Source organism: Nicotiana tabacum, chromosome 5 (genome assembly GCF_000715075.1).
Source record: "Nicotiana tabacum cultivar K326 chromosome 5, ASM71507v2, whole genome shotgun sequence".
Lineage (NCBI taxonomy): Eukaryota > Viridiplantae > Streptophyta > Magnoliopsida > Solanales > Solanaceae > Nicotiana > Nicotiana tabacum.
The window spans coordinates 157,202,548-157,274,636 of record NC_134084.1 but is presented as its reverse complement, the minus strand read 5'-3'; the positions used below and the strand labels follow the sequence as shown (position 1 = coordinate 157,274,636).

Sequence of the window (72,089 nt, the reverse complement as noted above, 5' to 3'; positions counted from 1 at the left end):
ATGGTGGAAAATCCGGGTCGTAACATGTATAAACAGTGGTGTTATATTTAAATAATAATATGTTCAAGTTACGTTTTTTGTTGCTGAATAGCAAATTTTTTTGTTGATAAAAACGTGACTGAGTGTTATATTAATAAAAACTTGACTGTTTTGTATGGTATTAGTTTTGTAATTTTGGATAAATATACAGAATTATGAACAGTACCATTTTTTGACTAGTGAAAACATATTGTTTTTTACTATTCTGTCTAAACACGTTTTTATTAAATAAAAAAAAATTATTTTGAGTTCTGAAATCATGTGTTAACAAAACATCAGTGTTTTATGTGATTTGAACAAGTCAAAATAATTAAAAACCCTTAAAACGCCAAAAACAGAATTCTAGTCACGCGTAGAATTCTGAAATTCTGTCGAACTCCGATTGACCTCAAATTTGGTAGGTTCATCGGAAATGGCCCAACTTAAAGAACACATCAGCTTAGCTGATGATGTACGTTGTTTTTTGGGCATTCAGGGTCATTTAGATGGCGTTTTGGCCTTTTTTCTATTTTCTGGATTTTTTTAAATAAAAATAAAATTATTAATAGAAATCTGTGATGGTAAGGTTCAATTCCCATTGTTTCCAATCATATTTTACACTAATATAATGAATTTATATGTTGACATAGGTCTTCTTCCACATCGGATAAATGCATTATAGATAATTACTGTAGTTTTGTCTCTAGTTATTTCATTACTTGTATTAACTCTCCAACTGAGTTACATATTGATTGAATGAAACCAGAGTTTATAAAAGTGATATTTACCTATCTTAAATTAACAGTTTACTCTCCATCTGAGTTGGTCCTGTTTAAATTTATGGGGTTAATACCTTACATCACTCATATATTTTGCATGAATAGTTAAGTTTCCCTAACGAATCTAACTGTTCAATGAGCATGGTTGTATGTGTAATGTGTTGTTTTTTGAATTTCATCATTCTAAATACATAACTAATGATCTATTTAATGTGAATATATCTCAGATTAACCATGTCTTCATTCAACCCGCTTACCTCAATATTGAACCAAAGCAAGTTAGAAGGACCGAATTATGTTGACTGGAAAAGGAACCTTGATATTGTCCTAACTGCTGAAGGTTACAAATTTGTAATCACTGAGGAGTACCCAGAAAAACTTGAAAATGCTACTGATGATTAGGTTAAGGCCTATGACAAATGGGTTAAGGCTGATGAGATGACGCGATGTTACATTCTTGCCTCTATGGCGAATGTTTTGCAACATCAACATCAGTCTATGGGGTCTGCTTATGATATGCTCGAAAGTCTCAAAGAGATGTTCGGTGAGCAAAATCGTGCAGCTAAGCAGACAGTCATAAAAGCCCTTTTGAACACCAAGATGGCTGAAGGATCATCGGTCAAGGACCATGTTCTGAAGATGATGAGTCTTTTGAATGAACTGGAGGTCCTTGGAGCTGTGATTGATAAGGAGTCTCAAGTTGAGATGGTCCTCCAGACTCTGCCTGGCAATTTTCAACAATTTTGCTTGAACTATAATATGAACAAAATGGATTTGTCACTAGCGAAATTGTTGAATGAGCTGCAAGCGGCAGAATCTATTATCAAACAACAAGCTCCAGTTGTGGCACTCAATGTTGACAAAGCTTCAGTTTCTAAGTCGAAAGGGAATAAGAAAAAGAAGAATGCTCAAAAGGTTCTGGCACTTGGTGGTGCGGCTGGTGTGAAAAAGCCCAAAGGCAAGTGTTATCAATGCAAGCAACCTGGGCATCACAAGAAGCAATGCCCTGCCTATCTGGCAAAGTTGAATAAGCAAGGTAATTCAAATTTAAATGTCGTTGAAACTTTTTTAGCGGCTGTTTCTACCATGTTTTGGTGTGTAGATTCGGGAGCCACTAATCATATCTGCACTACTTTGTAGGGGTTTCAGGAAATGCGACGGCTAAGTGAGAATGAAGTTTGCGTTTTTCAAGCCAATGGAGAGCCAGCACCAGCTTTAGCTTTAGGAAATATTAGAGTTTCGTTTAGTAGTGATAGAGTTTTAGTTTTAAAATATGTTCTCTATGTATCTTCTATTAGAAGGAATTTGATTTCGGTTTCGAAAATAATGGATGCTGGTTATAATGTTTATTTTGCTAATAACTCTGTTGTTATTAAGTTTAATAAACGTTTTATCTACACTGCTGTTAGAGTACATGACCTTTTTATTCTTGATATATCTCCTCATGTGCTACAACAACCAAAAGAATTAAATAACATTAATCTACCACATAAAAGAAAACGTATTTCTGAATTGAGTCAAACTTATTTATGGCACTTACGTCTAGGCCATATAAATCTAAATAGGATTTCGAGATTGGTCTCTAATGGACCTTTGAGTTCATTGAAAGTGGAGTCACTGCCAACTTGTGAATCCTGTTTAGAAGGCAAAATGACCAAGAGACATTTCCCCTCAAAAGGAAATTGGGCCAGTGACAAGCTAGAATTAATTCACTCTGATTTGTGTGGTCCTATGAATATACAAGCAAGAGGTGGTTTTGAGTATTTTGTGACTTTCACAGATGATTACTCAAAATATGGGTATATTTATCTATTGCGACGTATGTCTGAATGCTTTGACAAATTCAAAGAATTTAAGACGGAAACGGAGAAACGGCATGATAAATATATCAAAACATTGCGATCTGATCATGGTGATGAATACCTTTCTACGGAATTCATAAATTACTTATCAGATAATGGAATTACATCTCAATTATCTGCCCCTGGAACACCACAACAAAATGGTGTGGCAGAAAGAAGAAATAGGACCCTTATGGAAATGGTTAGATCAATGTTAAGTTATTCTAATTTGCCTTCTTCCTTTTGGGGATATGCTTGAGAAACAGCAAACTAAATTCTAAATTTGGTTCCTTCAAAGTCAGTATCTTCAACTCCAGTAGAATTGTGGACTGGGTGCAAGCCAAGTTTACGGCATATTTGGGTTTGGGGTTGTCCAGCACATGTGCTGAAAGGGAAAGCGGATAAATTAGAATCAAGGACAGAAGTATGCATTTTTATTGGATATCCTAAAGGAACAAAATACGGTTTGTTTTATTGTCCTAAAGAAAAGAAGGTAATTGTTACGATAAATGCCAGATTTTTAGAAGAGGACTATCTAACGAACCATATTCCTAGAAGTAAACTAGTTTTACAGGAATTAAACAATGGAGTAACTAAAGACTCACCTCTAGAACATATCCCAGAAGCCAATATTGACATACCACTGCATTATCGTAGTGGGAGAAATGTCAATAGGCAGTAGATTGCACAAGAGCAATTGCCTGACACCTCACTACCCCAAAGTAGTGGGAGTAATGTTGAGCAACCTCAGATTGTTGAACAACCTGAAATTGTTATGCAACCTGCACTGCAGGAAGAAGTTAATGATATCCCAGCACCGCAAGGTGTGGAGGATAACATTGAGGCTTCAGTTCCAGAAAATGATGATGTGATTCAACAACAAAATCAGCATCTACCTGTAGTGACTAGTCGTAGTGGGAGAATTATTAAAAACCCTCTCCGATTTGTGCTCTTGGGAGAATCTTATGATAGAATCCCTGAAGAGCCTAATACAAAACCTATTAATTACGACAAAGCACTACATGATGCAAATGTTGATAAATAGGTTGATGCTATGAAATCTGAAATGGAGTCCATGTACTCCAATCAAGTCTGGGATCTTGTAGAACCACCTACTGGAGTCAAACCCATAGGTTGTAGATGGATCTATAAGAAAAAGAGAGGAGTGGATGGAAAAGTGCAAACTTTTAAAGTTAGGCTTGTTGCAAAAGGGTTTACTCAAAAGAAGGGATCGATTATGAGGAAACTTTTCCGCCGGTAGTCATGCTTCAATTCATTAGGCTTCTCTTATCCATTGCTGCTCATTACGATTATGAGATCTGGCAAATGGATGTCAAGACCGCTTTTCTAAATGGAAGTCTTGATGAGTGCATCTATATGGTACAACCAGTTGGTTTCATAAAAAGTGGCAATGAACACATATTGTGTAAATTAAAGAAATCCATTTATGGATTGAAACAAGCTTCTAGGGCATGGAACACTTGTTTTGACACATCGATTAAGACTTTCGGTTTTGATCAATGTGAAAATGAGTCTTGTGTCTATAAGAAGTGGAATGGAGATAAAGTTACATTTTTGGTTTTGTACGTAGATGATATTTTGCTCATAGGAAATAATGTGAGCATGTTGAATTCAGTAAAAGAATGGTTATCCTCACGTTTCGATATGAAAGACTTGGGACATGCAGCACATATCCTTGGGATCAAGCTTTTGCGAGATCGCAAGCAAAGGATATTAGGCTTGTCCCAAGCACTTTATATTGATACTATTCTCACCAAGTTTAACATACAAGATTCCAAGAAAGGGTTTCTCCCCTTTAGACATGGAATCTCTCTGTCAAAAGATCAGTCCCCAAAAACGACTGATGAGATAGAAAATATGAAGGCGATCCCTTATGCTTCTGCTGTAGGGAGTCTTATGTATGCTATGCTATGTACTAGACCTGATATCTACTTTGTTGTTGGCATGGTTAGTAGATTTCAGTCTAACCCTGGTCGAGAACACTGGACTGTTGTTAAGCATATAATCAAGTACTTGAAGAGTACTAGGGATTATATGTTGGTGTATCACTCAGGTGATCTTGCACCCATTGGATATACTGATTCAGATTTCCAGTCAGATAGAGACTCTAGAAAATCTACCTCAGGATATGTTTTTACCTTAGGAGGTGGAGCCATAAGTTGGAGGAGCATCAAGCAATCATGTGTTGCTGATTCCACCATGGAAGCCGAATATGTGGCTGCATCTGAGGCAGCTAAAGAGGTTGTTTGGCTCAGGAACTTTCTGAAAGAGCTTAATGTGGTCCCTTCGGTTCAAGCACCAATTGTACTTTATTGTGACAATAGTGGTGCAGTTACAAACTCGAAGGAACCAAGAAGCCATAAAAGGAGTAAGCATATTGAGCGTAAATATCACTTAATTCGGGATATAACTCAGAGAGGTGATGCAAGAGTGTTGAAGATTGCGCCAGAGGACAATTTGGCAGACCCGTTTACAAAGAGCTTGACACAGAAGATTTTTGACAAGCATGTAGAAGGAATGTGTGTTAGAGTAGTAGACTATGGTTATGAGTCTAAGTGGGAGATTGTTGGGATATACTATTAACCATGCGGTTTAGACATAGTATTATATTTTATTCTTTATGGAACAATTATTTATTTAATTTATTCAATTCAATAAAGTACTATTTTAAATAGATCATTTATTACATGTGTGTCCTTTTAGTCATGTAGTAGACAATTTAGTATATGGAGTCTTAGCTCATGCACAAAAGATTAAATTGTTGGTTCTCGTAATTAATAAACTATGTTCACAATCAAAGATATTATTGGACAAAATATCTTGATGATTGTAGTACAAGATTATCGTATAATTTGTCTTGATTATGGGAGTAGCTTTACTCCAACTTCTTGTGCTAGTATACTCAGTGTATATTGAACGGATCAAGTAGAGAAAAGATGTTTCTGTACTGAATATATAAAATATTTTCTCTAATTCATTAAATGAGCTTATACTCCTAATCTTGATATAATTATTATGATCAATGTAATTTGATTATTGTTTTGATTTATCAAAAGGTACGACTCTATTTAGAGTTAGTGTATGCCTAATAGATTGAACAATAACGAATAACATTTGTGAATAATAATTAGTTGATAGAATCCATGACTCGGTTTTGGGTTTGATTATGACCTTTTATGTAAGCTTATAAGTTTTCATGTGAAAACCCGGCCGGTGGATTTTGTATCCGTCACATGAAATAGTTTAAGCGGAATTATAAAGGATTTTATTAGTTAATTGAATTAAATTTTCAGTGATTTAATTTAATTAACTGGTATTTGAAAAACATGTGGAGTTAAAATAAGTGTTAATGAATTTTCGAAATTCATATTGAGGAGTTCAATTGCAGTTTTTTAGTGGAATAAATTGCAATTAATTATAGTAAGAATTAATTCATGCTAACTTCGAATTAATACTATAATTAGTAGCCTCTTATTATTTCTGTGGTCCCTGCTATACCTAGTAAAAACCTGGACAGACTTGGGTAAAAAGTAGTTTGGGAGAAAAGTTATCCTTTTGAGTTAGAGTAGGATTCCTACACGTTTTTGAGCCCGATTGTGGCTTAATTTCGGGTCTATTAAAGGAAGACTAGTTTTACCTAATTACTGACCTTTAAGTTGTATTGTTCTTGTCCACACAATAACAACATCGTCCAAGGTTTTTACTAGGCAAATAGCAGAAGACTGCAGCCCTGGATTCTTGCTGCTTGGAAGGTTTGTGCAACTATTTCAAAAGGTTAGTGCTTCTAATCTCGTTATTATTGCGTTGTCTAGTTTACATGTTTTGATGCCTGATTTGTATGCTTGCTTCCGCGGCGCATGGTCCAACAAATAATACAGTTGTGCCTATGAATTAGCATCGAGGTTCATAGAAGTATGTATTGTTTCTTTCTTTAAGCAACAAACGACATATAAAGGAGAAGTGGACCAACAAAGTAAATATGTTAAAGAAAGGAATAGAGCAAAATATCAGAAATAATGTTCTCCAAAATAGCCTGCACTACACCACTCCCATCAGGTATAAAGTTTTAAAGTTTACAGTTTAATTAACAAAACACACCTAAAAAACTATGAGACAGCTAAAAGCTATGTAAAAATTTAAACCAATTAACTCAAGATGACCACAGGTCCATTGTTATATTACTGATTTACTGGTAGTAGCCACTCTTCAGTTTACTCATGAATTTTTCTAAAGTAATTCTTCGAGCTTTAATTAATCCACTTCAGATTATTTCCTACTTCTACCCTTCCTATTTCCTACTTCTACCCTTCCTCTCATTATTGCTTTTACTTTACTGAATGTGATGAATAGGCATTACTTTATAATTCTCAGTCTTTCGTCAATGTCACTCAAAACAATTCAATTTCACATGAGTATTCCAACGTCTGAATACAAGATATATACCTTTCATTCACAAACACTATTGAAACAGTAAAATTATCTCAGTATAACTATAGGTTACGAGTTCGAACTGTAAAATTAGTCATTAATATTTGTTAGGGTAGATTATCCCTATCACACCCTTTAGGGTGCGAGATCCTTTCCCGAATTTTGCATGTACACAGAATATTTTGTCCACCAAAATATTTTTTATTCTTACAAACACTATTGAAACACCAGGACAGTAACGACTTAAGAAATATACTTGGTGAGAAATTGATATTGTGTCCCTATATGGGGATATTCTAGTTCTAGTTGGTGGTGGTGGCATATGCTTTAACTTTTTCCTTATGTTGCTGAGAGATTTTGGTGAACTATTTGCTGATTTTCGGAAATTAAAGTCTATGATCGAGCTTTCTAAATATAGAAAAGTAACATTCCTCTTAAAACAAACTGGTATAAGTACCCGCGCGGATACGCGGACACTAATCATGTTAAATATTTAAGTTATTTGGATTGTATGTAAATAATCTTAAAATTGACACTTTCTCAGTAAATATAGATAATCATTGGATATTAAATACATGTAAAAAATTAATAATTTCTTCTATTTTTTTTAATATCATTCTTGCCGGTGTCATTGGATCCTAAAAATAGTGAGGAAGCAAAATAATAACTCAAATTTATGGCAAAACAATCAAATGTTGAGACAATGAATGACTCGTTGGATAAAACTTAACTTTTACTACTACTTGAACTCTTTTTTGGTGTGTTGATATCTCTTAAAAAATATTTCTTTCTTAAAATTTCAATTTCTAAAACATTATTTTTCAATAATAATTATTTTTATAATAATGTAATTGAAAATATTATTCTTAATTCAAAACTCATTTTAGTTGGCTATCTAAAAATATAAAAAATTCTTTAATTAGTGAATTTTTTTACTCTATTTTGATATTTGACATTAACCATATTAAATATCTAAGCTATTTGAATTATATGTAAATAACCTTAACATTTAAAACTTCTAAATAATTATAGATAATCGTCGGATATTAATTAAGAAACACTACATGAAAAAAGACTAACATTTTCTCAATTCTCGTAGTGATAATTTTATTACTATTGTACCAGAGGGAGTAACTTTTCTATTGCAGATAATATATAGGACACATTCGTTTTTAGATCTTTCTAACTTTTTTTTCAATATTTATTTTCTTTTATCTTATTTTCTATGTCATTATTTCTTTTATTACAAAAAATTAATTTATTTCACTATAATAGGATGAGTTTTAATAAAAATTATCTACATATGAACTTTAATTATACTTTTAGTCTTTGGTTGAAATTATTTCATATGAAATTGTCTACATATGAACTTTAAGTTTTTTCTTATTATATTTTAAATCTATTAAATTTTCTTATAATTGTTTTTTGTATCACGTGTAATTAAATTTTCTTTCTCTTTTAACATTAGGATACAAATTAGACATTAATTTTCGTTCATAAAATTACCCACATGAGATATTTATTTTGTATTTCCTTAGTTTAATTTGTTATCCAATTTTTAGTTTTTTATCTAGTAAAATTTTAATTTTGTAGTCCTATCCATAGTTTGAGCGTTTTTACCTTAATTTTAATCTAAATCTCAAGTTCAAATCGTCTTTCCCTTTTATTTCTAATATTAAATATTTTTAAATTTTTGATTATTGCTATTAAGTTACCTAATATGTAGTATTTTATTTTCTTATGTGGCTTTCATTAACATGTTGTCACACCTCCTTTTTCCGCCCTCGCGAGGGTGAAAGGAGTTTTTTCCAATTAAAGGACAATCGAAACGAGATTTATTTATTTATTTCAGAGTCGCCACTTGGGAGATTTAGGGTGTCCCAAGTCACCAATTTTAATCCCGAATCGAGGAAAAGAATGACTCTGTTTAACAGTCTGCGCACCAGAAATCCGGATAAGGAATTCTGTTAACCCGGGAGAAGGTGTTAGGCGTTCTCGAGTTCCGTGGTTCTATCACGGTCGCTCACTGTTATATTCGGCTTGATTATCTGATTTTATACAAATATGAACTTATGTGCAAATTTTATCTTTTTACCGCTTTCATAATTGTTATTATTATTTTTACAAGAATGTGAACATCGTTTAAAAATATGTCTTTGGATTGCGTCACATAAAATGCACCCGCGATCCGGAACGTATTTTTATTCAATGTTTTAGGATTTGGATTTGGGTCGCATAAATGCGCACCCGTGTTTAAGAATGTATTATTATTAAATCGTGCCTAAAGCGATTAGCGTATTATTATTTATGGGTAAGACTGTGGAATTCACTAAACAGTCCATCCCGAATTCTAAATACTCAATTAAATATTTATTGAGGGCCCCACAATTTTGTATTTTTTATTCGGCGAGGCTCGTCTCATTTATTTTTAAAAGACAATCCTAAAATGCCTACATTATTCTCTATTAAATTTGTCTCTACAAAATAAAATTAAAAAAACGTCTTAATTTATTTACAGGCTGAAATTGACCAATAATATTTAATTAAACAACATTCTTCCAAGTTCCAAAATGGTCTATTTTGATAAACTAACGTGTTTTTTGAGACATGATAATCATCCAACAATAGCGAATTAACTAGACGAAGTTACTACACCATTTATTTATTTTTAGGCAATATATAGGTAGTTCGTCCGTTAAGCTATCATCCGATGTTTCACTATATGTATTAAATATCTACATGATTCTGATTTTTTGCAAGCTAAATAATTTATACATACAAATAAAATTCAGAATATAATTAAAGCTAATTCAGAATTTCAACTCTTCATTTTTCGTATTCATGCTTCATATTCGGATTACAATAACCAGCTTTTCAGTTGTGTACCTGATATTGGAAGCAAAAGAAAATGAAGATGAGAATCAGCAGCAGTAATAACAGTACAACACAGCAGCAACAATCCAGCAACAGTAACAACCAAGAAACAGAGTTTGCAAACCGATGGAGTATTAATCCCAAAACAAAAGCTTCAAGCTTTGATGACACAACAACAATTAATGCTAATTTCAAACAATGAAAGAAAGCAGAAGATTTTTTTTTTTAGTTTTTTTTTATTTGAAAGTTTAAATATTTTTTCGGAATTTTCTCTCTCTTAAATGTTCAGCCCTTTTTTCTCTCTCTTATTCTCTTTCTGTCAGATTTTTTCCTCTCTATCTGTATTTTTTCCTTATCTGTTCTCTCTGTTCTTTTGTCTTGTGTTCAAGACTTCTTCTTATAACCCATCCCATAAACCTTTCAATTAATTAAAATCCATACTTTTTCTCTACCCAACCCATTATCTTTCCACTCATCCCCATTACATTAAATAAACATATCACACCACCCCATTATATTTTGTCCCCCATGCTTCATTTAAAATAATGCAAGATTCCCCCTTTAAATTAAATCTTGTCCCCCCTTTATATTAAATAATCATATCACAACCCACCTCATTTCATTTTGTCCCCCATGCTTCAAATAAACAATTACAAAATATACAATTCCTAAACTACCCCTCACGACCTTACTGAAATTACCAAACTATCCCTGCACGTACTACAAATTACCAAACTACCCATCAGCTATAACACATCATTTAATCAAACATAGCCAAAATATAGACAATATGATCAATTTCTAACAATGTTCAAACAACAATATGAACACGGATGAACATCATAACAACAATATCACATGAACACGATTTTAACAACATTTCAACAACAAATCACATGAACACAAATTGAACAACAAAGAACAACTAAAATTTGATTGAACAATATTTTAGCAACAAATAATCCTATTTTCGGATTCAACAACAACAACAAACAAAGTATGAAGATTTCTAGATTCAATCATATTGAACTTAAAATCAACTCTAACAACATTGCAACAAACAATTCTTATATTAAACTTTAAACAAGATTATGAGAATAATTCAAGAAATAATCATAAAGGGTAAACAAGAAATCAAACTATACAAAATTCGGATTCAAGATCATCCAAACAAAGTATGAACATGAGTGAATCTATTTTAACACAACAAACATGACGGATTAAACGATTAAATCAATATATTCCTTTAACACAACTAAATTCTTTTTAGACAAAATAACAAGATCGACGAATAAACAATTATGAACTTAAGCTTGAACTTAACAATATTAACAATTTCTAACAATACATAAACTCATGAAACAAATTGAAGAAATAGTTAATTAAATTTCAATTTGAATCTAACAAACATCAAACTAACACATATTCATTTAAACAATAATACAAACATGAAATAAACATGAAAACAACCAATTGAACTTCTATTTTGAAATCTGAAAATTAATTTTAACAAAACACATGAACATGAACAAAACCAAAAAATCAAATATCCAGCCATAGACATGAACAAAACAAACATTTGCCGATTTTAGATTCGAAAAATATCCAAACGAAACACGAACAAAAATAAAACTCAAAAACTACTAACCGGATCGAAACGAATATGTACGGACTGTTTTGACGAGCCTCGACCAAAACTCGACCAAACGACGACGACCAAACCTGAACCAAAGCTCGAACACGAAATATAGCGATACACAGTCGGAAGCAGAAGCTGAAGCAGTAGCAGCTGGATTTGGTTTTGTTTGGACGGAGCTTCTGCTTCAGCAGTAGCGGCAAATGATGGAGAAGGTCGACGCACTGGATGTAGCGAAGAAGAAATAACTGGGGGGGTGTTTGGTGCTTGCGCGAAGAAGCTTGCAAGCAAGAGCAGCTGGCCATGGTGAGCTCAAGCAGCAATGACGCAGCAGGAGTAGTGCTCGACGAGCAAAAACGCAGCCAAGGCAGCGGCGAAGCAGCCGGGGAGGTCGACGTGGATGGCGGTGACGTTGGTTGTTCTGAGCTGGACGTAGCGGGCAGCAGAACGCTCATGATAGTATGAGGTGAAGAAGAAGAACCAACCATGTTCAGTTGGAGCTCGACAAAGACGCAACAGTGGGGTTTTCTTCGGAAACCAGCCATGGTTGCTCCAATTGTCAAGTTTTCCGGCGATTGGAGGGGTCATTTGGAGACGAGGAAGAAGATGGAGACGTGAGGTGAGGAGTTGGTTGTCGATGGGGCTGGTGAAGGGCAGCCATGGACGTTGGGTTGGAGCTTTGGAGGAAGAAGAAGAAGAAGAAGATAGGAGGGGGGGGGGCGGATAGGTTTTCTTTTGTTTTAGGGTTTTTTTTGTTTGTGTTTTGTGTCTTTGAAATGCAAGATAGGGGTATTGGGTCTTTTGGGTTATGGACTGGGTCGACCCAGTTCGAAATGGACTGGGTCGTAGGGAAGATAGGGCCAATTTTTGGGCCTGTGACTTGAAATTGAAGAAGAGGCCTAATTCCGACTTTCTTTATATTTTTGCTTTCTTTTCTTCTTTTATTTTTCTAAAACTAAATTATAAAAATACTTAAACTATTATTAAGAACTAAATTAAGTTATAAAAGCGCAAATTAACTCCCAATAACAATTAACGCACAATTAAGTATTAATTAAGCATAAAATTGTATATTTGGACATTAAATGCTAAAAATGCAAACGATGCCTATTTTTGTAATTTTTAATTTTTGTAAAACAAATTCAATTACTAACAATTGTAGAATTAAATCTTACATGCAAAATGCGACATATTTTTGTATTTTTTATTAATTTAGCAAATAAACATGCACAGACAAATACAAATAATTATTCAAAATATCACAAAAATTGCACACCAAAGAAAAATCATTTTATTTTTGAATTTTTTGGGAGTAATTCTCATATAGGGCAAAAATCACGTGCTTACAGCTGCCCCTCTTTGCCCGAAGACACGAAGGGTTTTCGTGCAAAGATAAAGCGAGCGATTTTTGCCCATTCGAGTACTCCGTTGAAGCATTTTTTGAAAAAGATTTGACCGAACCTTTGCTTCAAAGGTTTCCTACATATCCTGGGCTAAACAGGAATCAGGTCAATGTAGTTCGGGAAGTTTTTGTAGCTGGGACTACCGTGAGACTGCAATGTTACTGTTGTTGCATGCTATTACTACTGCTTACCGATCTCCTTGTTACACCTTGCTTAAAAGAAACCAAGAAGCTAGGCTAGAGTACAATTTGTTTTTGTTGCCTTGCTTCCTTGTCTGCTTGCATTACTTCCTGTGCTTTTCTTCTTTTGACACATGTACTTGAGTTTGTACTGTGACCTCTTGTTGCAACCTTCTGTTTCCTGGTGCCGGGGAATTTTATTGTTTCCTGCTGGGGATTCCTATTGTAACCCTCTGTTTTATTGTCCTCTGACTTGATCTTGAAATGTATGCCTCTTGTTCTATGGGCGGGCTCCCAACTTCAACACTTGAAATTAAAGACTGAATGTATGCCTCTGTTATCTGGGCGGGCTCCCAACTTCAACTCTTGAAATGTAAAGACTGAAATGTATGCCTCTGTTATCTGGGCGGGCTCCCAACTTCAATGCTTGAAATGTAAAGACTGAAATGTATGCCTCTGTTATCTGGGCGGGCTCCCAACTTCAATGCTTGAAATGAAAAGACTGAAATGTATTCCTCTGTTATCTGGGCGGGCTCCCAACTTCAATGCTTGAAATGAAAAGACTGAAATGTATTCCTCTGTTATCTGGGCGGGCTCCCCACATCAACAACAACTTTTAAAAATAAGCGTCATTCCTCTCTTCAGGCGGGCTCCTGACTTCAAATACACAACTTTTAAAATAAACGCCTTTCCTCTCTTCAGGCGGGCTCCTGACTTCAACAACAACTTTGAAAATAAATCGCCATTCCTCTCTTCAGGCGGGCTCCTGACTTCAAACAATACATCGCCATTCCTTTCTTTAGGTTGGCAAGATTTCAACAACTTTTTAAAAACGCCTTTCCTCTCTTCAGGCGGGCTCCTGACAACAACTTTGAAAATAATCGCCATTCCTCTCTTCAGGCGGGCTCCTGACTTCAAACAATACATCGCCATTCCTTTCTTTAGGTTGGCAAGATTTCAACAACTTTTAAAAACGCCTTTCCTCTCTTCAGGCGGGCTCCTGATGTCAAACTTGAAAAGTATGTCTCTGTTCTCCAGGCGGACTCCTAATTTCAACAACAACTTAGGAGGAAATGCCTCTCCTATGGGTAAAATAAACTTAGGAGGAAATGCCTCTCCTATGGGTAAGACTAAACTTAGGAGGAAATGCATCTCCTATGGGGTGAAACTAAAAGAAACTTAGGAGGGAATGCATCTCCTATGGGTAAAATAAACTTAGGAGGAAATGCCTCTCCTATGGGTAAAACAAACTTAGGAGGAAATGTCTCTCCTATGGGTGAAACTAAACTTAGGAGGAAATGCCTCTCCTATGGGTAAAAACCAACTTAGGAGGAAATGTCTCTCCTATGGGTGAAACTAAACTTAGGAGGAAATGTCTCTCCTATTGGTTCAACAACAACTTAGGAGGAAATGTCTCTCCTATGGGTGAAACTAAACTTAGGAGGAAATGCCTCTCCTATGGGTAAAAATTAAACTTAGGAGGAAATGCCTCTTCTATGGGTGAAACTAAACTTAGGAGGAAATGCGTCTCCTATTGGTTCAACAACAACTTAGGAGGAAATGTCTCTCCTATGGGTAAAAACAAACTTAGGAGGAAATGCATCTCCTATGGGTGAAACTAAAACAAACTTAGGAGGAAATGCATCTCCTATGGGTAAAAACAAACTTAGGAGGAAATGCATCTCCTATGGGTGAAACTAAAACAAACTTAGGTGAAAATGCATCTCCTATGGGTAAAAACTAAACTTAGGAGGAAATGCATCTCCTATGGGGTAATAGTAAACTTAGGAGGAAATGCATCTCCTATGGGTGAAACTAGACTTAGGAGGAAATGCCTCTCCTATGCGTGAACCATTTCCTTCTTCCTGAATTATTTACTTACCTGTGTTGTCTTCCCTCGAAACTGCTGGGGATTATTTTGCTGGGGATGACTTTTCCTTTTCTTCCTTACCCACTCTGGGTTGCCCGAAACTCTGTCGAGGATGCTTCTACATTTCGATGATCCACTGGAGATAACACTGCTGTGGATAACTCTGCTGAGTAAATATGTTATCTTACTCCTTCCAAAATTACTTCCTTTTGAGTAGGATGTTTCATTCCTCTGCATACTACTTCCCCCTTTTTCTTTCTTTTTTCGTTTTTTTTTTTGAAATGAAAAGACTGAATGTATTCCTCTGTTATATGGGCAGGCTCCCAACTTCAACCAACAAATCACCATTCTATTTTTCAGAGGGGGCTCCTGATTACTTAAAATTTGAATTGTATTCCCTTATTCTCCAGGTGGGCTCCTGATTGCTGATACTTCCATTGTATTCCCTTATTCTCCAGGTGGGCTCCTGATTGCTGATACTTCAACTGCTCTTCCTTGTTCTCCAGGTGGACGCCTGATTGCTAATACTCCAACTGCTCTTCCTTGTTCTCCAGGTGGACGCCTGATTGCTGGGGATAATACTACTAGGGAAGTCTCCCTTCTTCCCCTCCTTCAAATTCAATTTTTTTTCTTTTTTTCTTTTTTTTTTCCTTTTTTTTTCCTTTTTTTTTTCAACACTGCTGGGGATAAAAGTGTTATCTTCTCGGGATAACGTTGTTGAGGATAACGCTACTGGGGAATTTTATCCCTTCAAGTCGATGCTTCATTCTTCTGGAAGCTGCTGGGGATGATAATGGCTTTTTGCTTTTCTGAGCACAAGTGTCATCCCTTTATTCTGTCTGCTGGGGAATACTTCCTCCATTTAAACTTATTATGTTGGGGCAACACTGGTTCAAATACCACTTCCCTTAAGACTGGTGCTATCTTTATTCTTCCTCGAATGGGTACCTGACTTCCAGAAAATTTTCCAAATGAAAGGAAAATTTTCTGCCCCAGTTTGACAGTCTCCCTTATGGCATGCATTTCTGTCATCAATGCCATTTTCTTTACCTGTTTCAAATCAAACAAAATTTGTTAGTTTAAAACGTGGTGGTTGGTTGTGATACTCCTACTGGGATGACTTTTCCTTTTCTCCTTCCTTGCTCTGCGCTCCACAACTTGTTGGGGATGATATTATTTGCTGGGGATAATCCTTTTCTGCTGGGGATATCCCTCTTCTTTTGTGGCATAGCTCGGAAACTGGCATTTCCCCCACCTTTTAGTCTAGTATGAATTTCCCCAAATCATGCTCACTGCTCTCCTTGCTTTGTTCAACGGGCCTTGGCCTTGAGGTTTATAACCTTTGATTTCGGCAAGGGTATCCCTCTTGACACTTGTCAATCCTTTTGTCAATTCCCTTTTGCTGGGGATATCTTTTTTTGACACTGGCCTCGTGTTTGTTCCTCGCTGACTATACCACTTGGATGTACTAGTCAGATCTTATCTTGCATAATTGGCAAGCTGATGGCATATTTTGAAGTCAATTCACACTTGTTTTGACCAGACAGACTCTATTGGGGAGTTTTTCTTTGAAAGGAAAAAGATAAAAAAAAAGGAACAGAATAAAAGACAAATGAAAAAGATGACTCTGTAACAAAAGAAACTATAAATAAAAACCTATCAAACGCAGACACCACTCTAATGGTCATGGCATGCATTTGTGGCCTATCTTCCGTCGTCAATCGTCTTTCAAGACCTTCAATTGGCAATTCCCCATCTGATTCTCAATCTTATTCGACTTGTAGTGCCCGAAGGGTTTTCACTATCAAGTCTCTCTCATTTTGGTTTTTCTCTCAGCTTTCATCGCCTTATGGTGTCCGTGAAGATTTTCACCGATAAGACTCTCTCATTTGTATCACTTTCCAGCTGGGGATTTGGAGTGTTGCCGGTATGACTCTCTCTGCTGGAGATTAGAGTCCTTTCTGCTGTGGGACAGAATGTTATGTTCGCCGGTAAGACTCTCATTTGTCTGACTTGACATCTTTTGCAGACTGGTCAGAAGGTCTTTCTTTGGACCGTAATGTGGGTTTTTGGACAGGCTAGAAAGAAAGGGTATTAAAGGCTAAAAAACAAATCAAATTTGGGGTTCAAAATTACAACCTTCGAAATCATATTTGTTTACAACAAGCGCAACCCTTGACCCAGTTTCTTGCTTGGGGATTATTTACTTATTTTTTGTTATTTTTATTACACCATGTACACTATGACCATTGTGGCCATTAAGCATCCTATGACCGAGCCGTGAAGCGCCTACGTATCCTCTTTGAGGAATCAGGTCAAACGTAGTTCCCAATTCCTCTTTTTTCATTTGACTTTCTTTTGTTTTTGTTTTTTGTTATCATTTTTCTTTTCTTTTCCTTTTTTTTCGTTTTTTGTTTTTTGATTTTTTTTCCTTTACTTTCCAGGCTCGTATTTCCTAGTCGTTGCTATTGATTTCGAACGAGGGGTATGAAAGAAAATAAATAAGGCTCAAAAGGGGTAACGAAGGATAAAGTGTTTAGGTAGCAGAACAAAATGCCTTCGTCATTCAAGTCTTCAAAACATGCCAAGTGCAAACAACACAATTGATCATAGATTTATAGTCTCTTCCGATGGTGCTGGACTTGACAATTGTGTTAAACACTTGCTTTTTCATTTGTCATTTCTAAAGCACTGCTGGGCGACACTCTCATTCTCATGAACGACCCTCATGCCAATTTGGCGAATCTTGCATTTAACGGTTTTCTTTATGTTTTACTTGCCCCAGTTCCACATGACTCGAGCTTCAAATAATCTCAAACAGTTCTTATTTCCTTTAAATGCTTTGATCACCTTCCGAGGGTTTTATGATTAACTTTTAAGATTAGGCCCAAACTGTGTGCGCATGTCATGTCACGAGAATCAGCGCTGAACAAAATGATGAAAGGACTAAACAAAAAGATGACTGGAAACAATAAAAGACCGGCTTTTGTATTAGACTACCGGCGAAATGGTTTGAATAATAAAACAAACAAAACAACCATAATAAAATCCTAACACAGCCTTGACAAAACTTAAACAAACTGATATGACAAACTGGAAAGATAAGAAGGTTTGACACAAGACAATATTCGGATTACAACCCTAAGAATAATCCGGACAACAGAAATGACAACAAAATAAGCCACCAAAAACTTCTCTCCTGCTAACCAAGGAACGGAGCGTCCTCCCATTTTATCAAAACTGGCATCTCAGCCACTGAGCTTCACATCAGTATTTCCCAGACCATTGCCAACTTCAATATCATCAACTTTAGTCAACAAGTCCCAATATAATTTGAGTGCTTCTGTTATCAGCCCTGATCCCCGCAAAGTATGCTTCTGGGCCTTGTATTTCCGGCTTACCACAAACCAACCACCTTCTTTCTTTGTGATTCAAAACAAAACAGGTTAGAATGGACTCTAAAGGTCCTCATTATTAACAACATTTTTTTTCTTTTTTTTTCGATTTTTTCATCATTTTTTTTCATTTTTTCTTTTTCTTTTTCATTCTCTTTTTTTTTTGCTTTCTTTTTCAGTGGTGGTCGAATCTTATGGAGATTGCCTACGTATCATGACCCCGCATGAATCAGACCTTGCGTAGTTCGGACCAAATGAAAGGTAACAACAATGAGACACATTTTTTTTTATCAATTTTCATAATAAAATAAACTGGGTTTCAAAGGTTGAAAGATGACCAACAAACTCAAAAATCAAACAACCCATATATTCTAGCCAAAAGATTTGTAACCTCAAAACAAAAAGGCCAGCTTCCTTTCCCCGTTTGACAAATGCAAACAAACGGCTATTTTTGCAAATGTGCCCCCTTCCAAATCTCACATGAATTTTGAGGCCGGGGAGGATTATTTTATGACACTTCACCAACTTGTCCATTCTTTTACGAAAATAACCTTTCGACAACTGAAAGATACTCTAAGGCTATTTCGGCAAGAACGGTTTAAGACGCGGCCGAAGCTGGCTCGGCTTATTATGACAAAATTCAAACGGTATTCACCTGACCGCCGACTCTTTGTTTTTTTTTCTCTTTTAAAATTATAATAAAAACCTGGTGTTGCAAACACGGCCCTTCAGCGCCTCGGGGACGAAGATTTATAGGGCTGTGTGGGTCAACTAGACCAAAAATCCTAAACATGACCCAAAGTGGCTGTTTATGCAAAGTCAGCCTTCCGGCGTTCCTTTCGGGAACATTCGGCTATTTATGACATAACAACATCACCTGACTTATTTATGACTCTTTTTATCGTTTTTCAAATTAGAAAACTCAATATTGCAAACACGGCCTTTCAACGTCTCAGGGACGAAGATTTTTAAGGCTGTGTGGGTCAACTGGACCAAATCTTAAATATGACCCAAAAGTGGCTGTTTATGCAAAGTTAGCCTTCCGGCGTCCCCTTCGGGAACATTCGGCTATGTCTTGATAAAACAGCGTCACCCGACTTCTTAGAAATTTGACATATATATTATTGCTATTTTTTTTTTTGTAAAAGAGGAAGTTGGACATCACCCGACTTATTTATGACAAAATTAAAAATCTTGACATGTTTTTTTTTAATTTGTTTTTGGCTTTTTTAGCAAAAGGGGGTTGGACCCGATGAGGGTTGCCTACGTATCTCACATCCGGTGAGAATCAAACCCGCGTAGTTCGGGCAAATTAACCGAACTATTTTAAAACATGACTCTTTTCCATTTTTATTTTTGGCATTTCATAAGCGAATAAAACTATTTTTAGAAACAAGACTCTTTTTTTTTCTTTTCAACAAATAGAATAGCCTATTTTTCCAAGCTAAAATAAAAGACCTTTTTTTTTTCCTTTCCTTTTTCAACAAATAATGAAACAACTTATGTTTTTCAAATTAGAACAAAAACTTTTCTTATCCTTTTCTTTATCAACAACCAACTTTCCAAAAATAAAAGGCTTTTTTTCTATTTTCTTTGATTTTTTTTTAGTAAAACAAAATAAAACATTTTCCTTTTTTTCAAAATTCCGGCAGAGTTTCGCCAGTAATTGGTCATTGATTTTTTTTATTTCTAAGATAATCAATTAACTCCCTAACTGATATTTCTCTTTTTTTTTCAATTTTCTAACACTCCCGAGATTCAAAAACCGGTCAACATGCAAGTTCGAAACAAATATATGTACAGAGCAAGTAGGATGCATCAGAATGGTCTTTTCATTTCAGGTTGCTAGTCCTAGACGGACCCAACCCCTGTGTTGAGTCCCCTAAGTCAAATGCAACGTGATGCAAATAAGCGTTCCTACTAGGGATCCGGCATGAAGTCACGTTATTCTATATTCAAAACCTGGGTCAGTGTACTAGACTATGTACCCGAGCGGACAACTCGAGTCGAGGAGGGGGCAACTTACCGGGAACCAAAAGGTCATCCGGCTTCGTAACTTGTCCGACCTCTTTCTTATTTCAGGGTATGACACTAACAGAATAGGGAGTCTCAACCAGTAAGCACATCCCTGGAGGTGAAGAGAGAAGGGTGTCGGCACAGTTTATATATACAGTCAAATAATATCAAAGCGGTAAAAGCAGCATTTAGCACATTAGGCTCAAACATGTAAAAATCAGATAAAGCCAAATATAACAATTTATCTAAGCTCGAATTTCTAACCCTGAACCAGTGGTTCTGGGTTTAAGTTGCTCCCCAGCAGAGTCGCCAGAGCTGTCACACCTCCTTTTTCCGCCCTCGCGAGGGTGAAAGGAGTTTTTCCAATTAAAGGACAATCGAAACGGGATTTATTTATTTATTTCAGAGTCGCCACTTGGGAGATTTATGGTGTCCCAAGTCACCGGTTGAATCTCGAATCGAGGAAAAGAATGACTCTGTTTAACAGTCTGCGCACCAGAAATCCGGATAAGGAATTCTGTTAACCCGGGAGAAGGTGTTAGGCATTCCCGAGTTCCGTGGTTCTAGCACGGTCGCTCAACTGTTATATTCGGCTTGATTATCTGATTTTATACAAATATGAACTTATGTGCAAATTTTATCTTTTTACCGCTTTCATAATTGTTATTATTATTTTTACAAGAATGTGAACATCGTTTAAAAATATGTCTTTGGATTGCGTCACATAAAATGCACCCGCGATCCGGAACGTATTTTTATTCAATGTTTTAGGATTTGGATTTGGGTCGCATAAATGCGCACCCGTGTTTAAGAATGTATTATTATTAAATCGTGCCTAAAGCGATTAGCGTATTATTATTTATGGGTAAGACTGTGGAATTCACTAAACAGTCCATCCCGAATTCTAAATACTCAATTAAATATTTATTGAGGGCCCCACAATTTTGTATTTTTTATTCGGCGAGGCTCGTCTCATTTATTTTTAAAAGACAATCCTAAAATGCCTACATTATTCTCTATTAAATTTGTCTCTACAAAATAAAATTAAAAAAACGTCTTAATTTATTTACAGGCTGAAATTGACCAATAATATTTAATTAAACAACATTCTTCCAAGTTCCAAAATGGTCTATTTTGATAAACTAACGTGTTTTTTGAGACATGATAATCATCCAACAATAGCGAATTAACTAGACGAAGTTACTACACCATTTATTTATTTTTAGGCAATATATAGGTAGTTCGTCCGTTAAGCTATCATCCGATATTTCACTATATGTATTAAATATCTACATGATTCTGATTTTTTGCAAGCTAAATAATTTATACATACAAATAAAATTCAGAATATAATTAAAGCTAATTCAGAATTTCAACTCTTCATTTTTCGTATTCATGCTTCATATTCGGATTACAATAACCAGCTTTTCAGTTGTGTACCTGATATTGGAAGCAAAAGAAAATGAAGATGAGAATCAGCAGCAGTAATAACAGTACAACACAGCAGCAACAATCCAGCAACAGTAACAACCAAGAAACAGAGTTTGCAAACCGATAGAGTATTAATCCCAAAACAAAAGCTTCAAGCTTTGATGACACAACAACAATTAATGCTAATTTCAAACAATGAAAGAAAGCAGAAGATTTTTTTTTTTTGTTTTTTTTTATTTGAAAGTTTAAATATTTTTTCGGAATTTTCTCTCTCTTAAATGTTCAGCCCTTTTTTCTCTCTCTTATTCTCTTTCTGTCAGATTTTTTCCTCTCTATCTGTATTTTTTCCTTATCTGTTCTCTCTGTTCTTTTGTCTTGTGTTCAAGACTTCTTCTTATAACTCATCCCATAAATCTTTCAATTAATTAAAATCCATACTTTTTCTCTACCCAACCCATTATCTTTCCACTCATCCCCATTACATTAAATAAACATATCACACCACCCCATTATATTTTGTCCCCCATGCTTCATTTGAAATAATGCAAGATTCCCCCTTTAAATTAAATCTTGTCCCCCCTTTATATTAAATAATCATATCACAACCCACCCCATTTCATTTTGTCCCCCATGCTTCAAATAAACAATTACAAAATATACAATTCCTAAACTACCCCTCACGACCTTACTGAAATTACCAAACTACCCCTGCACGTACTACAAATTACCAAACTACCCATCAGCTATAACACATCATTTAATCAAACATAACCAAAATATAGACAATATGATCAATTTCTAACAATGTTCAAACAACAATATGAACACGGATGAACATCATAACAACAATATCACATGAACACGATTTTAACAACATTTCAACAACAAATCACATGAACACAAATTGAACAACAAAGAACAACTAAAATTTGATTGAACAATATTTTAGCAACAAACAATCCTATTTTCGGATTCAACGACAACAACAAACAAAGTATGAAGATTTCTAGATTCAATCATATTGAACTTAAAATCAACTCTAACAACATTGCAACAAACAATTCTTATATTAAACTTTAAACAAGATTATGAGAATAATTCAAGAAATAATCATAAAGGGTAAACAAGAAATCAAACTATACAAAATTCGGATTCAAGATCATCCAAACAAAGTATGAACATGAGTGAATCTATTTTAACACAACAAACATGACGGATTAAACGATTAAATCAATATATTCCTTTAACACAACTAAATTCTTTTTAGACAAAATAACAAGATCGACGAATAAACAATTATGAACTTAAGCTTGAACTTAACAATATTAACAATTTCTAACAATACATAAACTCATGAAACAAATTGAAGAAATAGTTAATTAAATTTCAATTTGAATCTAACAAATATCAAACTAACACATATTCATTTAAACAATAATACAAACATGAAATAAACATGAAAACAACCAATTGAACTTCTATTTTGAAATCTGAAAATTAATTTTAACAAAACACATGAACATGAACAAAACCAAAAAATCAAATATCCAGCCATAGACATGAACAAAACAAACATTTGCCGATTTTAGATTCGAAAAATATCCAAACGAAACACGAACAAAAATAAAACTCAAAAACTACTAACCGGATCGAAACGAATATGTACGGACTGTTTTGACGAGCCTCGACCAAAACTCGACCAAACGACGACGACCAAACCTGAACCAAAGCTCGAACACGAAATATAGCGATACACAGTCGGAAGCAGAAGCTGAAGCAGTAGCAGCTGGATTTGGTTTTGTTTGGACGGAGCTTCTGCTTCAGCAGTAGCGGCAAATGATGGAGAAGGTCGACGCACTGGATGTAGCGAAGAAGAAATAACTGGGGGGTGTGTTTGGTGCTTGCGCGAAGAAGCTTGCAAGCAAGAGCAGCTGGCCATGGTGAGCTCAAGCAGCAATGACGCAGCAGGAGTAGTGCTCGACGAGCAAAAACGCAGCCAAGGCAGCGGCGAAGCAGCCGGGGAGGTCGACGTGGATGGCGGTGACGTTGGTTGTTCTGAGCTGGACGTAGCGGGCAGCAGAACACTCATGATAGTATGAGGTGAAGAAGAAGAACCAACCATGTTCAGTTGGAGCTCGACAAAGACGCAACAGTGGGGTTTTCTTCGGAAACCAGCCATGGTTGCTCCAATTGTCAAGTTTTCCGGCGATTGGAGGGGTCATTTGGAGACGAGGAAGAAGATGGAGACGTGAGGTAAGGAGTTGGTTGTCGATGGGGCTGGTGAAGGGCAGCCATGGACGTTGGGTTGGAGCTTTGGAGGAAGAAGAAGAAGAAGAGAGGGGGGGGGGGGCGGATAGGTTTTCTTTTGTTTTAGGGTTTTTTTTGTTTGTGTTTTGTGTCTTTGAAATGCAAGATAGGGGTATTGGGTCTTTTGGGTTATGGACTGGGTCGACCCAGTTCGAAATGGACTGGGTCGTAGGGAAGATAGGGCCAATTTTTGGGCCTGTGACTTGAAATTGAAGAAGAGGCCTAATTCCGACTTTCTTTATATTTTTGCTTTCTTTTCTTCTTTTATTTTTCTAAAACTAAATTATAAAAATACTTAAACTATTATTAAGAACTAAATTAAGTTATAAAAGCGCAAATTAACTCCCAATAACAATTAACGCACAATTAAGTATTAATTAAGCATAAAATTGTATATTTGGACATTAAATGCTAAAAATGCAAACGATGCCTATTTTTGTAATTTTTAATTTTTGTAAAACAAATTCAATTACTAACAATTGTAGAATTAAATCCTACATGCAAAATGCGACATATTTTTGTATTTTTTATTAATTTAGCAAATAAACATGCACAGACAAATACAAATAATTATTCAAAATATCACAAAAATTGCACACCAAAGAAAAATCATTTTATTTTTGAATTTTTTGGGAGTAATTCTCATATAGGGCAAAAATCACGTGCTTACACATGCCTCTTTATTTAATATCATAATCTATTTATATCCTTTAATATTATTATATAAATTGATGTATGGTTTTTTAATATTGAAAAAAAAAATTATTTTATTTAAAATTAATACTCAAAATTATTAAATAGTTTAAATTCATTAATAATATTTTTAAGCATTATATATTTACTTTATTTTTTTAAACTAATTCTTAATATAAATAACCTCACATTATCTCTAATTTATTAATATTTTGATATTTTTTAATCTTTTTAATCTATTAAACTTCAGTTATGTGGCCTTATCCACAGCATGACCTTTTTTTTTATCATACTTAAAAAAAAATTACATCAAATTTAAATAAGTTTTATCCTTTTTTGTTCTTTATGATAGAAATTTTGATTTTTTCTCTGTTTGTTTCTTATTTTGCTATTGTATATTCAATACTTAATATTATTAACGTTGTCATATGCTTTTTATTAGTTTACTTGAATTTAATATCCACTTTTATCACATTCATTTTAATATAATATAAATAATAAATAAAAATTATTTCAATAGTAACTTTGACTCTATTGCTCATATTCTTAAATATGATTTTTCTTATCATATTAAAAAAAATCCCATCTCAAATTCAAATATATCTTATTCTTCTATTTTCTCCATTGGACCACATTTTCAAAAATTATCTTATACTTTCAAACTTAACCTAGCAATACTCAATTCAAATATTAATCGTAAAAACTCTAATTGTTGCAGCAATATTTTTGCTATTATTTTAAGAAATATTTATTTATGTATAAAATATTTATTTGTCTAAATTGTAAACACTAATATCACTTGCATCATTATATATATATATATATATATATATATATATATATATATATATATATATATATATATATATATATATATATATTATTTAAAATTTTTCCTACCATAACTGAATTATACACAAAATTTAATTAAAGATACTTATAGTAATATATATTGTTCACAAATAAGGTCAGATACAAAGCTTGTACTAAATAAAAAATTATTATTCCAACTTAAAATTAATGTGTAAGATACAAAATAAAATTTTAATTAATTCTTTCTCAAAAAAGGATACCTGCCATAATTGAATTATACACAAAATTTTAATAAAAGATACCTACAGTAATGTATATTGCACCAAAATAAGGTCAGATACAAAGCTTGTACTAAATAAAGAATTATTATTTCAACTTAAAATTAATGTGTAAGATACAAAATAAAAGTTTAATTGATTCTTTTTCAAAAAAGGATACCTATCATAACTGAATTATATATAAAATTTTAATTAAAGATACATACAGTAATGTATATTGTACCAAAATAAAGTCAGTTACAAAGCTTGATCAACTAATTAAAATTCGTCCCTACCATAATTATAACAAAAAAATGTTAACTAAATTATACTACTAATAGAGATTTGTATCATAATTAAAAAATAATTCTTATTGAACTATTACTTCATTAATTATGTTTCCATTTATAATTCAAATTTACCAAGTTGTCTTAAAATTACTACTAATGTTGTCTTAAAATTACAAAGTGGCTTTTTTTTAGCTTGCCACTTGGTTTAACCTCATGCTTCACTACTCTCCTTTTAATATAATATAGATTTACCAAGTTGTCTTAAAATTACTATTAATGTTGTCTTAACATTGTCAAGTGGCTTTTTTTAGCTTGCCACTTGGCTTAACCTCATGCTTCACTACTCTCCTTTTAATATAATATAGATATAGATTAAAAGAAAAGGGGGTAATATAAATATAGACGGAGAGAGTACTAAAGTAAAATTATCTTTCGTTAAGTTGCTAGTGTTTATTTTCTCAAGATTCTATACGTTATCCAATCACTAGAAAGATAAAAAGATTAAGTTATGAGTCAAAGAATTGATATAAGGGGGTATTATTACTTTTAACCCGTGTAAGAAATTATTTGTATTTGATAGTCGAAAATTTGTATAATTTTTTGTGTGTATATATATACACACACTTATATATAATTATATAAATTGGAATTAAAGTAGTGAAGTTATTGAAAGGTATTGGTAAGTGACAAAAAGCTCGAGAAAGAGTGAAAGGATTTCAGAAATCATGAAGTATATTCACATGAAACACGACATATAGAAGAAATATATTTTACCAAATGGTATCCATTCATGTGTTTGATCTCTATCTCTTGACATGATATTTGTGCTGGCAGCAGATAACGATTGAAATTTGTCTGAAACAGTATCGGCTCAATGGGAAGGCCACTAAAGCAATTTCTTTAGGTCCCGAGTTGAACGCTCCAAAATTATTTATTTGTATATATTATTTACATATTATAAATTTATTAATAAAGAGATTAGATTTTGTACTTTATTTTTTGAAATGTGACCAAGGTTATTCAGATAAATAATTGAATTTTATAAAAAGATATGCAATATATGAAAATAAATAATTTGATGACGACTTTGACAATTAAAAAAATAAAATATCTTTTGGAAATAATAATATAAAGAGTGAGTAAACCTATTTTTTTTACTTAATAGATTTGAATTATTTCGAATCTATAAATTATTTTGATATCAACTTAGTGGTACAAAGTTGAGATTATTACATTATAAGAATTGATAAAAATACTCTCTTAATCGTCAATATATATTTCTATAAAATATAATATAAGCCTTAGTGAGGTTGAGTTATCAAGTATCTAGCAGGTAACCGAGTGAATGATATGTAAAAAGGATTCGTACGCAATTGTTACAAAACAAATTATTAAAAAAAAGTTAAGACCTCTTACTAAGGTTTGGTTTAGGCCATAATTTGGCACGTGTTATACGTTCCTAGTTCCTCGATTTATTTAGTGGCACAAATCTATCATTGATCAAATAAGTATATGGTTATGTTATTTTGGGCGTTTCTCTAATCAAACCTCTTGTTTTCCCCAATTATAACCTTTTTTATTTCATTAGTATTTCTGATATTGTTGTTTTTTGTTTTCTTGAACCGAGAATCTTTCAAAAATAACTTTTTTATTCCTTTGGAGTAGGGGTAAAATCAATGTATACACCACCCTACCTAGACTTCACTAGTGAAATTTTATTGGGTCGTTATTGTTGTCGTATTTCAAATGCGTCAATAATTGAAAAGGAAAAGGTACAAAACCAAAACATATTAGGTCATGGAATAAATAGGTGGAGGTCCTTTTTTGCAACAAATATGTGGAAGAGACAAAACAATTTTTCTTTTGGCAAAAAGTGAAAAAAGTAATTGCATATGGAGCCAAATGATTGGAAAGACTTGACTAATCTATCTCTCTTTTAATTATGTCACAAACCAATGAACCAGAATTCCAGGAAACATATAATTATTAAATATGAGCTGCTGATATCAACACCATTAGCACTAATATACAAACTAATCTCAATCAGTACCCTAAACCTAATTTAGTTACGTAGAAAGTACACGGAAAAAGGAAATAAAAGTTTTAAAACCTATCCCTCCGGTTCACAATAAGTGATCAATTTATTTTTTTATTTTGGTTCAAAATAAGTGTCCAGTTATGTAATCAAAAAAAAATTCAATTTATTTTTACAAAATAACCCTATGTACATATCCCTAAAAAGTTTTCTTACTCATCACATTAAATATTTAATTAGGAGTAGTTTAGTCATAGTAGGTATTTTTGTATAGAATTTAGTATTTTCTTAATGAGCGTGCTAAAACCAAATTGGTCACTTATTGTGAACCGGAGGGAGTAATTTTTTTCAGGTCATGTTTGTAGCAGATTTTAGGATTTTTTATAATATCGGTGCACCACTAAAAAAAAAAGAAAATAACTCAACATACCAAGTGCACCATGTAGTCTCTTTGAAGTATGGGTGCCAACAGATAACACTAAACCAATTCTAAAAATTATGTACATAAATTACTTAATTTGACGAAAAGACTATGGATTCACATGCCCCATATATTTGCCTATAAATCTGCCCCTACATGATAAAAATGAATGCAACATTTTAGTACTTTTCATGAGAATTAATACATGCAAGCATAATATCAATAGATTTATTTAAATCTCTTCCTTCAACAGTTCAACAATGTACAGAGACGGAGCTAGAATTTTAATTTTGTGGGTTCTATATTTTAGAACGACGACGTCAAGTGTTTATAAATGGGTTTTAAGTTCAATATTTATACATATATAATGAATTTCTTAACACAAATATATTATTTGAACAAAAACTATTGAGTTCAACGAACCCATAATCGGGCTTTTAGCTCTATCCCTAACTATATGTATAGTTCTAATTGAAGATATTATAAACTAAAAAGGGCTAAAAGGAAATGAAAACACGAGGCTATATCTTTAATTACTATACCTTATCCTTAACACAATCAAGACAGATGATATAGTATCAACTATGTACTATATTGTTTGAACAAAAACTATTGTATCAACTATCTACTTCCAACCGAGAGGTTGTGAGTTCGAGTCTCCCCAAGAGCAAGGTGGGAAGTTCTTGGAGGGAAGGATGCCGGGGGACTATTTGGAAACAGTCTCTCTACCCTAGGGTAGGGGTAAGGTCTGCGTACACACTACCCTTCCCAGACCCCACTAAGTAGAATTATACTGGGTTATTGTTGTTGTTGTTGTATGTACTACCATTTTAAAAACAATATTTGCTTCCATTTATTATAAGATCAACAATTCGAGAGAAAAAAATATCATAGAAGAGTGTGATAATAGGATTGAAATTTTTTCAAAGGTCTAAGGTTTGATTTCTAGAAATTGGATTTTTTTAATAAGAATTACTATTTTTGTAAGTGAACCTACTTGGCATAAACCGGTCTACTCGAACATATAAGTTTCTAGTACTCCCTCGTATCCGTAATAAATGACTATTTTAACTTTTTATTTTGGTCCAAAATAAGTGTCCATTTACATAATCAAGAAGGAATTAATTTTATTTTTTCAAAATTTGCACTTATTACATATTTCAATGTGTTAAGGTAATAATTAATTAAGGTTAATTTAGTTAGTACATCTTTTTTTCTCTAGAAATTCGAATTTCTTTAGCTTTTTGAATATTTAATCTTCTATAAACTTTATTCTTGAGTCCTAGCTTTGTTAATATATTTCCATTCGTGTGATTTATGCCTTTTCTTGGTTTCTTTTACGTTGTTGTAGAATAGTTGATATATCTATACTCTAGTCATTTTTTTAATTCATCACCTTTTAAACAGTAAAAATATCTAAAGAGTTTTGTTACGTCCTATAAAAGAATATATGTTATTACATTCAACTTCTACTAGTGAATTTTACATAATATTTAAAAAATACCGAAAATTAAGTGAATCGTATCGATACCGAAGAGAAACCGATGTGATTTGAACGGTTTCGAAAAGTCTAATTTTGGTTATATATAATTGAATAACCGAAAAATTGGTATGGTACTAATTTTATAAAATAACCGGCCGAACCAAACCATTGACACCCTACTCAATTCTTCCCCCGAGCTTACCTTCCCCCCTTCCCCCCTCTTTTTTCATGTAGAAATAACATCATGTAGTCATTCTAAAGGACTGCTATTTAGAAATTAGCCAGTGTGTCCTCAATTTCAGTTTTTCAGTTCAAATTTTCAGAACAAAATTATCATGAGTTGTTCTAAAGTTAAGATTTTTAATTTAGAATTTACGGATAAAATAAGTATTGACTAATCTCTAAATAGCATCTCTAAGAATGGTTATCTCTGTACTTACCCCATTTTCAATCCATTAAAAGAATTAGATTCAATGTTATGTTAAAATAGCACGAGCTAGCCAGTTTTCGGACTGATCATTCAAAAATAGCCAGCGTTTGCAAAGTCATTGAAAAATAGCCACTATTTTGTTGCAACACGAAAAGTTCCAGCATAATATACTGGAGAACGGTGCACCTGTGTATGAACTTCTAGCATATTATGCTGGAACTCCAACACGCGAAAAGTTCTAGTATAATATACTGGAAATTGGAGCACCGATGCTCCAATCTCCAGTATATTATACTGGGCCGGTATATTATACTGGAATATTTTTTTCGGATTTTCGATAGTGTTTTTGTTCAGATTTATCTTTACATAAAAAATGGCTAAATTTCGATTACTTTTGAAACTGTGACTATTTTTGAATGACCACTTATAAATCTGGTTATTTTTGAATTTCTCGCCATTGTTATTGATCCACAATTACATCCCGTTCAAGTTTTATTGGGTTGAACACCAACTTTTTAGTTAAAGGATCAAGCTGAACTCAGCCCAAATCAATCCATCAAACACACAAGGTTAAAATAGGTTACTCTAATAAGTTGAAAACATAAACCAATCGATGTGTGGACGTCTCTCTCTCTATATATATGTGGGTCATTTTTCATCTTTTTATGTTACTAGGCATAAATAGATTGGTAATTATATTTTGTGGGGTTGGAGGATCGATATATAACACTTACTACTACTTAATTATAGTTCTGTCCAACACATATTGACCCAAACATAAACCCAACCAGACCCTTTGAACTCCTAGTACAGCCAAATTGGACTATTGGTTGTTTGGTAATCTGTCTCAACTTTATCTTTTTAATTTATTTATTTTAAAATTTTTGAGTGCTCCCAAAATAATATTAACTATCGAATAATATACTAAACTGATTTACTGGTCAAATATAGGTCCTCTAGCATAAGAGACCAACTGACAACAACCACCCAGTGGAATTTCATTAATGGGGTCTGAGGAGGGTAAAATGTACGCATACCTTATCCCTACCCCGGAAGGATAGAAAGGCTGTTTCCGGAAGACCCTCGGCTTAGAGACAATAGATCCGTAACCACAATAGAAACCAGAAAAATAGTATCAGCATCGTAAAATACAACAAATAAATGGAAAGGCCAAAATGTGAAAGAAGACAACAACAACAACAACAACAACAACAACAACAACCCAGTGTAATCCCACAAGTGGGGTCAACAACAACCCAGTGTAACAACAAGAAGAAGTCAGTCGCTCACACCTTCTCACCGGTGCATCAGTGTTCCTCCTCTGAATGTGCCCGAACCATCTGAGTCTTGCTTCCCGCATCTTGTCCTCCATGGTGGCCACACCCACCCCTTCTCTCGAATATCTTCATTTATAATCTTATCCTTCCATGTATGCCCACACATCCACCTCAACATCCTCATCTCTGCAGCTTTCATCCTCTAGATGTGTGAGATCTTCACCGGCCAACACTCGGTCCCATACAACATAGCAGGCCTAACCACTGCCCTATAAAATTTACCTTTCAGTAACGGTGGCACTTTCTTGTCACACAGGACTCCCGTCGCTAACCTCCATTTCATCCACCCCACCCCTATACGGTGTGTGACATCCTCGTCGATCTCCCCGGTTCCCTGAATAAACGACCCCAGGTACTTGAAACTACCCCCCTTAGGGATGACTTGAGAATCAAGTCTCACTTCCACTCCCGCTTCCGTCGGCTCTGCCCCAAATTTGCATGTCTCCAAACCTCTAACCTCTCGCTGACGCCGCATCGTGTCTCGTCGATTAGGACTATATCATCAGGAAATAGCATGCATCATGGCACCTCCCCTTGAATATGATGCGTTATAGCATCCATCACCAGGACAAATAAGAAAGGGCTGAACGCAGACCCTTGGTGCAACCCCGTAATAACCGGAAAATAATCGGAATCGCCTCCTGCTGTCCTAACCCGAGTCTTAGCTCCATCATACATGTCCTTAATCGCCCTAATGTAGGCAACCGGGACCCCTTTAGCCTCTAAGCATCTCCATAAGACCTCCCTAGGAACCCTGTCGTACGCTTTCTCTAGATCGATAAACACCATGTGGAGATCCTTCTTCTTATCCCTGTATTGTTCCACCATCCTCCTAATAAGGTGGATAGATTCTATGGTAGATCGCCCCGGCATGAACTCGAACTGGTTGTCTGAAATAGACACCGTCCTTCGCACTCTCATTTCTACCACTCTCTCCCAGACTTTCATGGTATGACTTAGTAATTTAATACTCCTATAGTTGTTACAGATCTGGATATCGCCTTTGTTCTTATACAACGGGACCATTGTACTCCACCTCCACTCTTCGGGCATCCTATTAGTCTTGAATATAACATTAAGCAACTTAGTAAGTCATTCCAAGCCTGCTCTACCCACACACCTCCAAAGCTCAACCGGAATTTCATCTGGTCTGGTAGCTCTGCCCCTTCTCATCTTACGCATTGCCTCCATGACCTCACCGACCTCAATGTCCCTACAATCACTTAGTTCATGGGGGCTGTCGGCATTCCTCAATTCACCTAGTACAATATCCTGATCCTCTTCCTCATTTAGAAGTTTATGAAAGTAGGTCTGCCATCTCCTCTTAATATGGTCGTCCCCCAACAAAACTTTGTCGTCATCATCTTTTATGCACCTCACTTGGTCCAGATCCCGAGTCGTCCTCTCTCACCTTAGCGAGTCGGAGTAACTTCTTCTCCCCGCCTTTGTTCCCTAGTTCCTCATACAAACGAGCAAAAGCTGCGGTCTTAGCCTCCGTCACTGCCATCTTTGCCTCCTTCCTAGCTACCTTATATCTCGCAATGTTCGCTCTCTTCTCCTCTTCGCCAGTGCTCCCCACTAACCGTAGGTAAGCCACCTTCTTCGCTTCCACTTTACCTTGTACAACTGCATTCCACCACCAGTCTCCTTTGTGGCCACCGGTGCGGCCTGAAGATACCCCTAACACCTCTCTCGCCGCCTTCCTTATATAGTCCGCCGTCGTCGACCACATAGTGTTTGCGTCCCCACTACTTCTCCAAGCTCCCATTGTCGACAACCTTCCTTCCAACTCCTGGGCTTTAACCTTAGTCGAGGCGCCCCACCTAACCCTCGAGCGGACTCGTACTGACCTCTGCTTCATTCTTATCATAATACTAATGTCCATCACCCAAAGCCTATGTTGCGTTGTTGCGTTGCAAGGGTCTCACCTGGGATAACTTTGCAATCCTCGCACAACCTTCTGTCACATCTCCTGAGGAGGAGATAGTCAATTTGAGTCTTCGCCACCGAACTTTGGTAAGTAACTAAATGCTCCTCCCGCTTCGGAAAACTCGAGTTTGCAATCACTAGATCGAATGCCTTGGCAAAATCTAGCAGTGAGGTGCCCCCTCCGTTCCGTTCCCCGAAACCAAAGCCGCCATGCACCTCAGTATAACCACCTGCAGACGACCCAATATGACCATTGAAATCCCCTCCTATGAATAACCTCTCGGAAGGCGGAATACTACGAACAATGTCATCCAACCCTTCCCAAAAACGCCTTTTAATCTCCTCATCACAACCTACTTGCGGTGCGTACGCGCTAACGACGTTTAAAGTACACTCACCCACCACCAATTTAATAGTCATTAGTCTATCATTCACACGCCTGACCTCTACCACCGACTCCCTAAGATGGCTATCTACTAGGATACCCACTCCATTCTTACCCCTCACGACTCCGGAGTACCACAACTTATACCCATCCGCGTTTCTCGCCCTCGATCCGACCCACCTAGTCTCCTGGACACACGCTATATTAATCTTCCTCTTCTGAAGGATCTTCGCCAACTCTATAGACTTACTCGTTAGCGAACCTATGTTCCATGACCCGATTCTCAACCTATAGGCTCCATTGCCCCCTCTACCTCCCCTGCCTCCCGACCCACCCCCTGACCCCGGCCCCACTCTTTGCCCCACACTCTGCCCCACCTGAGGACATGCCTTTAATCTATCATCCCAGACTGCCGCCACTACACCTACGACAAATCTACAAAAGACTCGCTAGTGCACAACGGACAACGAATCAAACTAGAAGGAAACAAGTGACTACCGGTACACCTATTGAATGATTTAACTATTGTGAACTAAAGTAACATTAATTTAGCTAACACCAAAAGGAAAACAGTAGAACGGGAGGTACCAATTCCCGAGAACCAAACCTATGGTGATTTGCAGCCCTCGATGTACTTGCAAGCTCACGCACCGCTTCCCACCGCCCTTTGCTGACGCTCGTCCAGGTTGCTCTCCTTTGCTAGTGCTCGTGCGCCCAACTTATCTCCAACAATCTTTGAGAATTTCCCTGAAAACACAGAAAATACCACGACCCAAAAACCAAAAGGGCTGTCACCGCTACCACTGGTGTAGCACCAAAAGTAACTAGCAGCTGAAATTAACTGAAGAAAAACAACAAGCAAGCTTCTGAAATAGGCAGGAGATCCGGCAACATAACAGCAACAAACCGGTGACCAAACGAGTGCAACTCGATAGCAATGGATAGCGATTCAATCCGCCAAATTCCCAGAAATTATTAAGCTAAAATCAAAAATCGAAAATAGCAAAGAAACAAAATCGAAAATCTTCTCTTATTTCTGGTTTTTCTTGTTAACAACAACAAAACAAAAATAAAAAAATAAAAAATTATGAAACACAACAAAAATCACTAGCAGTCCTAGACAAAACACTATCAGACTAGCCGATGCAGCGAGGAGAAACGCTCGACTACCCTCTAACCTACAACTCTAATGCTCGACCTCCACACCTTCATATCAAAGGCCATGTCCTCAAAAATTAGAAGATACGTCATGTCCTGCCTGATCACCTTGCTCCAGTACTTCTTAGGCCGCCCTCTACCTCTTCTCGTAACTGCCAGAACCAAACGCTTACACCTCCTAATTGGAGCATCTGGGCTCCTCCTCCGCACGTGCCCGAACCACCTGAGCCTCGCTTCACGCATCTTATCATCCACGGGAGCCACACCCACCCTATCCCGAATTACCTCATTCCTAATATTACCCATCCGAGTGTGCTCGCACATCCATCTCAACATCCTCATTTCTGCTACTTTCATCTTCTAGATATGTGAAATCTTGACTGGCCAACACTCAGCCCCATACAACATGGCCGATCTAACCACCGCTCTGTAGAACTTACTTTTAAGTTTCAGTGGTACATTCTTGTCACATAGGACTCCAGACGCTAACCTCCATTTCATCCACCCCGCCTCGATACGGTGTGTGACATCCCCGTAGATCTCCCCATCTCCCTGGATAATAGACCCTAGGTACTTGAAACTCTTTCTCTCTTAGGAATGACTTGTGAGTCAAGCCTCACTTCCACATCCGCTTCTCCCGAAACGTCGCTAAGAGACCAACCGACGAATAATATATTTAGAAACAAAGTAAATGACCAATTATCAGATTGGAGATAATAGTTTCACACTTTTACTAGAAGTCAGACCAGATAAGAGTAAGACTATCTAAGATGAATTTATCCAGCCCAAAATTATATGAGAAAATCCAGAATATCACCTAAATAGAAGAGCACCAAGTATCTGCATCTTCAATTAGTACAACCAAATATAACTTGTTGATCAAAGAAATATTCAAGCTCAAACTCATGATGTTGTAGAGTAAACATAATAAATTAAGATGAAATGATACATGCACGAATCTCATAAACAAAATGGTTCAGACCGTTCACTGCAAAATACACGATAAATACTGACCAAATTGCACAGCTCTTTAAGCTATTATTGAGTAGAAAAATTGAATTCCTATTTCTACAGACAGAACATTGCACCACTGAATAAAGTGGCAGCTGTGGGGTAATGAATAACAATACACGTAATAGATACTTTTGACTACCTTGGTCTTCTGAAGTCCCACATACGATGCGGTAAGAATGGAGTTAACTTCACTCAGCTCTAGACTGCCCAGCTCGGGAAGACAAGATAATGCCAACAATAAGCCCATAAAGAGCCAAAGCTTCAGCGAAAATGAGAATGAGGATCATCCCAACGAAAAGCTTAGGTTGTTGTGCATTAGCCCTAGAAAATGATTGTTGTTCAGTCAGAAAGAAAGTCATCTATAAAATAGCAATCAGCACCACAACAGAAAAACAAATCAGGCATTTCAAACAAAATGGAGAGTACAGAACAGCTCAAGCTGAATATGTAACAACTAGCCTGCAACAGTCATTAGATTGAGCATTTGGCGTCACATTTCGTACACAGTTTTGGCAAAGTCAAGATAGACTTGAGAACAAAAGGTAACAGAAAATAAAAAGTCTAGAAGCCACTGTATGTTTTTTTTATATGTAATAGAGGTCAGCGTATGCTGTAAACAATAACAAAGACATCCTGGTGCACAAAGCTCGCACCACGTGGCACCTAGCAAAAGGTCGGACCACACTGGCCTCTGGGTCCATTGTCGACAGTCTTTATCTGCAAGAGGCTGTTTCTAAAGAGTTATATTCTGAATGCTAACTAAGCAAAAAGAATTGGCAAGTGGCTAAAAGATATGGAGAGAAGGAACCGTAAGGCAGAAACTATCCATGGAAGCCACCCACTTGTTGTAATACACGACCATATTTCGACTTTATTGACTGCAGAATATGCACCATTGCTTGGAATTGTTTGCTCGCAGCTCACCTCGAACCATAAAGTTGTAAGATTTGAAGGAGATCAGTGAGCTCTAATTGTCCACTGATTTTGAAAAGCAAAATGCTATTTTTTTTTTTTGGTTTTTTAATCTACTTCCCACTTTCTTAAGACTTAAGAGACATTCTTCCACAAGACTTAAGGGTGTTTAGTCTGTGTCTTCAATTTTATGTTAGATATTTTCTGTTTGAGGAATGTCACAAGCTGATCAAACAATAAGCTATCTTAAAGCTATACTACCAGTGATCTAGGACAGACCGGAAAAGGTCATTTTGGGATAGATTCTCTGGAGACAATGGAATAATGATGGGTAAACTTTTGCCAGCAGCTAGAAACTGGAAGACAGAAAGGACACAACGGGGCAGCCGGTTAAGACACACCCCTAACAAAGTCTCGGCATCACTACTTTGTTCTTTTTTTACTCCCTCTGTTCCAATTTATGTGACGGTTTGCTGATTTCGAGAGTCAGATGAGTTAACTTTGATCATGAATTTGGACATAAAATTTTTAAGTTTTTATTAAAAAAATTTACATATTTAGAAACGCATTGGCAAACACAACTACGAAGTTTACTTGAAAATGACAGTCAAGATGTGAACAACAACTGCACCTCAATTCCAAACTAATCGAGACAGACCGTATGACTCCTCATTAACCATGTTATTCCATTTAGACCGTCCCATTCCAATATCTAAAAAGTTAAGTTCTCTAACACAAAAGGGTAAGATATTGTGAGTATTCACCATTATCACATGGATTCTCCAATAATTAGTTTAGTACTTTAGTATCATTTTTAACTTTTGAGATATGTAGAAGGGGCTCTAGAAATTAAGATAGTGAATTAAAACAAATAAAACTTTAGTTTAGTTGCCTTTGAAGACATATTAACCAATTTATTCAGAAAAGTTCCTGCTCTAATCTCATGCCATGATTCATCCACCAAAATTTATTTCTTATCTCCTTAGAGCCTATAGAACAGAAATTGTTCAAGTAAGGTCGTAAATATGGTTACTCATTACATTGACATTCCCAACGTGGGAGTGAAACCCATGACAAAGGTTAACAGCCTCGTGCTCTACATTAGTTGAACAATTAAAGTGGACCTTAACTACTAAGCAACTATGTTCTCTACTTGAGCTTACTATTTTTACTATCTTCCAAAAAATAATCCTGCAGATGTTAGCCACAATTATAACAAACCTAAAAGTTCGTGAAAAATTCACACCAAGTCATCAATATAAAGTTGCAACATTCTACATTCTACTAAAGCCACTCGTATTGAAACTCTAGTTCTACTGCTAAAATTGCTCTTTTCCCCTTTTTCTAAAGGCTCGAGAGCTAACACTTATCCTCGCCATTAAACCAAAGGATGAACAGCAATAATACCAACTCTAGATTTGTTCTAACAACATAGTACTAAAACTCAATGTCCAGGAGTTATTCATATACAATCTTTCATATTTAAAAGTCCTAACTGTGGAATTTGGATTCAACAGGCATTAGCAAGCAAAGAAAGAAAAGGACAACAAAAACAAAGAAAAAAATTCAAGGAATCAATACCTAACACCAGCATCACCAACAATACCAATAGCCATTCCAGCAGAAAGGCCAGCAAGACCACAAGCAAGACCAGAGGAGAGATGAGCATAGCCATCAAATAGGTAATACGACTTCGTTTTGGGATTAATCCCAGTACTGATGATCACAGCAATAATCAACCCATAGATACCTAACACACCAGCCATAACCACTGGCACAATAGATTTCATCACCAACTCAGGTCTCATCACTCCCATTGACGCCACTCCAACACCACTCTTCGCTGTTCCATAAGCTGCCCCCATACCTACAAATCATCCACAAAAACATTAGCTTCAAGATCCATTTTAAATAAGCGAACGACGTGCCCGTAGCAAAGGTGGATCAAACATTTGAAAGTTTACAGATTCAAAATCAGATAGTCTTTGGTGGTGACAACGGTACAGATTAAGCATAAAATCAAATTTCCAAAAAAAAAATTCAACTATATATGTAACTCAAGAACAAATCTCAAATTACTACTACTAAATAAGCATAATTAGTACTCCACAAGCTTGCAATAAGCATAAAGCACAAAAATTTGCTCGAAGCTTAATCTGTGGTGCAGAATTAGTAAAACACATATTTTTTTAAAAAATCAACTATATATAGTTCATGAAAAAAGGAACTAGGTTAGCGTATGCAGACTACAGCTGTATTTTATAAGAATAATAAGTATCACATATTTTTTCAAAAAAGTTAATAATCAACTTTATATATAATTCATCTGTAGATCTGGTGTAGGGTTGGAGGAACTTACAGGAGAAAACGAGGGCGGCGGCGGCGCCAAGGAAGCCGAAGAAAGGAGCAGTTTCATCTCCGGCGAAAGTCGACATTGTCGTTAGGATTTGGATCTGAGAATAGTAAATTATACAGAGTTTTGGAGTTGAATAGATCTGTTTCTAGTTGCTCCTCCCTCGTTCTCTCTCCCTCTTTGATTGGTTGTCGAAGCAAATAATTGATAACTCCGTGAGATTCACGTGCTATTATGGGTTTCGGCTTGGGCTTGAGAGGCTGTTTTGGGCTGATTGCAGAACATAGAAATGACACCAGGTAGCCACTCTAAAACCCGATATTTAGGAATTAGTCAATATATTTTGAATTTTATTTTTCTGTTCAATTTTTCAAGGACAAATGTCTTGAATTATCCTGTAATTAAAATTATTAGTTTAAACCTTTAGAAAAAAATAAGTATTTAGCTAATCCCTAAATTACAGCCCTAAAAATGGATGTTTGTATACCCCCCCCCCCCAAAAGGTCAATACTCCAAAGGAATTTTTACACAAATAGTCGATTGGTTTATTGTATATTTTTTCTATCCCGTATATATAGATTATACACTAATTATACATATATTACGTATCTTCAATAGATTTTACTTTAAACGATTGGATGAGCACTTATTTACGTTAATACTCAGATTGGTCCATACGTTAATACTTCAATAGAAATTGGTCACTAACGGTCTAAACTAGTAAGGCTCTTCTAGTGTAACGACTTTATTAACAATCATATACTCTAATATAAATATTTTTTTGTAGAAATAGCACCATTGGCCACTGGCCACTGTCATAAAGTTTCAAATTTCATAATTGAAACTTCAAGACTTTGGGTGTGTTTGGTACGAAGGAAAATATTTTTTAATTTTTATATATTTGATTAGCTTAAATGTTGTGGAAAATATTTTCCTTATGAACTCATTTTCCTCAAATTATAGGAAAATATTTTTTCTTATCAAGACAAGAGAAAATATTTTTCAAAACTCTTTCTCAACCTTCCCCACCCTCACCACCCCACACCCATACACCTAACCCTACCCCACGCCTACCCACCCCACCCCCTCTCTCCAAAAAGTCTTTTTTTTTCAATTTTCAATTTTGTTTATGTCAACACCCACCCTGCTAACCCCTCACCCTTTGTAATTTCAAATTCTAATTTTTCGTTTTTCTGCACCACCCACCCCGCACAAAAAAAATTGTTATTTTGAAATTCCTATTTTTTCGTTTTTTTGCACATATGCCTTCGCTCCCCCCCCCCCCCCCCGAGAAAAAAATATTTTTTTATATATATTTTCAGTTTTAGTTTTTTCATCTTTCGGTTTACAGGTTTTACAAATTTCAAAGTTATGAGTTCAGAGGTCTATGCGTTTGGAAGTTTACGGGTTTAGAAATTATTGAGTTTACGGGTTTGAAATTTCACGATTTTGAAAGTTTATGAAATTTGAGGGTTCAGAAAGTTGTTGGTTCGAAAGTTTATGGCTTCATGTTTATTATATCTAAATTATTTATGAATACTCTTAGGAAGTTATTTTCCTTAATTTGCATACCAACACCAGAAAATGAATAAAATTACCACTTGTTTTTCAAGAAAAATATTTTCCATCATACTAAACACACCCTTTATCCTTGAGTTTTACATGTCAAATTTGGAACTCCATAACAGTAGATACTTTTCCATTACCGGCCGAAAAGTGACTATTCGTGAATTTTGCCCAATATACTTTATTCAGTTGTTATAAATTGTTTACTTTGTTTATTAGGATGTTGATAACATTACTTTTATAGTTGGTTTAAGTAATCCAATATAGTAGTGCAAAATTTCTTGCACTATAGTTCTTCACTATTGGTACACTTGACAGATATTAGCCATATTATTATGTATCTGACGCTGCCAAGCAGACACGGAGCTATAATGTCGATTACGAGTTTGGTCGAATCCAATAGTTTCAGTTCAAATCATGCATTTGTTTTATAATTTTCTTAAATATATACAAATTATTAATTTAAAACCTAGTAACTTAAAAAAATTAGAATCCGAACCCATAAATTTGAAATTCTGGATTTGACTCTACTGCCAAGTTACGCCAAGTAATGGAAACAAAACTAAACAAGGCCATTGCAACAAAATCAGCAAAATCTCCGTAGAGGATAAAGAAAAGTGAATGAAGATTCGATTAAGCATCTTACACAAGTGAGATGGATCAAAAGCACAGAATCTTGAGTGGATAAAACAGATCAATTTTGACAAGTATATACCATATATATGCCAATACCAGTTTGCACGTGTACTTAATTGGAGTACCAAGGCAATTAATGTTGTGACATATCTCTTTCCGAATATTATCATTTATCAACTACCACAATTGCCAAAAACACGCCATGGCCGCATAGGTGGGTAGAAATTAAGTAGTAGATGCCTTCCGATAGATTTGCTTACAGTGATGGCACCAGCCAATCGTGATGCGCCGCGTGATTTGAAGCATTTTTAGTACCATAGTAGTACATTAGCATGTTTGGTCGTGTTTCTAAAATCCGCTTATTTTAAAACGTGTTTTCAAATGAGTACTTTAAATAAGAAATAATTTTTGTTTGACTAATCAATATGAAAATTACTTTTGAACAGCAATTAGTGTTTGATTAAACTTTCAAAAAGTATTTTTAAGCTAGCGTTTGGTCATAGATTCCAAAATTTATTTTGAAAAATCTGATTTGGGTAAAGTTTGGTTTGAAGATGAAAATGTGTTTGGACATCAGTTTTCAAAATATATTTTCCAAATTTATTTTGGAAAAACATGAAACATGACTTATACTCACAAGTTCTATAAACTATCACAAATACCCAACAATATCATTATCAATAACATTAATTATATTATCGCAAACCATAGTCGTGAACATAAGTAAATTTGGTACAAAATTATCATTTTTATAATGAACTACATGATACACTATCAGATGACCGAGAAGATAAAGCAACATTGTCATAAAATAATAAATGGTGGACTCTTTTATAAAATACAAAAGTTTGGGGCTATTTTTAAAAAATATAATAACCAGCTATTGAGCTGATTTTGGGATTTGAAATTTTGCCAAAATCTATGGCCAAACATGTGTTTGCCAAATAAAACCTAAATTTATTTTGGTAAAATCTATGGTCAAACGGATCCTAAGTGTTTTTTCTTAAAAGTGCTTTCAAAAAGATATTTTTGAGAGAAACTACTTTTTCTGCTTCTCATAATCCGTTTGGCCCTGCTTCTAAAATCAGTTAATTATGAAAAGTATTTTTCTCAAAAGTGCTTTTCAAAAAAAGTACTTTGGTGAGAAACAGTTTGTTTTTGACTAATCAATTTGAAAAAAATCACTTTTGAGTACCCATTAATATTTGGTCAAGCTTTTTAAAAAGTGTTTTTAAGTGTACTTTTCTCATAAATACTTTACAAAAAGATATTTTAGAGAGAAATTACTTTTTTTTTTGCTTCTCAAAAAATATTGTTGCTTCCACTAAAAACACTTTTTCCATTCTAAAAGATTGCCAAACACACTCTAGAAAGAAAATACTTTTAGCAACAAAAAGTTACTTTAATGGAAAAGTTACCTCAACATTTACACCTTATTTATTATAAATAAATACCTCTTTATAAAATTATATTCTATAGCTACCTTTTAGGTTTTATAGCAAATTATGTATTTATGGTTACTTCCTACTATTAAGCCATTAAATACGCTGTGAAATATTTTTCTCTCTCATACTTTCTATTCTCTCTCCTAATAACACTAGTATTGTATACAATTTTGTTAAACCCATGTTCTCTCTCCACTATCTCTCCTAACCCAGTATCTTCCTCACGAATACAACCACTGTATTGGGAAAAAGCTGAGTTTATACTAAAGATGACGTGGCATGACACGTGGTTTGGTTAAATGGTCAAAGCGCAACAATTGACTAAGAGGCACGGATGGAGACAACCACGGGAAGAGGAATTTAAATAGGCACGAGACGAAGTGCAGATACGAGTCTCGTACCAATTCAAGTCATTTACAACTAACGGATTAGAAGGCATTACAAACAAAGATCTGATGACAGAAAAGAGTCCAAATTCATTATTAAATACCTGATACGTTAGAAAATTGGTATTTAATAGGAATGATTGTATAACAGCTTATTTAATATCATTTATTACTCATAATTATATCATTAAAGTTGAGGCTTCATTCCTTTACCTAGAATTACCTATAAAAGGAAGAAGTATCCTCATTTGTAAGGACACGGAATACTATTGAGAACTTATTGAAATACAAAACTATTTGCTGCTTTACCATCATTCTCCAAAGTATTTTATTTTTGTCTCCTGATTATCAGTAACCCGAATTTCTTTTTAGCTTTGACCAAAGACTCAGATTTTTGGTTAAACAAATTGGTTCCGTTACCGGGAATCTGATAATCTTTTCTTTTAAGCTATATCTTGTCCATTGTCGTCACCATGTCAAACAACAACACCGGCAATAACAGTAATAACACATTGGGAAACCATGAGAATCAAATACATCAAAATCAAGATGACGTGGTTCCCTCTCCTCCAAATTCACCACGTCAATCTCGTGAAGGCACTCCTGTTACTGAATCTCGTGCTGATCAACAAGAACAATCTGAACACTTTGAAGGAGTTACAACTGAAGCTTTACAAAAGCTAATTGATGCACAGGTCGGCAAAGCTCTTCAGGCACTTGTTAGTCGATTGCCTGCTGCACCACCCATATCAACTCCTAATAATAATACATTGGAGAATCCCCGTTCTGGTCTTGATAATTCTGGAAACGGAGCAACCCCCAATGAACCACAGGAAGGGGGACCAGGTAACTCAAATAATTCATATTTGCAAAATTTAGTACTAACCTTGCAGAAACAGATTAAGGAACAAAATGAGCGTATTGAACAAATCCTTGGAGTTCCGCCTGTAATAAAAGGAGTAGACATGGACAAATACTCACAACAACCATGGAAGCCAAGTGCTGCTCCCCTTCCAATTCCGAAAAAGTTCAAAATGCCTGACATCCCGAAATATGATGGTACTACAGACCCACGTGACCACGTGACTGCATTTACAACAGGCGTGAAAGGCAACGACTTGACCAAACAAGAAATTGAATCAGTACTGGTCAAGAAATTTGGAGAAACACTCACCAAGGGTGCATTAACCTGGTATTCTCTTTTATCTGAAAATTCTATTAATTCTTTTGTTGAGCTTGCAGATTCTTTTATTAAAGCACATTCGGGAGCACAAAAGGTTGAGAAAAGAATGGAAGATATTTTCAAAATCAAACAAGGGGATTCGGAGTTGCTTAGAAATTTTGTGGATAGATTCCAGCGTGAAAGAATGACTCTACCTCGTGTGCCTGACAATTGGGCTGCAATAACCTTTGCAAGTAATTTAAATGACAAAAGTTCTGAAGCCACGAGACGACTCAAAGAAAGCCTTCGAGAATTTCCTGCAACCACGTGGAATGATGTTTACAACAGATATAGTACGAAGCTGCGAATTGAAGAAGATACCATACCTAAGTTTCATCATGAAGAAAAGGGTGGTCCCCGAAGATCAGAAACCAAAAAAAGATCAGGTAAAAACAGGTACGATCCATATATGGGACCTGCAGGAAAAGACCCACGGTCGAAACAAGATAGCCAGCAACATGATCAAAAATCGAGGAACAGGGACTCTGGCTCTTCTTCATAGTTCAGGAATGATCGGAATAGACAAGAATCACGAGATGTTGACAGAAGTTTAAAGGCACGATTCGGCGGATATAATTTTAATGTCTCTACCTCCGAGCTCATAGTTGTTTTAAGAAGCATGGAAGATAAGGTACGGTGGCCAAAAGAGATGCGGTCAAATCCAAATAGACGCAATCCAGATCATTGGTGTGAATTCCACAATGATCACGGGCACAAAACTTCAGAATGTAGATTCTTGCAAAGTGAAGTGGATCATCTATTGAAGCAAGGGTACCTCACTGAGTTATTTAGCGAGAAAGGAAAACAAGCTTATATGAAAAACAGGCAAGAGCCACCACAACCTCCTTCACCCAAGAGGACAGTGAATGTCATAAGCGGGGGAGAAGATATTCACGGCATAACCTACACAGCCTCCAACAAGGTTTCTAAGGTAACAATTACACACGGGAAATGGGTGCGGCAGGTCCTAGAAAATGAAAGTATTTCGTTCGATGACGCAGATACCGAAGGAGTGACAACTCCACATAATGATGCACTGGTAATATCTTTACTTGTACATGATTCTAATGTAAAACGAGTTTTGATTGATCCAGGGAGTTCTGTAAATATTATATTACTAAGGGTATTACGTGAAATGCAAGCTGAAGACAAAATGATACCCAAGGCGCACACCTTGTCAGGCTTCGACAATTCAAGTGTAGTAACAAAAGGAGAGGTAATTCTAACAACTTTTGCTACGGGTGTTGTTAAAGAAACTAAATTTCAGGTAGTTGATATAGAAATGACCTACAATATGATCATGGGAAGACCATGGATACACGATATGGATGTTGTCCCATCAACTCTACATCAGGTTATTAAATTCCCATCACCATGGGGAATTTGCCAAATTCGTGGGGATCAGCAGATGGCTAGAAGTGTCAACGCTGTAACAAGTACGAGCACCGTAAATAAAGAAAAATAGCCATTACAGGAAACAATTGAAGGTAAAAAAGATCAAACTTCAGCTGAACAAGAAAAGACAGATTTGGACTCAAGGCCTGACACAATTCAGGAACCTGAAGAAAATGAAAGCATCAAAACGACAATTGAAGAGCTTGAGGCAGTGATATTATTTGAGCAATGGCCTGAACGGAAGGTTTATGTCGGGGCCAATTTAAGCTTAAACATGCGAGGTATGATAATCGAATTTTTAAAAGCTAACTTAGACTGCTTTGCTTGGTCCCACGCTGATATGACAGGGATACCACCGGATGTGATGACTCACAAACTCAATGAGGACCCTTCTTTTACACCAATAAAGCAAAAGAAAAGAAAGCAAGGTGCTTTCAAGAACCAGGTGATTCAGGATGAGGTCCAAAAATTGTTAAAAATCGGATCGATCCATGAGGTAAAGTATCCTAATTGGTTAGCTAACACGGTGGTCGTACCCAAGAAAAATGGTAAGTGGTGTGTTTGTGTGGATTATACCGATTTAAATAAAGCCTGTCCAAAAGATTCCTTTCCCTTACCACATATAGACCAACTAATTGATGCAACCGCAGGTCATGAACTTTTAAGTTTTTTAGATGCATACTCGGGATATAATCAAATTAAAATGGATCCTGGTGATGAAGAAAAAACTTCTTTCATCACAGACAGGGGGACTTACTGTTATAAAGTAATGCCCTTTGGTCTCAAAAATGTTGGGGCAACTTATCAAAGGTTGGTCACCAAAATGTTCCAAGAGCATTTAGGGAAAACAATGGAGGTATATATAGACGATATGCTCGTCAAAACCCAGCGATCTCATGATCATATTTCTCATCTATCTGTTACATTTAAAATTTTGCGAAAATTTAAAATGAAACTCGACCCAGAAAAATGTGCATTTGGTGGGGGAAAACTTCTCATCTATCTGGCCGTATCTGAAGTCGCGGTGAGTGTTGTTTTAGTCCGCGAGGACCAAGGTAAACAATCTCCTATTTATTATGTAAGTAAGTCCTTATTGGAAGCTAAGACACGATACCCACAGCTAGAAAAATTAACATTAGCTTTGATCATGGCATCTAGAAAATTAAGACCTTATTTTCAATGTCATCCCATTAATGTAGTTACTGCTTTTCCGTTTCGAAATATTTTGCATAAACACGAACTTTCAGGAAGATTAGCAAAATGGGCTACAGAACTAAGTGAATATGAAGTGGTTTATCAACCTAGGACCGCTATAAAGTCTCAAGTACTAGCTGATTTCGTGGCTGATTTTAGCCAGGGGATGCATTTAGAAGCAGAAAAAGAATTACTAGTTTTTAATGGTGCAAACCCGGGGACTTGGGTTTTATTCACTGATGGTTCATCTAATGTAAAAGGGGCAGGCCTAGGGATAGTCCTCGTACCACCTGCGGGTGAGACTATTAGACAGACTATAAAATGTCATTATATAACTAACAATGAAGCAGAGTATGAGGCTGTAATTGCAGGTTTAGAATTGGCACGAGAACTCGGCATAACACAGATTATAATCAAGAGTGATTCTCAACTCGTGGTCAATCAAATGCTGGGGACTTATACAGCCAAAGAGACACGAATGCAAGAATACCTTGCAAAGCACGGTACCGTGCCTAGTGACAAAGGAAAGGCTCATGCGCTTCGCAAAAAAGTTGCTCGATATTGTTTATATCAAGGAAATCTTTATCGAAAGATGTTTGGTGGACCACTAGCAAGGTGCCTCGGACCCTCTCAAACAGAATATATGATGAGAAAAGTACACGAAGGACATTGTGGGAATCACGCAGGGGGACGGTCACTGGTAAGAACATTAATTCGCACAGGATATTATTGGCCTAAGATGGAAGAAGAAGCAACCAGTTTCGTGTCCAAATGTGATAAATGTCAAAGGTACGACAACAATATGCACAGACCAGCTGAGTTACTACATCCTGTTATAGCCCCGTGGCCCTTTATAAAATGGGGAATGGATATCATAGGTCCACTTCCACAAGCAAAAGGTCAGGTAAAGTTTCTACTTGTACTTACAGATTATTTCACTAAATGGGTAGAAGCAGGGAGCATTTAAACAGGTACGAGAGAAGGAAGTTAAAGACTTCATATGGCGAAATATAATATGCCGCTTTAGAGCACCAAAGGAGATCGTGTGTGACAATGGAACACAATTCATAGGAGCTCAAATCACAGAATTTCTTCGAAGTTGGAAGATCAAAAGGATAACATCTACGCCATACCATCCAGTAGGTAATGGACAAGCGGAATCTACTAACAAACTCATTATCAACAACTTGAAGAAGAGGTTACATGATTCAAAAGGTAATTGGCCTGAGGTGTTACCTGGAGTATTATGTGCTTATCGTACAACGACCAAAACAGGCACTGGAGAAACACCATTTTCAATGGGTTATGGTGCGGAAGCCTTAATTCCAGTTGAAATAGGTGAGCCAAGCACACGGTATGATCAGGCAACGGAGGAATCTAATGATGAAGAGATGCGGGTCAACCTTGATTTACTTGAAGGAAGAAGAGAAGCTGCATTGATAAGGATGGCAACACAAAAGCAAGTAATTGAACGATATTACAATAGGAAAGCATGCCTCAAATTTTTCAAAATTGGGGACTTCGTGCTTAAAAAGGTGTTCCAATCTGCAAAGGCTGCTAACTTAGGAAAGCTAAGTCCAACATGGGAAGGACCGTACAAAGTCCGTGACATTGCGGGAAAAGGAGCATACCAGTTGGAGACAATAGACGGCAAAGTTTTACCCTCACATTGGAATACCGTCCACTCAAAAAGATATTACTTTTGAGAAAGTACCTACGGTCAGGTATCACCATGTTAAAATTTCTCTCTTGGATTATTAATATTTTACTAACGATTTTAGATGTTAGGCAAAATACCCTAACTCGTGCCAAATGATGAGTCACAACCTGCAAGGCAAAATGGAGTATTCTTAAATTCCTAGCCTAGGGTTACAATTAATCTGATGAAAATACACACGAGTTAGGCAGTCTTCATCTATAATCGCACCTTCGAGTCCCGTATATCTTTCTGTTTCAGGAAAAGGGCCAAAGTAAAAGAAATAAACAAGTGCTCGAGGCTTCATACTTCACCGCTCAAACACTTGGGGGACTACAATATTGTACACAGATACGTGTAGAAATGCAGATACGAATATCGAACAAAAGTCGTCCACAAAGAGACAAGTGTTGAGTAAAAGTTACGAAGTCTTCAGCATTCATGAGAATAACAGAGTCATCTCTCAAAACTCATAAACAATGTCACCTCTCAAACCCTTCTTAATATATAAAGATAGGGTCATGACTATGTACTGAAACAGGTTATGAAGAAAAACCTTGTTTATTCTATGTTATGTACAAATCTGTTACAAGAAAAACAGTTACGAGAAAGTTGTAGATGTATTGTAATACATGTAATAGTCAAACACTTGTTAAAGTTTATGAATAAAAACTTGCCAAAGTTGTTTCATACAAAACATGTGTATTCCTATTTCTTTCATCATATTATAACACAATTATGAAGTTGAGACGTCTTCTTCATTAAGTGTCGATAAAATAAAAGGGCCCTCTTTTATAAGCCTCATGTTGATAATCCATGAGAAGAATCATAAAGCATTTTAAAAGGATAAAAATGCTAAGCTATTCTATAAGTCCTAGATAAATGGGCAAGAATAAAATATACAGAAGTACCAACAAAAACTTCTTAATATAAAAGACCAAGTACGAACTTAGTCAACAAAATATTTATTTTTTACAAATGCTCCATTATGATAACTGGGGACTTCATCAAAAGATCCCTTACAGCAATTTCATTTTCAGCTAGTCACTGAAGGGTTTGGAACATTAGAAGTTTCACCCTCGGGAGCAGGAATTGCAACCTCAATTGCTGCAGTAGCCACTTCTTCATTTAAAAGCTCTTCCGTTCCAGGAGCTTCAAGTACAGGAAAGGAGTATCAGTAGATTGTTGACTTTTCTCGATGGTATCTACGACTTTGGCCAGTTCAGACTGCAAGTCAAAGCCTTCCTGAGCAGCTTCCATCAAAGTATCACGGCGAGATTTTAGGAAAGCCCAACTCACCTCTATGTTGAAGTTCTCCTCCAGAAGTCCATATTCCTTTTCCCACATAGCAAGATCGTTTTTCAAGATTTGGTGCTCAGCTAAATGGGAATCAAGGGAAGCTTTAAGAGAGGCATGAGAACTCTTCAAAGCATGAATCTCGTCAGAGGAGGTCTGTAAGTCAGCTTGAGCTTGAGTCAAGCTTTGCACTAACTCTCCTTCATACTCTTCTTTCTTAGCCAAAAGTGCCTTAAGCTCCCTAACTTCTTCACTAGCCTTTGATAATTGTTCTGACAATAAATTGGCTTGAAGAAGCCTTGGCAGTTGCCAGTTCAGAAGTCAAACCACGGTTTTGCTGCTCCAGGAGGTTTTTATTTTCTTGCAACTCCTCTATGGTCCCTTGAGCATTCTCAAACTGTTCTTTCCAATTGGCTGCTTCAAGCTGGGCTCCCCTGGCTATTTCTTCGGCCTCGTGGACAATTTTTTCAAACTCACGGGCTTTTCTTTCTAGAAGGGAAATTCTTCCCATTAATTCCGTACCAATGAGGTTAGCCTACAGAGACAACTCATAGAAATTAGGGATTGAAGATAAAAAGAAAAACTTGTTGGTAAGAAGAGGAAAAATACTTTCAAAGTAGAATGAACTATGTCATTCATCAGAGTCAAGCAGCTATGGCTCTCCATCTTCTTCTTCTCAATATCTCCAATTAGGGGCTCGAGCCAAACATCGGCTCTACCAGTCTTTATCAAGAGGCTATGGTTGGCAGGAACTTCAAGAGTAACACTTCTCATAGTCATACTTCCACTGCTAGAACCCGTCTTTGTACGATGAACAGAGGGAAGAGGAGCAATGGAAGGAATGGAAGGAGAAGATGCAGAAACAGGAATGGAAGGAGAAAATGTAGAAACCAACGCAAGAACGGAAGCAGGTGCAGTAGAAACTGCCAAGGGAACGAACATAGGAGCGATAGAAACTGGCAAAAGAACGGAAGTCGTCAAAACTGGTAAAGAAATACTTACGATTGGCAGTGGAATGGAGGAAATAGGAACGAATGAGGAAAGAGGAGCTTCATCAAAAATAGGGTCGAGCTCGCCACTCTCGAAACCACTATCAAAAAGATGCTGAATTGACTCATTATTATCTCTTGGTTCGGTGTCCTCGTCAGAATGAATCAAAACAGGTTCGGTGGTTGAGGTTCGAGCAGGAGTGTCTTCAATTTCATCATCAATGATTACTCGCCTCCTGACCCTTGGCCTGGTAATTAGGGAGGTACCCTCCTCTTCTTCAGAACTTTCTTTTATAGCTTTCCTTTTTGGCAGCAAGGCTCGAGCCTTATCCAAATCAAGAGCAGCATTAGCAGACATGCGAATGGCCATAGCTACTTCAGCCGTCATTCCTCTAACGCCAAATCCTGATTAAAGGAAGGATATACATGATCAAAATTGAGGAAAAAATGCTTAACATGTAAAAAAACATATGAAAAGGGGCATACCATGTGTTTTCACCTTCCAGCCATGTAAGGAAGAAATCGATTTCCAAGTTCTTTGCTCCCTAGAAGCAATCTTCAAAAGTGAGACTACCCAACCACGGAAGTTGGGAATAGGTTCCATATCTCCCATGGTTGCTACAAAAAACCAAGAAGAGACGAGGTTAAAAACAAATTTCTTTTGAAAATCTCAAGAGTAGGTACGGTAAGTAAAAGGAAACCTACGTGCAAAATTCTACTTCTCAGGGAAGGGAATATTTGGTTCACCAATCAAGCCCACCGTACAAACAGCAACATAACGGATGTACCATCTACGATCTTTGTCATCTTCAGGATTTACCAGAACTTTTTTGTTCCTTGCAGTTAAGGTAAAAATCCCATGGCGTATTAAATTAGGGTGGTATAAATGAATGAGGTGAGAGAAGGTGAAATTGACATTGGCTTTGGAAGATAAGTATCTCAAACAAGCCACTGTTCTCCACACTAGGGGACCGATTTGGGCCAAACAAATTGTAAAGAAACGGCAAAAATCAAGAATAACTGGGTCAATCGGAGGATTAAAACCTAAAGTGAAGGGGTAAGTATAAACAAAAGAATACCCACTTCTAAAGGAGGAAATTCTCTGATTTGGGGAAGGAATTGACATTCGAAGACTATCCTTCCAGTTACAATCTCTTCTTATGGTGGGGATTGTAAGCTCGGTTACTATTGTAGGATAAGTATCGGCTTTTTCCAAATTTGCAATTTGCTTTTGAAGAGACGTTTTGTCACTTTCAAAAGACAAATCGTTGGGAACTATCTCATCAACTAAGGGTTCTTGAGAAGAATCAAGAATTTCTCTACTTCTAGAAGAGGGGGCCTTTGGGATAGAACTCCTTGAAGAAGAACCAGAGGAGCCGCCTCGAGTAGATTCTAACCCTGTTCGAAGCCTACCTCCTCCGCCTCTTCTGTGTCTAACAGAGGCGTTGGGGAATTGGTCTAGAATCGGAACTTTTTTACGGTTAGGGTTTGAAGATGACATTGTTAGGAAAGATAAGTCGAAAGAAAGTAGAAATAAAGAAGAAAATGTTTGCTGAAGATTTGTGAAGAAGACAAAGGAAGAAAAAGTTATGTATATAATGGGAACCGTCAAACTTAGAAGTGTAATGATGGAAAGCCTATAATAAAGGCAACTATCACTTCGTGAATAGTGAGAATGAAGAAGTCTTGGAAAAGGGTGTAAATAGCATAATCAATCAGAAAATGACACATGGGCAGAACATTAAATGGAAAAGACTACTGAGGCGTTAATACTGTCATAAGCATTAATTGTGGCGAAAATTCCTTTTTTATGAAGATCCACTTCCCAATTATTTAATTGGTAAATAAATGGAAAGTGGGGAGACTAACTGTATTGGGAAAAAACTGAGTTTATACTAAAGATGACGTGGCATGACACGTGGTTTGGTTAAATGGTCAAAGCGCAACAATTGACTAAGAGGCACGGATGGAGACAACCACGGGAAGAGGAATTTAAATAGGCACGAGACGAAGTGCAGATACGAGTCTCGTACCAATTCAAGTCATTTATAGCCAACGGATTAGAAGGCATTAAAGACAAAGATCTGATGACAGAAAGGAGTCCAAATTCATTATTAAATACCTGATACGTTAGAAAATTGGTATTTAATAAGAATGATTGTATAACAGCTTATTTAATATCATTTATTACTCATAATTATATCATTAAAGCTGAGGCTTCATTCCTTTACCTAGAATTACTTATAAAAGGAAGAAGTATCATCATTTGTAAGGACACAGAATACTATTGAGAACTTATTGAAATACAAAACTATTTGCTGTTTTACCATCATTCTCCAAAGTATTTTATTTTCGTCTCCTGATTATCAGTAACCCGAATTTCTTTTTAGCTTTGACCAAAGACTCAGATTTTTGGTTAAACAACCACCATTATCAACTGATTCATCTCCATTCTCTTTCTCAAGTTTCAAACAAATTAGAATACCTTCTTTCTTCGACTGATTCATCTTCGACTGATTTTTCAAACAAATACCTTCTTTCTTGTTTCTTTCACCAGATTAGAATATGTACACAACATTTTTTTACTATTAAAAGGATATGAAGAAACGAACTGACATGTTTTTAGTGTTACAAAGAAGCAAAAATTAGAACTAGGAAAGATTCATGCCACCGATAATAGATGAACAAATTCATACCATAGATGATATAAGAGAGTTCCCTTGCATCAACAAGAGTCACTGATAGTTCTCTAGTAAAGTCTCTGTTTCCTTCTGATTTTGACCAGACTTAAAAAATATGAATTATATTCTACAGTTATATTCATATGTATTCAGCGTATTGTATATATGTATTCAGATATATCTGCAGTATGTATTCATATGTATTCCACTGTATATTAAGCATTATGTATTCATATATATATATTCAGGAGATTGTACTGTATGTGCTCCGCCTTTTGGTATTCACATGTAATATTCAAATATATTCAGATTGTACTATATGTGAACTACATTTTGTATTCAAATATACTCAGATTGTATTGTACGTGTAATGCATTTTGTATTCATATATATTCAGCAGATTATAATTTTGTATTCAGATATAACTACACCTATGTGTATTCATATTTATTCAAAATATAAATGCAGTATGTATTCAGTAGTTTACTAAATTATATGTTTACTAACTATTCTAAAAAGAAATCATCACGCACCAACAGAACTTCCACGAACGATAGCAACAAAAAAAGGAGGGATTGAAACTCTAGAGATTCCTCTATTTTGTGGTATTTTTCGGCTAGGAAATCTTTTTTATAACAGGAAATACAGATTTTGCGTGTTATAATTGAGTTAGTTGAGTTGTATTAGGAGTCTATCGCGTTAATTGATTCACTTACCATTTTTAAACAGCTGAAAAGACCATTTTTTACGCAGTTTACGTTACTGTATTCACGAATATAGCTCGCGAATACAGTCGAATACAATCGTTGCTTAGCTGGATTTTCACGCCGAGTTTGCTACTGCATTCATGAATACAATAGCTTAAATACATTGAATACACTCTATAACAACTGAAAACATAGCTATAGGAAGTAATTTAGTAAATGATAGTTATAGCTAGCTAATAACCACTAAACAATTTTTTTTTTAAAATTTCTCTACTTTAATTTGGCCGAAAAGAAGCCCAACCATATGGGCTACTTGTTCACTAAGTGCAGCTTAATTATCTCAATTAGTAGTGTTTGTTTTCTCCAGTAAACTACAAATTTTTATATTATCGGTGCAATCCGGTCTTATAACCTAACCAGGACCATATAGAAAATAGCAGGTATACTCTTTTGGCTAAGCTCCCTACTGATAAGGAAGTTTTTATACTGGGACTGAATTTCTTAAATCAAATATTGCATGCAGCATGGTAATCTTGTAATGTAAATGGTTGCTAGTAGCTACTTTCATTTGAATATACTTTTTTTTCTTTTTTCTTTTTCAGATATCAGCATTCTACTAATAAAAACTTATTCTTTTCCCTCTTCGTTTATTGCATACCCTATATTACTAAGCTGTATATTTTTTCATGAACAGATCAAATACCATTTACTACCGACAAGACAAACTAGAAAACATCTAGTAACTGATTTTAGAGAATCGTAGAATATGTTGTTACGTACTCTATGATTAACAATCTAGATGCAAGTGTAGTGCACAAGCCAGCTAAGGTGTCAATCAAGGAGGTCTTTTCCAACATTTATTTGCAAGAAACTCAAGCCAAATATCACCAAACCAACTATCTATGGTTTTTGTGTTTATACGTACGATTTAAGTTATATTCATTGATTATTTAAAGATTTTTTATAATAGATAACATATATCATAGAAATTTATTTGTAGTATTTTACGCAATTTGAGTTCATAAAACTTAAACAACTCTTATGTACAATATTAAAAGGGAAATCTTAGTCAAATTAACAAGGTACGATATGAGACACGACAGCAAGTCCCATGCATTCAAGAAACATAGGTTTCTTGAATTTTTGGTTTCATACACCTAAAAGGTTGAAGTTTTTGGAAAATAATTAAATACAATTTCCCGTGGCTAACGCCTTGGACACCAAACAAGAAAAGAAGCAAAAATGCATTGTCCAAGTCAGATGCGGATCTATTATTTCTAAAATACAGGTGTACCACTAAATAAAGGAGAAAAAGGTATTAAGTGAGAATTAATTATTGTACCTTTAGTTAAATAACTCAATATTCAACCAAGTGTACAATTTATACTAACTTTGTGGAGCATGGATACCAGCACATGATATTAGACCAATTTCGTTCAGAATATATACATACCTAGTTTGACGTAAAAACTATGGGTTCACATGTCCCATACAAGGCCCTATAAATCCGCCCCTAGTCCAAGTTTGAAAAATATGCAACATGTGGTTATCCTAGAGAAGAAATAAGCAGCATTAGACTCATTATGCAAATGTTCCAAAATTCCATTGAGCCAAAACGTAATTATTACCCTTATCAACTTTTTCCTTGCTTTAGCCTAGTCAAGTTATGTGTGACACCATAGCATGATATCTTAGATGGTGGAGTGTCACGATCCAAGTTCGCCCTCCGCGAACTGTGATGACGACATCTAGTCTCTACGACTAGATAAGCCTAACAATTGTGGAAAAAGAAACAAAATGCGGAAAAACAAATAAAAACTAAAGGTAAGCAAATATAGAAACATTTAAGATGTCGCTCGGCATATACTAATACAAGATCTCAAAACAAAAGTACCTGGATTTGCTTACCTTGAGGCGAGAAGATATACCTCGAAGTCTCTGGAGAATCGCCTCGCCTCAAGGGTAGTAGGACTGAGTCATAGTACCTAGATCTGCACATGAAAAACATGCGCATAAAGGGCATGAGTACACCACAGCGATACTCAGTTAGTGCCAAGCCTAACCTCGGTCGAGTAGTGACGAGGAAGGTCAAGGCCCTACTGATTATAGCTGAAAAACGAGGTAAAACAGTATAGAATATGACAATATAATTAAATACCAACAGTAAGAAGTAACACATGATAATAAGAATAACAACAACTATAGCAGAGACAAAACAATCACCAAAGGAATACCGCTCAACACAGAGATAACAACCGGGGATCTCTAAGTATCCCGATGATCTCTTAGTATCCTCAATATGTGTCCTGGGGATATCTCAGTATCTCAAGGATCTTTTAGTATCCTCAATATACATGCTGGGGATCTCTCGGTATCCCAAGGATCCCTTAGTATCCTCAATATACGTGTTGGGGATCTCTCGGTATCCCGCACTATATTCCAAATCAATATATGTGCAGGGAATCTTCCGGAATACAAATACGTAGTCCCAAAGCAAACAGGCAGGGGGATCTCCCGGGATACCGTCCCGTAGTCCCAAAGTAAACACACATCAGCAACACGAAGAATACTCGATTAAATTCAAATTTCATACCAAGGTAAAACAGGTATTTCTAACCTAGCATGCTACATATAATCCAAATAAGGCAGTTTGAGCAAGTAAAGCAATTAAGTCAACTTGACATGCTTCCCTAAGCTAACAGCAGGCTTAAAGTGCAAGTAGTATAAACGGGAAAGGAAACACAATTAAAGTTACTTAATGAAAATAAGATTTTCAACAATTAGCACAAGTACGCTGTTGTCACCTTACGTACAAAGCATTTCAAATATCAACAATATCAAATCCTAAAGGGAGTTTCTTCCACACAAGGTTAGGCAAGCCACTTATCCCAAACCGGTTCAAAATCAACCCGAAACCACGCTCTTGCCACGAGTACTCGACTCCAAATGGCCTAAATCTATTCAAATCAATTGCATAATGTAAATATAACTTCAAGTAACTGATTCCACTAATTAATTCTAAGTTAATACACTAAATAGGAAAAATGACCAAAATGTCTCCCGGACGTACGTCTCAGAATCGGGTAAAAGTTATGGATTATGAACCCTTGTTCACTCACGAGTCTAACCATACCAAAATTATCCAAATCCAATGTCAAATACCCAATCAAAACTCGAAATTTAGGTCTAAGAACTTTTCCAAAATTTTCCCTAATTTCTCACCCCAAATCCTAAATTAGATGATGAATTCATATTTAGATTAATGGGTTATAAGAAAAAAGGAGTTAAGAATCATTACCCAATCGATATCTCTGAAAATCTCTCAAAATCTCGCTCAAATCCGAGCTCCCAAGCTCTAGTTTTGATAAAAATGGTCAAACCCTCGACTTTGAAATTTTATATTCTGCCCAGATAGATCCTTCTTCGCGAATGCGGAAGGACCCTCGCATTAATGAAGCACAACTTCGCTTGGTCAAGTCTTCCTTCATTGCGAACGCGATGTCCCTGTCGCGAACGCAATGACCATATTCCCCTTCCTACGCGAACGCGAGACCATCTTCGTGAACGCATAGGTATAAGTCCTCACAGCCTCGCGAACGCGGGAACACCTTCGCGGACGCAAAGCATTAAACTTCCACCATCCCTAGCTCCTCTTCACGAATGCGAGACACCACTCGCGAACGCGAAGAAGGAAACCAGAACTGACCTGCTGCAAATTTTTCTGCAATTCTCTAAGTTCCAAAAATGACATGTGAGCATCCGAAACACACCCGAGGCTCCCGGGGACCTCAACAAAATATGCCAACCAATCCTAAAACATCATTCAAACTTGTTCTAACCTTCGGAACACTCAAAACAACATCAAAACATCGATTTAACATCAGATTCAAGCCTAAGAACTCCAAAAACTCTCAAATTACACTTTCGATCAAAAAGTCTATCAAATATTTGTCCGAATGACCTGAAATTTTGCAAACACGTCACATTCAACACTACGAAGCTACTCCAACTTCCAGAATCCCATTCCGACTCTAATATCAAAATCTCACTATCGAACCGGAAACTTCAAAAATTCAACTTTCGGCATTTCAAGCCTAAATAAGCTACGGACCTCCAAAACACAATTCTAACACGCCCTTAAGCCCGAAATCGCCCAACGAAGATAATGCAACGACATAATTCCATTTCGAGGTAGTCTTCACACTGCTCTGACTACGGTCCAAATTCTAAAGCTTAAGTTCTCTTTTAGGGACTAAGTGTCCCAAAACACTCCGAAACTCAAAACTAAACATCCCGACAAATCAAAATAGCAGAAACAAACACGGGAAAAGCAGTTAATAGGGGATCGGGGCTTTAATTCTTAAAACGACCGGCCGGGTCGTTACATCCTCCTACACTTAAACATTCGTTCGTCCTTGAACGAGCATAGAGAGATACCTGAAGTAGTAAAAAGATGAGGGTAACGGCTGCACATATCCTGCTTGGTTTCCCAGGTCGCCTCCTCGACCGGCTGACCTCGCCACTAAACCTTCACTGATGCAATGTTCTTTGACCTCAGCTTTCGAACCTGCCTGTCCAATATCGCCACTGGCTCCTCAACATAAGATAGATCCTTGTCCAACTAGACTGAACTGAAATCCAACATGTGCGACGGATCATTGTGATACTTCTAGAGCATTGAAACATAAAGCACCTGATGAACCCCTATCAAGCTGGTCGGTAAGGCAAGCTCATAAGCAACCTCCTCAACACGTCTCAATATCTCAAAAGGACCAATAAACCTTGGACTCAATTTTCCTTTCTTCCCAAATCTCATAACGCCCTTCATAGATGAAACCCGAAGCATAACCCGCTCTCCAACCATATAGGAAACATCTCGAACCTTCCGGTCCGCGTAACTCTTCTGTCTGGACTGGGCTGTACGGAGTCTATCCTGAATCACCTTAACCTTCTCCAAAGCATCCTGAACCAAGTCTGTGCCCAATAATCTAGCCTCACCCGGCTCAAACCAACCTACCGGGGATCTATACCGCCTACCATATAAAACCTCGTACAGTGCTATCTGAATGCTGGACTAATAGCTGTTGTTGTAGGCAAACTTCGTCAATGGCAAGAACGGATCCCAAGACCCTCCAAACTCAATCACACACGCACAGAGCATATACTCAAGAATCTTAATAGTGCACTCGGACTGTCCATCCGTCTGAGGGTGAAATGTTGTACTCAACTCCACCCGAGTACCCAACTCATGTTGTACGGCCCTCCAGAACCGTGATATGAACTGAGTACCTCTAGCTGAAATGATGGAAACTAAAATACCATGCAGAAGAACAATCTCCCGGATATAAATCTCCATCAAACGCTCCGAAGAATAGGTAGTACACACAAGAATGAAGTGCGCGAACTTGGTCAGCCAATCCACAATCACCCAAATAGCATCGAACTTTCTCAAAGTCCGTAGGAGCCCAACTACGAAGTCCATGGTGATCCGCTCTCACTTCCACTTCGGAATCTCTATCTGCTGAAGCAACCCACCCGGTCTCTGGTACTCATACTTCACCTGTTGACAATTGAGGAACCGAGCTGCAAACCCAACTATGTCTTTCTTCATCCGCCTCCACTAATAGTACTGCCTCAAATCCCGGTACATTTTTGTGGCACCCGAATGAATGGAATACCGTGAACTATGGGCCTCTTCCAAAATCAACTCCCGAAGCCCATCAACATTGGGTACACATACCCGACCATGCATCCTCAATACTCCGTCATCACCAATAGTCACATTTCTGGCATCATCATACAGATCTTTGTCCTTGAGGACAAGCAAATGAGGGTCATCAAACTGACGCTCCCGGATACGATCAAACAAGGAAGACCGAGAAACCACGCAAGCTAGAACCCGACTGGGCTCCGAAAGATCCAATCTCACAAACTGGATGGCTAAGGCCTGAACATCCATCGCCATGGGCATCTCCGCTGCTGGTAAATAAGCCAAACTCCCCAAACTCTCTGCCTGATGGCTCAAAGCATCGACCACCACATTGGCCTTGCCCGGGTGATACAAGATAGTGATATCATAGTCCTTCAGCAGCTATAACCACCTCCTCTGACGCAAATTAAGGTCCTTCTGCTTGAACAGATGCTGCAAACTTCGATGATCAGTATGAATCTCACAAAGCACACCGTACAAATAATGACGCTAGATCTTTAAGGCCTGAACAATAGCAGCTAACTCGAGATCATGGACAGGATAATTCTTCTCATGTACCTTCAGCTATTTGGACGCGTAGGCAATCACCCTATCGTCCTGCATCAATACCGCTCCAAGGCCAATCCTCGAGGCATCACAATAGACAGCATAAGACCCCGAACCTGTAGGCAATATTAAAACTGGGGCAGTAGTCAAAACTGTCTTAAGCTTCTGAAAGCTCGCCTCACACTCTTTCGTCCACTGGAATAGAGCACCCTTCTGAGTCAGCCTGGTCATAGGGGCTGCAATAGATGAAAATCCCTCAACAAATCGATGGTAATAACCCACCAAACCAAGAAAACTACGGATCTCTGTAGCTGAGGATGGTCTGGGCCAACTCTGCACAACCTCCACTTTCTTTGGATCCACCTGAATACCCTCACTCGATACCACGTGGTCTAAAAATGCCACGGAATCCAACCAAAACTCACATTTCGAGAACTTTGCATATAACTTATTTTCCATCAAAGTCTAAAGCACTGTCCTCAGGTGCTGCTCATAATCTTCCTGACTTCGGGAGTATACCAGAATATCATCAATAAAGACAATGAAGAACGAGTCAAGATATGGTCGGAACACACTGTGCATCAAGTGCATGAAGACTGTTGGGGCATTGGTCAGCCCAAATGGCATAACAAGGAGCTCGTAATGACCATACCGAGTCCTGAAAGCAGACTTCGGGATATCTGGCTCCCGAATCTTCAATTGATGGTACCTTGAACGCAAGTCAATCTTATAAAACACTTGTACACCCTATAGTTGGTCAAACAAATCATCAATACGGGGCAAAGGATAACGGTTCTTCATTGTAGCTTTGTTCAACTAGCGATAATCAATGCACATACGCATAGAACCATCATTTTTCTTCACAAACAAGACAGGAGCACCCCAAGGTGATACACTGGGCCGAATAAAACCCTTATCAAGCAATTCCTATAATTGATCCTTCAACTCCTTCAACTCAGGAGGGGCCATACGATATGGAGGAATAGAAATAGGCTGAGTGCCCGACAACAGATCAATGCCAAAATTAATATCTCTATCGGGCGGCATGCCCGGAAGATCAGCTAGAAACACATCAGAAAAATCCCGTACTACTAGGACTGAATCAACCGTAGGGGTATCAATACTGACATCTCTCACATAAGCTAGATACGCGTCACACACCTTCTCAACCATACGCTGAGCCTTAAGGAATGAAATTACTCTACTGGGAGTATTATCTAAGGTACCCCTCTATTCTACTCACGGTACACCTGGCATAGCTAGCGTCACAGTTTTGGTGTAACAATCAAGAATAGCATACTGGGGCGACAACCAGTCCATGACCAATATAACATCAAAATCTACCATGTTGAGTAATAATAAATCGACTCTAGTCTCAAAACCACTAAGAGCAACCACACACGTCCGATAAACGCGGTCTACAATAAGATAATCTCCCACAAGAGTAGAAACATAAATAGGGGAACTCAAAGAATCCCGAAATACACCCAAATGCGGGGCAAAATAAAAAGACACATAAGAGTAAGTGGAGCCTGGATCGAATAAAATCGATGCATCTCTATGACAAACCAGGACAATACATGTGATGACAGAATCGGAGGCGATAGCCTCGGTACGGGCAGGAAGGGCATAATATCTGGCCTGGCCTCCCCTTCTAGGGCGACCTCTACCTCCCCGACCTCCACCTCTAGCTGACTGAGCATGTGGGGTAGAAACTGGAGCTATAACCATAGCCTAAGAACTCTGCGGGACATGTTGTGGCTGAGAAGTCTTTGGAGGTGCACCCTCCCTAGTCTAGGGCAATACCTCACCACATGGCGTATATCACCACACTCGAAACAACCTCGCAGCTAACTTGGCAGTGGGAACTGTGTGGTACGGGTACTCTAAGACCCCCGAACACCTGAAACACTGTGTGAAGCCTGAGACGCAAACTGAGCTGGCTGGCCCATAAAACCTCTACCATGTCGCACTCTTCCTCCAAAATAAGGACTAGTAGGGCTTTCCGGTCTACGAGGTCTCCTCGCTTCCCTATACTCTCTCTCCTGACCTCGTCTGTCCTCTTTCCTGGACCCACCTGTCCTCTACTCGACGAGAGATCCTCACCACTCGCTGAACTAGGACCACAGGCTGTGTCGCCATGACACCTGGAACCTGACCAATGAGAACTCGTTGCTCTACAGTGGGGGTAGCGAAAGTTTGGGTCCCTTCCCAGATCTATAAAATAGTTGGTACAACCTGAATCAATCCCGCCTGAACCAATGTACCAAACATGCTCAAGAACTGTGTTAAAGTCTCCTGAAGTGCTGGAGTAGTAGTAGCAGTAGGCGTATCAGGTGACTGGACTCCGACTAGAACTACTGGTGGCAACTCGTGCGGGTGCTTTAGCTGCACCATGTGCACATCCTCGGCCTCTACCTCGGCCCCGACCTCTGACGGCTCTCGTAGGGGACGCGAGTTTCTGGTCACCTCTGGTAGCACGTGTCCTCACCATCTGTGAGAGAATGAAATATAGAGGTTTAGGATTGTGATGTCAAAAAATCTTGCATGATAGGGAAATCGAATAAAGTGGAATTTTCCTAACTGTTACATAGCCTCTCGTACATAAGTACAGACATATCTGTACCGATCTACGAAACTCTAATAAACCAGCTTGTGATTCATGACTCCTATGAACCTAGAGCTCTGATACCAACTTGTCACGACCCAAGTTTGCCCTCCGTGAAATGTCATGACAGCACCTAGTCTCTACCACTAGGTAAGCCAAACAATTGCTGAAAAAGAAACAAAATGCAAAAAAAACTAATAAAAATTAAAGGTAAGCAAATATAGAAACGTTTAAGATGTCACTCGGCATATACTAATATAAGATCTCAAAAATAGAACAACTTCCCAAAACCCTAAATCTCATGAAATCACAAGCTGTTGAATAACTACAAGTGTCTAACTCCAGAATGTCTAAAAAAAAGTAAATACATAAGGGCTGATATTGTGAGAGATAATGGAAAGGGACTCATCGGTCTGCGAACGTGGCAGATATACCTCGAAGTCTTTGGAGAATTGCCTCGCCTCATGGGTAGTAGGACTGAGTCAAAGTACCTCGATCTGCACATGAAAAACATGCGCAGAAAGGGCATGAGTACACCATAACGATACTCAGTAAGTGCCAAGCCTAACCTTGGTCGAGTAGTGACGAGGAAGGTCAGGGCCCTACTGATTATAGCTGAAAAATAAGGTAAAATAGTATAGAATACGACAATATAATTAAATGCTAACAGTAAGAAGCAACACAGGATAATAAGAATAACAACAACTATAGCAGAGACAAAATAATCACCAAAGGAATACCGCTCAACACAGAGATAACAAATGAGGATCTCTCAGTATCTCGAGGATCTCTTAGTATCCTCAATATGTGTGTTGGGGATCTCTCAGTATCCTGAAAATCTCTTAGTATCCTCAATATACGTGATGGGGATCTCTCGATATCTCAAGAATCTTTTAGTATCCTCCATATACGTGTTGGGGATCTCTCGGTATCCCACACTACAGTCCAAATCAATATATGTGCGGGGGATCTCCTAGAATACAAATCTGTAGTACTAAAGCAAACGGGCAGGGGGATCTCCCGGGATACCATCATGTAGTCCCAAAGTAAACACATAGCAACAACACGAAGAATACTCAATTAAATTCAAATTTCATACCAAGGTAAAACATGTATTTCTAACCTAGTATGCTACACATAATCCAAATAAGGCAGTTTGAGCAAGTAAAGAAATTAAGTCAATTAGACATGCTTCCCTAAGCTAACAACATACTTAAATTGCAAGTAGTATAAACAGGAAAGGAAACACAATTAAAGTTACTTAATGAAAACAGGATTTTCAACAATTAGCACAAGTATGCACTCGTCACCTCACGTACAAGGCATTTCAAATATCAACAATATCAAATCCTAAGGGGGAGTTTCCCCCACACAAGGTTAGGCAAGCCACTTACCTCGAACCGGCTAAAAATTAACTCGAAACCACGCTCTTGCCAAGAGTACTCGACTCCAACTGGCCCAAATATATTCAAATCAATTGCATAATGTAAGTATAACTTCAAGTAACTGATTCCACTAATTAATTCTAAGCTAATATGCGAAATTAGGAAAAATGACCAAAATGCCCCTGAGCCCACATCTCGGAATCGGGTAAAAGTTATGGATTATGAACCCTCATTCACTCACGAGTCTAACCATACCAAAATTATCCAAATCTGATGTCAAATCTCCAATCAAAACTCGAAATTTAGGTCTAAGAACTTTTCCAATTTTTTACCCAATTTCTCACCCCAATTCCGAAATTAGATGATGAAATCATGTTTAGATTAATGAGTTATAAGCAAAAAGGTGTTAAGAATCATTACCCAATCGATATCTCTGAAAATCGCTCAAAATCTCGCTTAAATCCAAGCTCCCAAGCTCTAGTTTTGATAAAAATGGTCAAACCCTCGACTTTGAAATTTTATATTCTGCCCAGATAGATCCTTCTTCGCGAACGCAGAAGGACCCTCGCATTCGTGAAGCATAACTTCTCTTGGTCCAGTCTTCCTTCATTGCGAACGCGATGTCCCTTTTCATGAATGCGGTGACCATCTTCCCCCCTCCTACGCGAACGCGGGACCATCTTCGCGAACGCGTAGGTATAAGTCCTCACAGCCTCGCGAACGTGGGAACACCTTCGCGAACGCGAAGCATTAAAATCCACCAGCCCCAGCTCCTCTTCGCGAATGTGAGACACCACTCGCGAATGCGAAGAAGGAAACCAAAACTGACTTGCTGCAAATTTTTTTGCAATTCTCTAAGTTCCAAAAATGATCCGTTGAGTATCCGAAACACACCCGAGTCTCCCGGGATCTCAACCAAACATGCCAACCAATCCTAAAACATCATTCAAACTTGTTCCAACCTTCAGAATGCTAAAAACAACATCAAAACACCAATTTAACATCGGATTCAAGCCTAAGAACTCCAAAAGCTCTCAAATTACGCTTTTGATCAAAAAGCCTATCAAATCTTGTCTGAATGACCTGAAATTTTGCAAGAACGTCACATTAAATATTATAGAGATACTCCAACTTCCGGAATCCCATTCCGATCCTGATATCTAAATATCACTATCGAACCGGAAACTTTAAAAATTCAACTTTCGGCATTTCAAGCCTATATAAGCTACGCACCTCCAAAAGACAATCCGAACACGCCCTTAAGCCCGAAATCAGCCAGCGGAGCTAACAGAACTGACGGAATTCCATTCTGAGGTCGTCTTCATACTGCTCCGACTACAATCCTAATTCTAAAGTTTAAGCTCTCTTTTAGGGACTAAGTGTCCCAAAGCACTTCGAAACTCAAAACCAAACATCCCGGCAAATCAAAATAGCAGAAACAAACACGGGAAAAGTAGTTAATAGGGGATCGGGGCATTAATTCTTAAAATGACCGTCTAGGTAGTTACATAGAGGCTCTATTACTTTAGCCAGATCTCTTACTCTATTCCAAATTTCTTCTAAACAAAAGCAGGTCGGTGGCTCCTCAAAATCAGTTCGGTTCTTCATAAATGCACTTGTATTTTACCTAAATTCATGATTCATTGGCAAGAATCTATCATGGTAGTCGAACCATGTATTTTTTCCTCTATGTTTCAAAGTAAATACTTTTATATCTTCCATACACCAAGGGCAAGCTAAATTTCCAGCAGTCGACCACTCGGATAACATTCCATAAGCAAAAAAATCATTTATAATCTATATCAAAGCAGCATGAAATCTGAAGTTTTGTTTAGTTGATATATTATAGGTTTCCACACCTTGATGCCATAATAATTGTAACTCATCAATCAAAGGCTTCAAATATACATCAATCAAACTTTTTGAATTGCATGAACCTGGAACAATACAAGTTATGAACAAATATAAACTTATCATACACAACTCGGACGGAAGATTAGACGGGGTAACAAATACTGGCCAACATGAAAATGGTGCAGCAGAGACATCAAATGGAGTGAATCCATCTGTAAATAATCCCAACCTAGTATTTCTTGGTTCACAAGAAAACTCGGGAATGCTCTATCAAAATGCTTCCACGCTTCTCCATCTGACGGAAGGCATAGAATACCAGGTGGCCTTCTATGTTCATAGTGTCATTTCATATGAGGATCAGAGCTCATTGATGCTTACAACCTCTTTAACCTAGGAATAAGAGGTAAGTAATGCATCACCTTAACTGGAACCTTCTTTTTTGCATTGGCATTTGTGATTTCCTTCAAACGAGGTTGATTACAAAATTTACAGTTCTCTAAAGATGTGTCATCATATATAGAATAACATGAAACCTTTCTCACAACAATCAATTATCTCTGATGAAAGGCCCAACTTAGCAATTTCTTAGCAGTGTATAAATCTTTTGGTAAGTCAATGTTACTCGGATTCAGTTCATTCATAATCCCAATAATAGAATACATGGCCGCTTGGAAAATAGAACTATCTGATTTAATACTTAGCAATCTAACAGCAACAGACAACTTGGAATGCACCGATCCTTCATACAATGGACGAGTAACTTTCTCTAACTGTTCATAGAAACGCGTAGTCCCATTATTTGGTTTAAATTGAGTACCAGGAAACATCCCAAAAGCATCCCTCATCATTTTATTGTATAAAAAAATTTCAACATTATGCTCCGCCTATGGCGCTACCATCACCACCAAAAGAATTCTGAAAGTCAACATCATCTAAACTTGCATGATTCTCCCCGTGAACAATCCATATATAATAATTTTGCTACAAACCCTTTCTTGTAGAGATGAACTTTAACTTCATCTGTTTTCAATATTTTAACACACTTACATTTCACACAAGGGCACCTAATCCTTCCTCCAATAAGAAAATCATCAAGTGTTTGAGCCTTAATAATAAATTCAGCAACCCCTTTAATAAATTCATCCCTCAATCTTGCACGATTAGGATGATTTCTATTATATATCCATCTACGATGCACAAATTCCATCTACACAAATAGAAATCCAGAAATGAGATATTTAAAATAATTTATTTTATTTAAACTGATTACAAAGTTATACTCTATCAAAGATTCCTTTTAGATGTATATATACACATCATTGTGTCAAAGCACTTTATCATTTGTGCCATCTGAAACTAAAGAAGTTTCAGATAAATTTGAGATTTAAGTTTAATGTATTTGAATATGAAATTTATGACAGTCTATTTAATTTACTAGTTTCAAAATTTATTATTATAATTATTAAAAGTAAAATTCATACCACATTAGAATATAAGCTAAAATTATTAGATTTGAATGAACTCATAAGTTCTATACTACATCCGACACTAATTTTGTTTAAGATAATAAAAGCTCAATAAATTAAATAATCAATAGTAAATTCTAAATCAATAGTTTTAAAAGTGTGACAAAATCTAATGGTAAAATTTATAAAAATTAAATCCTCAAATATAATAATGACAAAACTGAAACATAGTTAGACAAAAAGTATAAGATTTTCATAATCGTCAAATCCTAAAAATTGACTTTCAATCTTCTCACTCCCACCTAAGGGTGTTAAACAGGTGGATCGGGTCGGGATGGGTTGGGATTTTTTGGGCCCGTACGGGTTATGGTCTGGGCTGGTTACGGGTTGGGTCTTACCGGGTTTAACGGGTTCGGGTTCATCCGGGTAAAAATTGAACCGTAAGGGTTACGGGTTGAGGGGGTCGAGCCAGGACGGGTTTAGTGTATTTTTTATTTTATTTTTTTGTATTTTGTATAAATATTGTAAGTTATATTAATACAAAGTATTAACATAAAGGATACAAGGAAGATGGGGGAAAATTGCACTTATAAATTGCAAGTGCTATATTTATTTCAAAATTACAAAATTAAAGTTTGCATTTAAAAAGTAAATTAACAAAAAAATAGTAAAACTAAATTTTCATGCATAATAAATTAATAATACTTCATATTAATCTAACAAACTAAAACATTAAGCATAAATACGTCTAATAATTTTAAAATAACACAAATTGTCTTAAAATCTTAAATACGAATTTTCGGAGGACGCTCAAGACAATACTTTATATGCCTCCTTAAACTGCCTGTGTCAGACCCTAAACGAAGATTTAAGACTTGACCACAGTTCTTGCACTTTACTTTCTGTCCTTCTTCATTTTCTTCTACCACCTCAAAGTGTTGTCAAACATATGAGTGCACTCAGAAGTACGAGGCATGATTTAACTTGAATTGAGATTTGAGAATTGAGATATGAGTGAAGAAATGAGGAAGATGAGGGAGGTTTTAATAGTTTTAGAGAAGGTTAATTTTGTAAATTGAAAAAAGGTTAAATTTTAAAGAAAAAAGAGGCTATTAATGCAATTAAGGGTGTTAAGCAACGGATCCCTGCCAGGGATGACCGTTGCCAACAGTTAGTGGGCTCCACAGATTTCAAATAAAAACAAAAAAAAGATTTAGCCGTTGTACCAGTCCGGTCCGGGCCGGTTAAACCGGTACACGGTACTGTTCACGTGGACCGGGTTTGACCGGTCCGATTAACCGTTAAAAAAAAATAAACAGACCAACCCCCTCTACCCCTACTACCCAGCCCCACCAGCCCCTATGTACCGGGCCGGGCCGGGTTCGGTTTTTTTCGGTTTGGGCCGGTCCGGTTACAAGTCAACCCGGCCCATTAGACACCCTTACTCCCACCCCCAAATGCTGAATCCATTTATAAATACACTTATTGGACTTGTCTTTCATATTCTCATAAAACTTTCTATATCTCATATATAAATACACTAATTAGACAATATTTTTTAAATTAATATTTTAAAGAGAAATGTTACAACCCATATTTGTGTATGTTAGATCATGTCGTAAGTTAGTTGATGTATATTCGAGAAGAGATTATTTTTAAGATGATAAAAATTTAATCCTATTGGTCTTAAACGATACAAGAGTGTATAAGAGTGGTTAACAAGTATTAGAAGTTAAACAAATCAAGGATATTGTAATTCGTATTTTCGGGTAAAATTAGAGGTGCTTAATATTCCCAAGAGGTCGTGGTTTAAATTATTTGAATCATATAATATCCGTATCATAAGTCTTGAAGTCAAACGAGTTATGAAACAAAAGTCGACAAAAGTTGTCGCAACTTACGTTCATAATTTTATTTAAGCTTTAGGTCAAATGTTACTACGTCTTTCTCCCAATTTACTTGGAATTACATGGTGATCTACCTACCAATTTTAATATCTATGAGTCTAGTTTTCAACGCATTAAACTGTTCGTCGATATGATCTCGGAGTAGAGAGATATTCGCATTTTCGCGAGTATGCGCCAAGCAGCTCTCCATGGGGCCCACATAGGCAGTTTAAGACATATGGATATATATAATACGCCTCAACCCCATTTTAAGGCATTCTTTTTCAGTATATTCAGACCTTAGAACCCTAAAAACATTCTCTCAAGGTTCTCTCATGATCCAAGACCCAAACAAATGACAAACAACACAAATTAAGTGTGGGGAATCCCGCGGCGCTAGTAAGTTTCTTGTTCTTCTTGTTGTTGCTGATTTTTGTGTTGTTCCAGCTCGTGTGGGAGGTTGTTTTAAGTGGTTTATGTTCTATAAATTACTAGCTTAAGTTTTTAATATAAACCATAGGTAATTTTAAGTCTTCTAAAGTGATTTTAGTGCCGAAAAACCCTAATTGATTGCTAATTATGCTTCCTTGTTCTTGTGGCAGAATTGAAGGGATATTTCGTGGTCAATTAAGGTAAAATTGGAGTTGCTTTCTGCTTAAAGGTAAGTAACCTCGTACTATACATGTATTTAAGATTATCCAAGTTACGGCTACGTTGTTGAAGCTAGAACTTGTGAGATATATATATCGAAAGGCTTGTTAGTAATGTTGTTGGTTGGTGGACTGCTTTGGGAGGCTCAATATGATTACTATTGATGTTGTTTGGTGATTGTTTTAACTTGTGGGAAGTCATATAAATAGGGTAGGTGTTGTATATTTCATCGTAAAATAGGTTGCGGTCGATACATAATAATTACGACGCCTAAACGATAACGATAGTGTCATTTATCTTATTGTAGACTAAGGAGTCGTGACATTTTCATAGCTTGAGGTTGGGCGGTATATACAAGGTATGTGAGGCTATCCCTTTCATTCTTTTGCGCGAATCTGAGTATACATAATGTAATGAACAAGCTTCCAAAGATACTTCACTCTTAGAAGCTAGTAGTACCTACATTATTTCTCTTCTTATGGAACGATTGATGTTGATGTTGCTTCTTTTATTCTTATGTTATCAATGTTTTTGGTACTTCCTGATTCTTATAAGATTCATGATGTAGAGCTAGTACTAATAACGTGTACGAAGGATACCGACCTTACGTTACTCCGAAAGGTTCATAATATGATTCCAATGAGTACAACATGCATTATATATATATATTACTTTACCGAGCCGCACTATAGTCGGCCGGGTATGACACCTATTGTGCAACTACTGATCAGTTGGGTTTTATTTAGCTCCACATAGCCGGGTATGATTCTACCAAGCCTTATGATAGATAGGTATATTTTTACCGAGCCTATTACGGCTGGGTACGATATGATGATGATGCACACAGAGGCGTATGTTTTAAAAGTTTAGATATTATGGCGAGATCCCTTCTTCGGACTTGTAGTGGTCTTGGTATGTATTTTTGTTATAGATATTATGGTTATGTCGGGGCCTTGTTCCGATAATGTTGCAGCACTTATGTTCCTTTAGAGGCTCATAGATAGGTGTCGACTCATGTGTAGTTTGGATTTTTTTGTCGACTAATTTTTGTTGTATAGTCTC

General features: G+C 36.6%; 1 protein-coding gene across 1 annotated transcript; it reads right to left on the bottom strand.

The window, feature by feature from the left end:
* Nucleotides 1-36,340: 36,340 nt before the first annotated feature.
* On the bottom strand, nucleotides 36,341-39,911 carry LOC107816588 (V-type proton ATPase 16 kDa proteolipid subunit). The gene is made up of 3 exons (XM_016642313.2): nucleotides 39,715-39,911; nucleotides 38,937-39,222; nucleotides 36,341-36,764 (listed from the first exon to the last, which is right to left on the bottom strand). Exons 1-3 carry the CDS (start codon nucleotides 39,788-39,790, stop codon nucleotides 36,632-36,634), a joined length of 495 nt encoding a protein of 164 aa, XP_016497799.1. The 5' UTR covers nucleotides 39,791-39,911; the 3' UTR covers nucleotides 36,341-36,631.
* Nucleotides 39,912-72,089: the final 32,178 nt, after the last annotated feature.

Bases quoted from the DNA above. Each gene is read 5' to 3' on its own strand.
- LOC107816588 (XM_016642313.2), bottom strand. From the start codon at position 39,790: ATGTCGACTTTCGCCGGAGATGAAACTGCTCCTTTCTTCGGCTTCCTT. The intron at 39,223-39,714 runs GTAAGTTCCTCC...GATGATTTGTAG, and splicing joins CGCCGCCCTCGTTTTCTCCT to GTATGGGGGCAGCTTATGGA. The intron at 36,765-38,936 runs GTATTGATTCCT...ATCATTTTCTAG, and splicing joins GTTGGTGATGCTGGTGTTAG to GGCTAATGCACAACAACCTA.